Below are 72,089 nucleotides of genomic sequence, written 5' to 3' on the forward strand. Positions count from 1 at the left end.
AGCATGCACTTTTACAAATTTTCTTTGATTTTCAAATATTTTTTTCATATTTTTTTATCATATATATATATATATATATATATTTATATAAATGAATAAATTTTCATAATTCCATAATAATGGAAATTATGGGAATTAATTCATAATAAAATAAATTGGGCTTTGGTGGGGGCCTTACATATGAGTTTTCTCTTCGGATTGTCAACTGCTATACTTAACGAATATTCTCTAATCTTTGTTCTATTCTTTGATATGCATGTGCTAGTTTTATCATTACGAGCTAACCTTATTTCCATGATATCATATTCTTATTTGTTGCTAAGGTACGCTCCCACTCCATCTTTATTTATTTATTCGTTATCATGCTCGATTTGTTTTATTATTTGATCATTTCATTAGTATCCATTGATTTCCTTATTAATTGTCATATTTGTCTCACCTTATTTAGTAAAGACCCATTTTTAGGGACTTAGAGGAGTGATTCGGTCTTTTGCCGTACCTTCCTAATAAATAACTTGACTCCCGAACTCATTTATGTTTTCACAAATTGTCTTTTCCAAATAAGGGGTCACACTTAGGATTTTCTTTCTTATTTTGTTTCCCCTTTAAAAATAAAACGAAAATAAGTGGTGACTTCAAATCTTTTCTAAAAATCATATTTTTCACCAAATAAATAAAAAGGCGAGTTACGTCATCGAGTGGAAATGCATAGAGCAAAATACGGAGTCCGCAATTTGCTATTATTTTAAATTTTAAAATATATTTTTTTACTACTATACATTTTAAAATTTTTAAATACTAAGGTTTCTTTTAAATACATTTTTTTATTTTTGTTTTTTAAAAAATATAAATTAATAATAATTTTTATAGCTTAAAATTTAAAATTTCTTAATGGAAAATATAAGCTTGTTGATGTCCTTAAAAATTACTTTTAAAATTTTTAAATTTAATATAGTAAAAAAAATTTAATACCTTAATTTTTTAAATATTTTTTAAAATCATTACCTTTTTAATGTAAGTCTCTTACATTTTTTTATATTTTATATAAAGATTATTGTTATTTTCTATTTTAAAATTTTATCTTAAAATTCAATTAAAATCTTTTGATTATCTTATTTATTTTAAACATATTTACAAATCAATTGAAAAATAAAAAATTAAATTTATCATTTTTTTATTCCATTTTTAATTTTATCTTTAAAAAAATAAAAATCTATTTTTATATTTATTGGATTTTTTAAAATTTGAAAACAAAATTTGACATTTGATTTTTTTATTGTTATCTTATACTACTATAAGAAAACATAAGGTGTTTGTCGACAATTTTATTCCAAAAACACCTTTCATAGATTAAATAATCACATTGGTATCCTAACCCAATTTAATAGCCAAGCCCATAGCTTCCCATGACAACAACATCTAATAAACACATTGACTTCATTGAAGTCACCTTCTCAGCTTCTCATGGCAAAGGTGTCACTGTGGATGACTGCATCTCTCAATCCTCTATAGCCATTAGCCAAATCATGGCAACAACTTGGGAAAACAAACATGTCTTCCATCTCTTTGTCCATGTTTCTCATTGAGATGAGACGACTAGAAACCCTAGCTTCCAAAAACCACCAATTGGATTTATTGCAATTTCAGGTATGCACCACTCAATCTTCTTAATTAATTATTCAAAATCAAGTTATTGTTCTTGATTAATTAGATTATATTTGTTAGCAATCATTCGGTTTACCATGCATCGGTTACCATTGCAACCATATATATGGATTTTCTCTCTTTTTTTATTCTTCTTCTAACTTTCTACATTCTTCCCTATTTTTCCACATTCACTTCCCTTTCAATCTACTACTTTCATTGTTTTTTTTTCCCTAAAAAACTTTGTGGGATTAGGTTATTACTTTAGCTAGAAATTTGCTCAGAATCGAGGGTAGATAGATATCTTTTCCAGAACGTGGTCGAGTTGCTCATTGTTATAGTGAGATATTTTAAAAGGTCAAATTATTTGAATTAATTTTGATGAATTATAAATTGTTTAATTTGGTTTGTTTTCAATTATATTGCAATTTACCTCATGTTTTGAGGTTGTACAACATGGTTGTTGTTTTTTGCTTTTCGATGTTAAATATTCAAAAAATTTTTGTTGATTTTGCCTTCCTAATGTTAAATGATGTTAAATATTCTGAATTTTTTTTGTTGATTTTTGCTTTCTAATGTTAAATATTTTGAACGTCTAATTGATGAATTTTAGACGAAAAAATGCAATTACAGATGTTCCTTAATAGGTTTTCTTCGCTTACTTCAAGCTTTGATTTGGGTTTAGTTTTTTAGCTTTGTTTTTCAAGATTTCTGCATCCTAATGGTGTAGAGTATATGTTACAGCGATTGAGGCAATAACACTATAGGCAAACGTGGGAGTCTACCATTTTTATATCTTCAAAATATAAGGAAAAACACACATACAAGGCTTAAACACCCATCTTGTTTTTTTTTTTTTTCCAAAAACCTTGTGGGAATTTGGATTATTCCTTTAGTTTCTTAGGTATTACATCACACTATGCTATCGAATATAATTTTCCTTTTTAAGAAAAACTCCCTCATCTTTGAATTTGGTATAATAAACTGATTGATTGCATTTTTTAATGTCAGTTCTCTATTTAATTTCTTTTCATATGGTTTCTCGGTAGCCAAGCAGGCTATTAAGCATTTCCTCTTTCCCTTTCATAGAAAAAGATGGAATAGAAGCTTCTTTGGTATAGGTTTCCATGTGATCAAAACATTCTATTATAATGGCGATGTTTATTTGCATGTTGTAGTGGGTTAATGTAATCTTTAACAATGATTTGTACTATTCCATTAAGTTTTAGTATGAATTTTAAATCAACTTTGTATGCATTCATGAATATATTGCGCTCTTGGAATCATATGTTCTAGGTCATAAATAATTTCAATACCTCTTCTTTATATTTCTATTGCAATTCAAATATTGAAGACCCAGAAACGAAATCTTCTTGTTACTACCATAGCTCAAATAGAGTTTTCAAATACTGAATGGTTCAATGGAATTGATCTCTTGTTTTTTCCAATTTGTTGTTTATTTTGCTTCATAATTTTCCAATGTTATGAGAAGGGTTTACACAAGTTTAGTAGGTTAGTAGGAAATTGTTTCAAATGTCTATGTAGTTTAATGTTAGATGTTGTTAATTGAATCCTTTTTGTTTATTTGTTGGTGAAAATATCTATTTAGAAGTTATTATACCAACTAAAACTCGTCAAGCATTGGATGTAATTAACTGCGACTCAGGTATGAGAAAAAATTGTACCATAAATTGATTTGTTTATGCTCCATTTGGTCCCAAAAAATTTAGGAAAAATTACTGGAGAATGTTGAAAATTAATTACAAGAGACTATTTTGGTATTTTTCTTTCTTGCCCAATGATATTTCTAAAACTTTCTAGGTGAATCCTTAAAATAGAGTTTGTCTTTCAAATAAAGACCTTCTATATTTGTTGCCTCGCCAAGACAAAGTGGAATTCTTAGGCTTGGGGGAGTGAGATTTTTGTTTTGTTTTAAAATTATCAAATGGTTTGGCATCTTTTGTTGCATATGAAACAACTTACAAAAATATTGTTCTTATTTTGGTTATTTTGAAAGTGAGTTGTTGGAGTTAAGACATGTTAGATGATGCATTATTGTGCATATATCTAAGGTGTGCTTAGTGGGACATGATCACATTCATTGGTTATTGGAGCTAAGTTATTGAATTCTAGAGAGCAAGTAATAATAAAAGTTGGAGTCATTTTCCAAATGTAGATTAGATATATGATTCACTTGGCTTTTTTCTTTTTCTTTTTTATCATGGAGTACGGTTGACCTTGAAATATGTCTTTCCTTATCCTCTATTGAGTAACTGAGCTTTCCTAATGAGATAGTAGTTGACAAGTGAACTTAGTACATTGAGTTATAAGGTGTTGTTGCCTATCAAAACAATACTAATAATAAGAATAATGTTAAGTGGTTGAACATCACACTCAAGGTTTAAAATACCCATTAACATTGATGAATCCAATTTTAATAACATAAGCAAACAGAGTGGTACTACAGAATTACTTAGAAAAGCAAAATTGATAACATGGGATGAAGCACCAATGACAAAGCAATGGGATATTGAGGCATTTGATAGGACTTTAAAAGATATTATGGATACACACTTAGTATTTGATGGAAAGGTTATTGTATTTGGAAGAGATTTTCGACAAGTACTATCAATTGTACCTCAAGGCATAAAAGTTAAAACTATTAATACAAGTTTAGTCATGTCTTATCTTTGGCCTAAAATGAAGAACTTAAGATTAGCTACAAACATGAGGTCTCATTCCAATACCATTTTTAGTCACTTCCTTTTACATGTTGGGAATGGTGATGAACCCATAACAGATGAAGATATGATAGAAATCCCTAATGAAATGTTGATTAAATATGGAGATGAAGAGAATCCAGAAGAATTTTTTATTAACAACGACTTTCATTTACTCAAAGATCATGCATACTCAATTGAATATATCATAAAACAAGATATCCTTGCAACAAAAAATGACGATGTTGATATGCTAAATGAAAAGCTCATTGAAATTTTTGCAGAGGAATCTAAAACATATTACAATTTCGATTTCACAGTTGATAATACTCAAAATTATTACCAAGAAGAATTTTGAATACAATAACACCAAATGGGCTTCCTCCTCATAAGTTAGTCTTAAAGAAGAATTGTCTTATCATGCTCTTACAGAACTTAGATCCATCAAATGGACTTTGCAATGGAACTAGAATAATGTGCAAAGGTTTTGAATCAAATGTAATATCTGCAAAAATTATAACAAGAAAATATGCTGGAAAACAAGTGTTACTTCCAAGAATACCTTTTTCACCCGCAGAAAATGAAGGATACCCTTTTCATTTCAAGTTATCCCAATTGCCAATTCGACTTAGTTTTGCAATAACTATAAACAAAACACAAGGCCAAACAATCCCATATGTCAGGGTATATTTACCACAAAATGTCTTCTCGCATGATCAATTATATGTTACATTATCAGGTGGTACTTCAATGACAATAACAAAAGTTCTCATTAAACAAAGCACTCCTAAATGTATCATTAGCAAAAGATCTTATACCATGAATATGGTATATAAAGAAGTTTTAATTCCAAGAAGGTCATGAACCTATCTATGCTTTCTATTTTTCATTATTTTAATTAATTATTCCTCTTTTTTTTTTTTCATATTGTTAGATTAGATTTCTTGTCCTAACTAATTTCATTCTTCAATATTTTTGCAGCCACAATGTCTAATGAAGAAATTTATTCCCGAGGTTTTATACCTCTTAGCATGCTTCAACCTTTTGATAGGGATTGGACTATAAAAACATTTGTTCTTTGTCGAGGATCAATAGAATTGTATAATACTTCAAAAGTATTTGAAAAAATTTGGAAGATAATATTAGTGGATGATAAGGTTTGATATGTTTTTTTTTATAATTGCATTCATGTTTACTTTGATTTACCTTCTACTTAATTTAAGTGTACATCTAATTATCTTTTTCTATTCTTATAGGGCACAAGAATGCAAGCAATTTTATTCAATGATGCAAATGACATGTTTGAGAAGGAATTCAATAAGGAAAAGACATATTTGATTTCAAATGGATTGGTCAAACAAGTGAATTCTAATTCAAAGAGCCCAAGTTAATATGTATGCATGGCAAGAACTCGAGTGAACCATCCATTATGTTTAGCCTCAATCTACCTTTAATTAATTTTACTTATCATAACACAAATTGGTGGTTGAACTTTGGAGCTAATGTCTATGTTTGTTTTAACCGTGCATGTTATAAAGCATATCAAAACTTAAGTAGAGGAAATCACTTTGTCACACATGTACTAAGAATAAATGAAGTGGAATTGAAGGTGACATTTAGGAAGATCATAACTCTTAAAGATGTATGACATGTGTTTCTAAAGGAGAAATCTAGTTAGTGCATCATCACTAGTTCAATAAGGCTAAGTAGTTTTAGAGTTAAATGAGATTATAATAATCAAGAATTAATAATGTGTCTATTGGAGGGTTGTATATGTGCGAAGGTTTGTTTAAATAAAATATAAAAATGATAGATGATATTAATGAAAAAAATTTTGCCTTCAATATTGAAACTAGTAATATATGATATGGTAGACTAGGACATGCGAGCTTAGAAGAATTAAAAGATTGATGAATTTTTACATAATGCCCAAATCAAATATAGACCTTAAACATAATGTGAAATTTGTGTATAAGAAAAACAACAAAGAAAACCTTTTAAACCTATGGTAAGAATTACTAGATTACTATAATTAAAAGATAGTAATGTTTGTGACTCAAATCGATCTCCTAGTAGATCTGGAAACAAATACTCCATAATGTTTATAGATGAACATATTAAGTACTATTATTTACATCTCATTAAAACTAAGAGTGGGACATTTGAAAATTTTAAGATATAAGAACAAGGTCAAAGATCAACTAGAAAAGAAAAATATCTGGATGTGATAGAAGATAAGGGTATATAGTAATTAAACTTAGCTTATTTTGTAAAAAAAAAAAAAATGGAATAGTACATGATGTGATATCCCCTTATTCATTCAAATCAAATGGTGTAACTAAAAGAAAGAACCATGCCTTAGCAGACATGGTTATTGCTATATTATTAAATTCAAATGCTTCTAAGAACTTGTGGAGATAAACAATATTATCCGCATTCAATATTATCCGCATGTTATATATTAAATAGTCACTATATAAGATAATGAGAAAACCCTTTATAAAGAAATATGAGAAAATATAGTACTAGACTAGATATAAGGGGCTAGGGTATTTAGCTAAGATAACAATATTTTTACTCAAGGGAAGGTGGATAAAGACCAAATATATAGATGTCATCTTTATAGGATATGCTCATTCTAGTGATGCATATGGGTTCTTACTGATAAAATTTGAAGTTAATGATATTTCAAACAAGTTGATAATAGAAGCTAGAGATGCAATATACTTAAAAAATAATTGTCTTTTCAATACTAAGGTTACTAATCAATGTAGTAAAAAAAAACATCTACTTATTATTCTACTATAATACTAATAAGTTGTCCACAAACTTCTAGGAAGAACCTCAAGTAAAACTTAGAAAAGTAAAAGATAAAGAGTGGAAAAAAAATTTGGAGATGACTTTTTTACTTTCTTAATTAAGAGAGATCCTAGAACTTATGAAAAGACTAAATTCTTGATAGCTTTAGTATCAATATATAACCCAATGATACATGAAATAGAAGTTAAAACTATCTTTTTGAATGACGAATTAATAGGAAAAATATATAAGGAATAATCCAAAGGTTTTAAGGTCAAAAAACAAGAACATAAAATTTGTAAGTTACTGAAATCATTATATGAACTTAAGCAAGCTCCTAAATAATGACATGATGAATTTGATAAGGTCATCTTAGATTATTGTTTCAAGATTAATGAATATGATAAATGTGTATACCATAAATTGGACAAAGAGGAATACGTCATATTGTCTCTACATGAATGAAATACTAATTTTTAGGAGTAATATAGAAATACTGAAGGCAATAAAATGATACTTGGCCAAAAAAATTATGATGAAGGATTTAGGAGAGACATATAATACTAGGAACGTGACTATAGAGAATGACTATGGGTGTAACCTTGGACCAATCAAATCTCATAGAAAATATCTTAAGGAAGTTTAATTATTTTGATAACAAATTGGTATCTACACTCAATTCAAATATGCATTTGAAAAAGAATGTTGGAAAACCTATTGTTAAAGATGAAGCCCTTAAAAGTATGGCATAATGTAATAGAATTAGATTTATTATTTATTTAATAAGATTCTAGTTTCTCTTTTCTATCTATCATATTGCATGCATTATATTTTATGAGTATTATGGCCTAGCATCTTTTGCATTGTATATTATTTAAGTGTATTATAAGTTGCATAAAAGATCCAAGTCATGAGGTCCTTGTAAAAAAATGATTAGTTCACAATCAATTCATAGATTTAGGCAATCCATTTGAGACAATAGTGCACTACCTTCTAATTGAATGGATGACTGGTCTTGGTTATCAAGATGGACAGTGCACTAGTATGTATAATTATATATTAGAAAAGACTTATAATGAGTCATGATGTAAGGTTATCGGGTAGTCATAATGTAAGATTATCAGGTAGTCATGACTCCAACAACTTATTATAATGTACGATCTCTCAACCTCGAGAGAATACTGAATTTGTGCCAAAGTTTACAATAGTTTTGACCCATGGGTAAGACCCTAAGGTTGTCATATATTCTGTATGGATTGGGTCATTGTTGATAAATGTCAATGTCAATAACTATTCTTAATAGAGACACTATGATATCTCATGGAGTTTGAGACAATATATCCCCTTAGGTGGATCCTAAGAAAGTGTATTTAGAAAATCTATGGTTGTAGTAGTTCCTTAACGGAAACTTAACATACTTTTTTGTGAGTTAGGACATGTAAGTTGATCACACTATAGGATGATCTGTAACTCAAGGATGGTAGAGGTAATCTTATGAAATTGATAGCATTCACCTTATGAATTTACAAATACTAATTCATGGGGAGACTATTTACAATGGATAATAGGTCATGGACTTGAGCACTTGTGTCTTTTGTAAATTGTAATTTACATAAGGTATTGGAGTGTAGTTGACTCTCCCTAATGGGATCTTGAGTCAACTTTAGAATTGGATTATAAGGAAACCAATATTGTCCTATGGTTTCAATGCTCCCTACTCAAGCTCATATTCCTTAATAACATGATTTATGAGAGTTGAATTGGTTCTTAGTTCACTCATGTGCATAAAGGTGCTTTGACAAATATGCAAGGTTGCAAAGGAGTTAGTGAACAATTTCTCTAAACTCATCTAGTTGATTAATTAGAGTGTAATTAGGCTAATTAATCAATTAAGACCCTTTTTAGGCTAGATTTTGTGACTTAAGCCCAAAGTAGTCTCAAGTCAATATATCATATGGGAAACTTATAAATACCCTTCTTAGGGGTTAAGGCTTCACTCTTGACAATCTAAGTTTTATGACCCCTAGAGAAAAAGAACCCTAACCTCTACCTCTATGACATCTCCATCGATTGGAGTCATTAGGTGGAAGACTCTACGTCTACGAGATTTTATGTGTTTTTTGTTGTAATCTTCACCAACAATAATTAATCTAGGAATATTTAGATCTAGGTAAGCACATCTAAACATCTAACTCTAGATCTTTTTTTTTTTTTTTTTTTTATGACTTGTTTTGCTTATGTTGCTAAGATGATAGCCCTAGAAAAATTGCATGTACTTAACTAATTCAAGGTTGGGGAACAAAGCAATTTGGAATTCCCTACACCTATTTCACAATTAAAGTACTCCTAAATAATTAAGTCCCTATTACATATTATAAATGAGTGTAGATTGGATTTAACATATGTTGTTGGGAGATTGAGTAGATATAAACATAATCCTAATAAAGAACATTAGATTGATTTGGAAAAAGTCTATAAATATCTTAGAAGAACTTTGGGCTACTCCTTGTGTTTAAAGGTTTTACTAATATAGTGGAAGGTTACAGTGATGCAAATTGGATAACTGATAATCTAGATGTAAAATCCACTATAGGATATATTTTCCTTTTAAGAGGTGCTGTTATTTCTTAGGGATAAAAAAAGAAAGCAAACTATTATATCGAGAAGTGCAATGGATTTTGAGTTGGTAACATTAGATGCAACATGTATGGAGACTGAATGGATTAGAAACTTGTTACTAGATATCCTTTTAGTGAGTAAGTTTATACCTATAATACATATGCCTTGTGATTGAAAGATTGTAATACATTTAGTAAATCAATTTTATATTAACAAGAAAACGAATAGAAGCATACAAGTAAGATATAACTTATAAGTAAGAAATCGTCTTGGTAGAAATGTAAATCCTTGGATTTTTTAAAATTTGAGAAGAATGTTGTTGATCAATTAAATAAAGGTCTTTCTAGGAATTATGTCCTAAAGACATTAAGAAGGATAGGGCTTAAGCCCACAAGGGAGTCACCTTCAAATGAACCTAACTTTTATGATTGAAAGCCCATGAAAAAGGTTCAATGGATAGAAATAATCCATGTTATATGACTTATTAGCACTAATATTGAGGAGAGAGTTTCCTCTATATATGTATGGATAGTGCTTTTGATGTGAATGTAGGACAAAATTTAAAATTTTACTATTTATCTTGTATTTAAATTGAATTAATCATGGATCAATACAAAAGTTGCCATGTGGCATGAATCCCACAAAAGAAAAGGACAAACTATTTTACATTTAAACAAAGACTATGTTTGGTTAGCTAGATATAGTATAAGATATGATAAGAGAGTGAATAATATATTTTATCTCATGTTTGGTTGGTAATGGGATAAAGAAATTATTGTCACTTTTAATCTTATCATATGTTAACCAAAGATGGAATATAATAAGCGGTGGAATATATTATCTAACCTCTTTTTTATATCTCTTGTATATGAGATATATTAATCCTAAGCTAAAATAAAATATATACATATTTCATGTAGCATAAATTTATTTTTTTAATCAATTTTTATTTTTTATATCACTTATTACAAAATTAAAAATTAAATATATAGTTAAAAAAGAAGAAATAAAAACATTTATAAAATATATTGTAAAATGATACTAATATATGTATTATTTAATATACATATATAAAAAATATTTTTATATATTGAATAAGATAATATAAAAAATTTACATAAATTTTAAATATTTTAATCTTGAATATTGTTAATGTAAGAGAAATTTCATATTTTTTTAATAACAAATATTGCAATACAATACAATTTTTATTTTAAATAAATATCATACATTGAGAAATAATATATATTCAATTTTTTTATTTATTTTATAAATCAAATATTAGTGTAATAACATATTTCAGGATTGATAATATGTAAATATATCATATCTCATTGGAAATACTATCTTAGGATATTATATTTCATTGGAAATATTGATTTAGGATATCATATCTCATATCCTTTCCTATCCCGACAACCCAACATAGCCAAAAAGAATTAATATTATGAAACTTAAAATATAATCAATAGAATAAACAAAAATAGTAAATTTAATAATTGAAAAAGTATTTATCAAATCTTATTAATAAATAAATTAAGAACCATTGAATATAATCTTGCAAATTTCCTTAAATATTATTTTTAATTAAATAATAGTATTTTAAGGTCATGCTTAGTTGATTGGATATGATATAAAATAGGATAAGAAATATAATAACATATACTATTTCATGTTTGGTTGGTAATGGGATATGATAAATTATCATGTCACTTATCTTATCTTATGTTCAACCAAACATCGGATAAGATAAGTGAAGTGATATATTATCCACATTTTTTTATACCTCTTCTATATGGAATAAGATAACATATAAAATATTTATAAATTTTAACTATTTTAATCAATATTGTTAAATATAAGAGACTTTCAATTATTTTTTCAGTAGCAAACAGTGGAATGCAATATAATCTTTATTTTAAACAAATGTCTAACATTGAAAAATAATAAATATTTCATTTTATTTTTATTTATTTTATAAATTAAATATAAACATAACATAACAAATCATACCACCTTTATTTACAAAATAAATAAATAAATAATCAAATATTTGAAGATATTAACTTTAATTAAGGAATAATATTTCTAAAGAATCGTAAAAGTATCTAAATGTAATGTTTCTAATCCTTATAAAGTGGGTTAACTCCAAAGCTTTTAAGAGACGAGCAAAAATACAAATCCAGACAACAATAGTTAAAAAGGAAAACTCTTTTAATGTGATTCAAAACTTACTCAAATCTTCAAAGAAGACTCCAATTAATTTTAAAAGAATATTCAATTTCTTTAAAGTATCTCTGACTTGTCATAATCTTTAAAGTTTCAAGACTGAAATATGCAAAACACCTCTTTGTTTTAAGATTAAATCTTTTAAACTCTTAACCAATGTTGTTCAAGATGAAACCCAAATCATACCTAAGCCCAAATCAAGTCAAAATCCAACAGGTTCAAGTAAAGCTCAAGTCAACTCAAAACTCAAATCATATTGAGTCAAACCCAAGTTAAGCTTTACACCTCTTTGTTTGGAGATTAAATCTTTTAAACTCTTAACCAATGTTGTTCAAGATGAAACCCAAATCATACCTAAGCCCAAATCAAGTCAAAATCCAACAGGTTCAAGTAAAGCTTTAAGTCAACTCAAAACTCAAACCATATTGAGTCAAACCCAAGTTAAGTTTTACACCTCTTTGTTTCGAGATTAAATCTTTTAAACTCTTAACCAATGTTGTTCAAGATGAAACCCAAATCATACCTAAGCCCAAATCAAGTCAAAATCCAACAGGTTCAAGTAAAGCTTAAGTCAACTCAAAACTCAAACCATATTGAGTCAGACCCAAGTTAAGTTTTACACCTCTTTGTTTCGAGATTAAATCTTTTAAACTCTTAACCAATGTTGTTCAAGATGAAACCCAAATCATACCTAAGCCCAAATCAAGTCAAAATCCAACAAGTTCAAGTAAAGCTTAAGTCAACTCAAAACTCAAACCATATTGAGTCAGACCCAAGTTAAGCTTTTATGACATCGAACCTTCAACAAACTTCTAATTCGAGATCAAGCTTATTCAAGATCACACATAATTTTTCTTCAAAGATAATTTTGTGCGTACAATGATGTTAGAAAAGGTATATCTGTAAATGAACCCAATTAAGAATTCTTGAGAGGTACAAATCACAAGTACCCTAAAGGATCCGCCTCAATGAGAGTCATTGTGAGACCGTAACTATATGAATAAAGTTATTCCCAAATAACTCTCAAGAGAATTAAGGTACCAACACAACCATTATCATATAAAACTATATCTCATATCAATACTATGTGTTGACATGTTAAAATTTGATTCAAGAACCTAGTTAAGACAAAAAAATTTATGAATCCTCAAATGGAAACAATAAGCACCAAGTATAGATTCAAGTGTGAAAGACACTCATGCCTACTATAGAGTGTAAAGTAGCCATGTTTGTTTGTTTGTTTTTATTTGTTTTATTCCTTTATTATTTTATAAGGTTTTAAACTTTGTTATGTTGGATATTTTGGTAATTATGGGCCTACATATTAACACATTATACATTAAGCAATCTTACATTTGGGCCTAATTAAATGTGATAGTTAATGATGGGCCTTTAAAGCATCTTTATATATATGGATTGTATGAGTTTTGCAATGTATAGAAACCAATTTTATTTTATTTATTAATGATAAATTAATAAATAAAATAAAAATAATAAGGGGTATAAATAGGGTTATAGTCCTAGTCTAAATGAGATGAGATAGAAAAATTGCTAATTATTCACATCCCATCATTGAATGATTTCAAGGTTGCAATATGTGGAAGACAAGACCCTAGATACATAATCTCAATGAATTCAAGTATATCTTCCGATATTTTTATCTTATAGATTTAATATGAGATTCTAACGTATTTATTGTCTGAATGATTAGATTTTATAATCATTTTATGTGATTTGTGATTCTATCACATGTTGGGGATTGCTAGAAGAAAATAATATTGTTAAACTTAAACTTTTCAATTTTAAAATGGAAAAAGGCTAAGATTAATATTTTAAAGAAGTTTAATTGTTTTGATAAACCATGGTTTATATAGAAAGAGTTTTCCTTTCCTTTTGATCATCTAAAATATTTAGACACAATTTCTTCATTAGATTTTCCATTCCATTCTTTTTTTTTTTTTTTCCATATCTAGACTTGATGATTTGTTTAGGCCAAGGTTTCTTAAAACACTATTTTATTATTTTATGCTAGAGTTTTGCCTTTTAAAAAAATATTTGTTTATTCTTTGTTTACCATATATGGTTTTTTTTTTTTTAAAAAAAAATAATCTACACTTTTTAGGATGATCTATAAAGCTGCTTTCATATCATATTATAAATAAATTAATACACTTTTTTTTTCAAGAAAATATGATTTCTACATAGCTCTACAAAAAAATGCAAACTAAAAGCATTATGTTCTCAAGAATTATTTTCTTAGTACATTTGTTTTTTAGGTGAATAGAAAAAACTAAAATATTTTATTTTTTTTATTCAACTAAAAGTAACCTATTGATATGAACCAACATAATTAAAGTTAAATTCTTATCAATAAGTTCAGTTTAATTATATTAATTGATATCAACAAGTTACTTTTAACTTAATAGAAAAAGTAAAATATTTTGACTTTTTTCATTTAGTCAAAATGACAAACACCACTTAAGTTGAAAGAAAATATTACACATTATAATTTAATAATAATTTATATAAATTATTATTATTATTATTATTAATTATGCCTTAATTTATTATATAAATAATATTTTAAAATATTATGAAGAAGTATTTTAAAAAATGTAAATATTTTTATGGTGAATGTATAATTGTAAGTATTTGGCCAATTATTCAGTATTTAAAAATAATCGGGTCTTACCAAATATTTGAATTACTAGAATATGGTAAACAAATATGGGATGGCAAGAGAAATGGTCACAAACCCACAGGTAGCTTAAGAAGAAGAGAGATTGGACCAGGTACTTTCGAATGACTTCGTTAGTCGTCCCTATTAACGGCGTCGTTTCGATGCTGTTCCTCGTTTTCGCGAGTTGTGGGTTTCTTCCACCTCCTCCCCTCTGAAAATCAAATCCTGATCGGCCTCGGCGCTTTCCTCAGGTAACATTTCTGCTCTCTCCTCCGGATTTTGGCGATCTCGGAGTGTCTTTTTTATTTTTGTTTTCGTTTTTGGTTTTTGGAGGTATTGGTAACTGGATTTTCGTTTTTGATCTTGCTTTCATTTTCTTTGATTTGTATTTTTCATCGTTTTTTGGTTTTGAATCTCGATTTTGGATTTGGAATCACTCAGATCGGAGTTGATTTTGATTCGTGCGACCTCGTTGGTGAGGTTATGGGTCAGTTGTGGTAATTCGGGCCAGTTTTGGTGTTTAATTTGGGGAATTTTGGGAATATTCTCCTCGGGATCGTGGGAAGTGTTGGGATCGATTAGGGTTGTGGTCAGTTTGGTTGCTGAGAAACCTAAGGGGAAATGTAGGCTTCGTTTGTTTCACTGGCAAAAACTCTCTCAGGGGAATAGTGAGATTTAGTTGTCCAGAGAAAATTTCTTTCCTCTTTTTGCTTTGCCTGAAATTTTCTTCATGCTTCCGGGTAAGATATTCATGGAGATAAATAGAGCCTAAGAGAAATAATTTTGTGAGAATTTTTTTCTGGGAATTGTTCTTTTTGAAACAAATGGAACCCAAAAAGAGTTGATTTCTGGAGATTATGTTCCTGCAGCTTTGGTTTGAAAAGAAATGAAATTCCAACTCGCTTCTGCGCGATGGTTGCATTAGGCTCAATTGGGATGAGTTAGGTTTGTATTTTCTCATTTTCTGAATATAAAAAATTTGAGAATAGGATTTTTAATTTCCTTCTATTTCCCATATTTTATTAGCAACCAAACTGAGAATTAGGGCCTTTTTCTGCTAACAGAACAGGAGAGGGTGTTTCTAGTTTAATGGTTTTTGTGCTTAAATTTTTTATATTTTCCTTCAATTTCTAGCAACCAAACTGAGGATTGGGGGCTTTTTCTTCTAACAGAACAGAAGAGGGTATTTATAGTTCAATGGTTTTTATGCTGGTGGTCCAGTGTAGCTGGCAGTACTTGTGGCACAGTGAAGTAGTGAAAGTGGTGATGATCTTCTTTTTTTTTTTTATTAACTAAAATTACAGTTTCAGGACCTAGTACAGTTTGGTAGACCATGGATCATCTAGATTTAAACTTGTGTTTAGGATATAAAAGATACCCTTCAAAATTAACAATTCCTTGTCACTTCTTTGGAAGCTTATGATTTTCTAGTTTATGTTACATGTTGAGCTTCATTTGGTCTTTCATGATGTGAAATTCTTATTGAGGATGTTTGCTTTTATTTTTCCAGTGGATCATCTGAAGGATATGCTGTGACGAGGCTCCAGAGCCCTCTCGGTGTAGCAGTTGGTAAATTACAGATAGAACTTGGGTATTTGGAAAAAATTATAGAGCAATAATATGGGGCGTCTAAAGCTGCAATCTGGAATCAAGTCAATTGAGGAAGAACCTGAAGATTGTGAATCTACATCTTCTAATAAGGCTGCATTAGCATGTATGATCAATTCAGAAGTAGGTGCTGTATTGGCAGTCATGAGGAGGAATGTCAGATGGGGAGGTCGTTATATGTCAGGCGATGATCATCTTGAGCATTCTCTTATTCAGTCTTTAAAGGCATTGCGGAAGCAAATATTTTCATGGCAGCATCAGTGGCATACCATCAACCCAGCCGTGTATCTCCAGCCATTTCTGGATGTAATTCGATCTGACGAGACTGGGGCACCAATTACAGGTGTTGCCTTGTCATCTGTTTACAAGATTGTAACTCTTGATGTCCTTTGTTTGAATACTGTCAATGTGGAAGATGCTATGCACTTGGTAGTTGATGCTGTAACTAGCTGCCGATTTGAGGTAACTGATCCAGCGTCAGAAGAATTAGTACTCATGAAAATACTTCAAGTTCTTCTGGCTTGCATGAAAAGTAAAGTGTCAGTTATGTTGAGTAATCAGCATGTTTGCACCATTGTGAACACTTGTTACCGCATAGTTCATCAAGCAGCAACAAAAAGTGAGTTGTTGCAGCGGATAGCTCGCCATACGATGCACGAACTTGTCAGGTGTATTTTTTCACACCTTCCTGATGTTGGCAACACCGAACATGCATTGGTTAACAGAGGCAGTTCTGTGAAGCTTGAGGTATTGGTTATATTATTATTTTTTCCCCCCTTTTGGGTGCAATACTTCTTTCTACTTATGCTGCTATTGTTTGCTGTAAAGTGAGAAAAAAGAGAAGAAAATACCGAAGAGAAATAAGAAAAAATGATATAAGTTAAGAAAGCTGTTTTTCTCTTTGAATTTAATTGACCATAGTTACTGGTTTGATTAACAGTCTTATGCTGGCTGGCTGTCTTTATCTGGACTTTAAACTAGCAATCTAACCCAAAGATAGAGAACTTAAACTAATTCATTTTCTAATTTTCTTTCTAATAGTTAATAAAGTGCAGATAATGTTCTTTTTTTATTTTTTATTTTTAAATTTTTTTATGTTAGGGAAACAAAAGATATAAGCAAATAATATGAGTAATGATCTTTTCTTTACCTTCATTTCTTGACGCCTTACCAAAGTATAAGGTGAATAGTAGTTTCACATTCCAAGACCATGAACAATAGGGGTGGGAGGCTCCACAGGTTGAAACACAGCCATTGCTTTTTATTCTGGATTACTTTTTATGTGGGGCAACTAAGTTGGTTTCATGTTCTTAGATTCACTGTAAGGTTTAATCTCAATCAGTAATTTGGTGACTGGAAAAAAATTATAGGTGAAGAATGGAGTCATGCATGAGATACTAGAACCACTGACATGGTTTTTAGGGCTATGAATTTCAAATCATTAACTTGCTTTAACTGCTCATGCCATGGATGTGGGGGCATCAACTCTGTTTAGTCCACAGTTGAACTCTCGAATAAACTGTTTAGAATTATTAATTTTTTTGTCAGCAATGAGGAGTTTCAGTGCACAAATTATCTGGTTATTCCTTTGCAAATAATGCATTTTTCTTTCCCTCATGCAGGGCAGTGGGCAAGATAATGAGTATAACTTTGGAAATAAACAGTTAGAGAATGGCAATGGTGCTTCTGAATATGATGGTCAACCATCCTCGGTAAGCTTTGCTTCCAATTCTTCCACAGGTCTGGTAGGTAGTATGTTGGATGAAAATACAGTTGGTGCTGGTAATGGGAAGGAGGCTACTCCATATGATTTGCATCTAATGACAGAACCATATGGGGTCCCCTGCATGGTGGAGATATTTCACTTCTTGTGCTCTCTGTTAAATGTTGTTGAGCACATGGGAATGGGTTCTAGATCAAATACTATGGCATTTGATGAAGATTTGCCTCTTTTTGCCCTGGGCTTGATCAATTCTGCTATTGAATTGGGTGGGCTTTCTATTCGTAGACACCCCAGGTTACTAAGTCTGATACAGGATGAACTATTTCGTAATCTGATGCAGTTTGGCTTGTCAACGAGTCCACTAATTCTTTCTATGGTTTGTAGCATTGTTCTCAATCTATATCAGCATTTGCGGACTGAACTCAAACTACAACTTGAGGCTTTCTTTTCGTGTGTAATCCTGAGACTTGCTCAAAGCAAATATGGTGCTTCATACCAGCAGCAAGAAGTTGCTATGGAGGCTCTAGTCGACTTTTGCAGGCAGAAAACTTTCATGGTGGAGATGTATGCCAACTTAGATTGTGACATAACTTGCAGCAATGTGTTTGAAGACCTTGCTAATTTGTTGTCAAAGAGTGCATTTCCTGTGAACTGCCCTTTGTCTGCTATGCATATTCTTGCTTTGGATGGCCTGATAGCTGTAATTCAGGGAATGGCCGAGAGGATAGGCAATGGATCACTTGGTTCAGAACAGTCCCCAGTAAATCTTGAGGAATATACTCCCTTCTGGATGGTGAAGTGTGATAATTATAGTGATCCTAGTGTTTGGGTTCCCTTTGTCTGCCGGAGGAAGTATATTAAAAGAAGACTGATGATTGGAGCTGATCATTTTAACCGGGACCCAAAGAAAGGGCTAGAGTTTCTCCAAGTAACCCATCTCTTGCCTGACAAACTTGACCCACAAAGTGTTGCTTGCTTTTTCAGGTACACTGCTGGGTTGGATAAGAATCTGGTTGGGGATTTCCTGGGAAACCATGATGAGTTTTGTGTTCAGGTTCTTCATGAATTTGCTGGGACTTTTGATTTCCAAGACATGAATCTGGATACTGCATTGCGGCTGTTCTTGGAAACTTTCCGACTGCCTGGAGAATCACAGAAGATACAGAGGGTCCTTGAGGCTTTCTCGGAGAGATATTATGAGCAATCACCCCAGATTCTAGCTAACAAGGATGCTGCTCTGTTGTTATCCTATTCACTTATAATGCTGAACACAGACCAGCACAATGTACAAGTGAAGAAAAAGATGACAGAAGAGGATTTCATTCGGAATAATCGGCACATTAATGGAGGAAATGATCTCCCTAGAGATTTCCTGTCTGAGCTGTACCATTCAATCTGCAAGAATGAGATCCGCACAACTCCAGAGCAGGGTGCTGGTTTCCCTGAAATGACCCCAAGCCGTTGGATTGATCTAATGCATAAGTCCAAGAAAACTGCTCCATTCATTGTGGCAGATTCCAGAGCTTTCCTTGACCATGATATGTTTGCTATAATGTCTGGTCCAACTATTGCAGCTATCTCTGTTGTATTTGATCATGCAGAACACGAAGAAGTTTACCAAACATGTATTGACGGCTTTTTAGCTGTCGCAAAAATCTCAGCCTGCCACCATCTTGAAGATGTTCTAGATGATTTAGTTGTCTCTCTCTGTAAGTTCACAACTCTCTTGAATCCATCACCTGGTGAGGAATCTGTACAAGCCTTTGGGGATGACACAAAAGCAAGGATGGCAACTGTAACAGTTTTCACCATTGCAAATAGGTACGGTGACTATATTCGAACAGGTTGGAGAAATATCCTGGACTGCATCCTAAGGTTGCACAAGCTTGGTCTTCTTCCTGCTCGTGTTGCCAGTGATGCAGCAGATGATTCAGAGCTTTCTGCTGACCCTGGGCAGGGGAAGCCTATTACAAATTCTCTATCTTCGGCTCATATGCCATCCATTGGTACTCCTAGAAGATCCTCTGGACTGATGGGCCGGTTTAGTCAACTTTTATCCCTTGACACAGAGGAGCCAAGATCGCAACCAACTGAACAACAACTTGCTGCTCATCAACGCACCCTCCAGACAATACAGAAGTGCCACATTGATAGCATTTTTACAGAAAGTAAGTTTCTGCAATCTGATTCATTATTGCAGCTTGCACGGGCACTCATCTGGGCTGCAGGGCGACCCCAAAAAGGGAACAGTTCTCCTGAGGATGAAGACACTGCAGTTTTCTGCCTGGAGTTGCTGATTGCAATTACTCTAAACAATCGAGACAGAATTAAGCTTCTGTGGCAAGGTGTTTATGAACACATATCTAATATAGTCCAGTCTACAGTGATGCCTTGTGCCCTAGTGGAGAAGGCTGTTTTTGGACTTCTTCGTATTTGCCAGCGGCTGCTTCCTTATAAAGAAAACCTGGCTGATGAACTTTTGAGGTCACTACAGCTGGTACTGAAGCTGGATGCGCGGGTTGCTGATGCATATTGTGAGCAAATAACTCAGGAAGTCAGTCGCCTTGTGAAAGCAAATGCCACTCACATTAGATCGCAAATGGGTTGGCGCACAATTACATCCTTACTTTCCATCACAGCTCGGCACCCAGAGGCTTCCGAAGCAGGATTTGATGCCTTATTGTTCATCATGTCTGATGGAGCCCACTTGTTGCCTGCCAACTATGTTCTCTGTGTAGATGCCGCAAGGCAGTTTTCTGAGTCTCGTGTTGGTCAGGCAGAGCGGTCCGTGCGTGCTCTGGATCTTATGGCTGGTTCAGTTGTTTGTTTATCACATTGGGCCCTGGAAGCTAAGCAAGCAATGGCGGAGGAGGAGCTTTCAAAAATGTCTCAGGATATTGGGGAGATGTGGCTGAGGCTGGTGCAGGGGTTGAGAAAAGTTTGTTTGGACCAGAGAGAAGAAGTAAGGAACCATGCCCTCATATCATTGCAAAGGTGCTTGTCAGGGGTGGAAGGTTTCCAACTTCCCCACAGTTTGTGGTTGCAATGTTTTGACATGGTCATCTTCACAATGCTTGATGACTTGCTTGATATTGCACAGGGTCACTCCCAGAAAGACTATAGAAACATGGAAGGCACACTTAGCCTTGCTATGAAGCTCCTGTCAAAAGTATTTTTACAGTTGCTGAATGATCTTGCACAGTTAACAACCTTCTGCAAACTATGGCTGGGTGTTCTTAGCCGGATGGAAAAATATATGAAGGTGAAGGTCAAAGGAAAGAGAAGCGAGAAGCTCCCAGAACTAGTTCCAGAGCTCCTCAAAAACACATTGCTTGTAATGAAGACAAGGGGAGTGCTTGTGCAGAGAAGTGCTCTGGGTGGAGATAGTTTGTGGGAGCTGACATGGTTACATGTGAATAACATTGCTCCAACTTTGCAATCAGAAGTGTTTCCTGATCAAGGTTTGGATCAGCCACGTGATAAGAAGGATGAAACAGGGAGAAGTCTGGTGTCTGATGAAATGGGTTCTGTTCCTTCAAATGAAACTGTGGTTTCAGAAGGTGGTCGTACGGGATGATAACAGACTGTATGGTATTTTGTCTGCTTGAATTGGTCTTGTTAATGCGTGTTATTTGACACATGTGACCATTGGTGCTGAGTTGTAATTTTAGGTGCTATTATATGTTACGTAATAGAATTTACAGGTGAGATTGATGAAGATTCTTTAAATCTAGTATTGATTGGAGCTGCAAGCTGTGAATTTGCACCAGAGGAGGGGAGCTTGTTGCTTGTTCAGTATCTAGACAGGTTGGTCTGCCTCTTCATACTCCATATTCATCTTCATTTGGCTCGTGTTATTTTCTTTTCAACTTTGCCTCATTGACAGCTTGGTGCACCGTGTTATCGAGATTAAAGCTAGATTTCTCCTCATCATGTTTTAGTTCTCTTGGTTTTCTTCAAGGGTTATTCTGTAGGTGCAGGTTTTTACATTTTTTGTTTTGTTTTTTTTTTTCAAAGGGCTGTCTCTTTCCATGACTCTGAAAGGGAAGAAATGGGCTCATTTCTGTCCCGGGAATGCTAGTAATTCCTTTGATAATTTTTGTATTGGCATGCTCATCTATGTACAGAACTCAAAATTGCAACACTTTTACTTGTTTAGGCAGAGTTTCTTACTTGGTTTGCATTTGACTGATTCTTGGTAGCATTATGCATAATGATGCTCAGAATTCCCTTTGGAAACTCCCATGCATTGTAAACTGGTAGATAGTGTAAAAGTGGGTTTCCATGATTACCAGTAGTGGCATGTCTCAATGCCCTAAATTACATTTTTCATTGAACTTTATGGACTGGTTCATATTTGTATTTATTTGTCTATTTAGTTATTACTAGCAACCATGTTAAGTCCTTATTCTTGTTGGCCCAACAAATGAGAGCCCAACTCCTCAACAAAGCAGCTTATGCTTCCATATAATATGATTTTGTTATGAAGTGAAAAATGATTATACGGAAGCAAATTTAAAGAGGAATTCACCATATAGATAGTATCATAAACTTTCTTTTAACCAATGTGGGATATCACAATTGGTTTCTTTATAATTTGAAAATTTGCATGATTTGTAATATTAGTTTTTGGGTTAAATGCACTTTACCCCTTCAACTTTTAATTGTTTTACATGTTTTCCTCTCACATGAAAAATTTAACACTTTGCCTCCTTAATTTGTTAAAAAGTGATATTTTACTCCCTAAATATTTTACAAAGTCATTCAAAACCAACATATAAATCTATCCAAAAAAAAAATCATGATTAGTCATATAAATATTTCACTAAAATAAAAAATCAAAATTGGTAGCTATTATATCTTGAAAGCAATTTGGAAATTTTACTTCAAATTTAGCAATTCAAAACTAGTTTTACCTAGGTTCGAATCAATGTTCAAATCAAAGTGCAAAAAAGAGCAATCTCCTTTATGATTTTATCGAGAATTTGTAATTGAGGGTAAAATGTTTCTCTTTGACAAACTTAGAGGACAAAGTGTTGGGTTTTAAATGTAAGAGATAAAGTACAAAACAAGTCAAACATCGAAGGGTAAAGTGTATTTAACCCTATTAGTTTTTATCATTTCTTGTGCGATTAATAAATCGGGTCATTGTGTATTATTGTAAGATGAATTTATTTGTGTATTATTAGAACTTTTGAGCTTAGTGGATACTTGTGTAGCTATAGTAGAACAATCAACATAGGTTTAGGGATTTTTACCAACCTGCAGTAGTTATGCTTTTTGGCATGCATGCTTACTTTAGGCATTTTGGGTTGTCTCATACGCGGACCAAACATAGTTGGCCTCTCTGATTGTATCGACTTAGACTGATTTAGTTCGTTATTATTGATGAATTGAGTCAATCAACTCTCTCATTTGGTGTGCTCTCTGATTGTATCGACTTAAGACTGATTTAGTTATTGATGAATTGAGTCAATCAATTCTCTCATTTGGTGTTTTGTTCGGATGGTTCTTTGTGCATCCAAACTGAATAGCTCTGTTGGGTTGGATTTTAACGCTCAAAATCAAACCGATCTCATATCCAAATAAGCAACTTCGAACTTTACTCAGGTCATGAATAATGCTCCCAGTCAAAGGGTTTTTCTTTTCTTATCATTCTCAAAATGCAGCAGCAGCGCTTAAGAATCCAAAGCCAAATGAACAGCTTTCTTGTTGTTTTAGCACAGACATAAACATGAACAACTTGGGATTTTAATCAAATTCAAATCATTTTTTTTTCTTCATGTAAATCTACATTAAGGGCTACAAATTCAACATGATTCTGTCCATTTCACTCTGCTATGATCAATACTACAAAGTACCAGCAGGTACCTCAGCTCCAGTTGATGGGTCCCATCCAGGAGGCTTGATATCTGGCCAATCACCCCGACATCCTAGCCTGATGTAGAGGCTCTTCTTACCTTCAAAGAAAATAGAAAATAAAATTATGTTATTTTAGATTTATTTTATTTATTTTAAATCTTTTACCTAAAGATTAAATAATATGAAAAAATATATATATATATATTAATTATATTAAACAAAAAAATGACATTTATTTTTCCTTTCCTAGGATTTTCCAATAACCAAACAGACCCATAGGCTCCAAGAAAAAACCATGCCTTATTTACTTTCATGCCAAATAGAGCTCAAAAAAGCCCTTTTCCCCTGTGGAAATCATTCCAGTTTCAAAGAAATATACTTGGCTATTGCATCTATGTAGTTTCTGCGTTTTTTTATTTTTTATTATATTTTAATATATAGAATAATTATATGGTAAAAAATCTTGGCTAAAATTATTCAGCTTCAATGTGCTGTAATATCCCAACCCTCAGTTGCCATTTCTATTTTCAAAATTTTGGAAACATGGCATATGTAAAAGAAGGTCATTCATGCTGTAGAAGTGCAGAGCATGCATGGAGTTTCGATCATGTGATGATGGTTACCTGGAAGCTTCTTGTCTGACATGATTAGCTGTTTAAGGGCACTGAGGGAAGCTTGAGCCACAGTTTTAGCATGATCGGCATCCCAACCATGAAGCTTGACCACAACATCTGCATTTGAGTAGCCTAGACTGCCTTCTTGGATGTGCCTTCTGGCCTCCTCCTTTGCTGACTCTTCATCTGCATAAAATTATGAAAAACTGAATGCAGTTCATGACAATCATGACCAAATGAACTTTTGTCTTGATTTTAGTTTGGGGCATTGCAGCTAGTGCTTCTGAAATGATAGAAGCAATGCTGCAGACCGGATTTCAAAGAATAGTGGTATACCATACATGTGAATGTTAAATATGTATCTGATGAGGTCTTACCACATTACCCTTCTTCCTATATCTTACATATCTCCTATGAGATGGAGATTCATATGTTTAGATTCACCCCCTCTCCACATCATGGAAGTTTAAAGGTCAGTGGAATCATTCACTTTCTATCTTGCAAGTTGTTTACCTATATCTATTCTTTCCACACTAGTGGCATTTATATCTTGATGATTTGGGGAAAAAATGAGCCAAATTTTTGTGCTTACAAACTTTAAGCAGGGTTTCCTTACTATTGGAGAAATATTTAGAGGAAAAAGGGTAGTGAAGATGAAGATAGAGTGAGAGAGTTATGGTGGACAGAGCCTTATCATTGTTAAATTTAATCTCTCTCGTACACGTGTATGCACTCACACACGCACAAGACTGTTAAATTTAATGTTTAATGAATTTAGGAGAATGTTTTGGAAAATTCTATGGTATTGATTTGGTACCAACGAGACTTACAATCTTGACCATTGGAAATGTATGATGGAATCTCAATTGTTAGATGGGGAATAAACATATGAACAAATACAAACAAATGAAACCAAGGTACAAAGCAATGGATCTAAGTTAGATACAAAGCAATGGATCTAAGTTAGATACAAAGCAATGGGACCCAAATTAGGTACAAAGCAATGGGATCCAATTGTACATGTGGCATGTTGTGATTGATATCGGTAGGTACCGATTTGGCCTTGTAGTGGGAACTTTTTTTTTTTAGCCATCAAACCTACTCATTTGTTCATCACACAATGAAGATACCTTAAAGGCGTTTCCAAATATATACTATCATTTGAAATGGATAAGAAAATAATCTGAAAACGCCTTTGGGTAACAAACATAAATCTAAAATATAATTTCTAAAGTTCTTTAATACATCTCTTGACCCACAAGAAATTTTTGACATCCTAATAGTACCAAGCAAAATGCATATCTCTAGAGAGGTAAGAAAACTTCTCTAGATCCATCAATTGTTCAGTTTAAATTTTCTTGTCAGAAATGAAATGAGGTAAAAACTGCTCATGGTAAAATAGGACAATTTTCCCAAACTTCTAATCCATATGTAAGCGTTATGGGTCACAAAATGTCCAATGGTGTATTTAGAACAATAGTATATTGAGAAAAGCTGGTTATCCAAAATGAAGTACTGAACAGAAGATCGAAAACAAGTTACCTATGGATTCAGACTGTGACAGCCAGACAGTAAATCCAGCATAAAGATGCCTCCATTTATCAGCTCTTCGAGCAGCTCCATGCAGTCCTCCTAATGTCGCAATAACAGCACGGACATGACTGCCAGACCAACCAAGCCCAATCAAAATATTTTATCTTTCAGCAACAAAAAAATTGAAATAATAAGATTAAGTCATAAAGCATACCTACTTAGGTTTTCTAATACAGCACTTTCTGCTTCTGCTACAGACTCAGACCCATCAGCTGTCACCCCTGGAATTGATTACACTTATTAATGCACTGCAAGATGGAGGATACAAGTCATTTTGAGCATTTTGTGGGATTCCTCATAACACAATGCTGCCTTATGTATGAAGAGGTTTTAAGCCTAAAATCTTTATTCATGCAATACCAAGAAATATCATGTTCAATGGCCAAACCACTTCAATTCCCTTCAAACTTGTATCTATAGGTTTCTTTCATGTGCTGAAAGACATTCTAAAGAAATGAAATCTGATTTACAGCTTTCTGAAGAGAGATTTCAAATATTGCAAACAAGGGAAGTGATCCTAGACAACTTGATCTAAGAAGGAAGCACATAAGCTTGAAAAGTAAGCTTTTTCAAACCTAAAAGGTCATAAAGAACCTTTAAGAATTTCTTCCCTGGAGAAACAAAATAAGTAAAAGAATTAACGTGTTTAAGTTTGGTATGATGTTTATCTATAATCTGTAGAAGGTAGGCTCATATGTACATGTATATTAAAAAAAGATAATCTTGTTAAAGAAAGAGACAGTAAGACAACAACATAAACCAGGTCTGATTCCATGTAATTAAAGGAGGGGGGTGGGGTGCCAGCAGCGGTGGGGGAGGAGAAAAAGTTTCCTATAAAAGGGAGGTTACAAGGTGGTCACTAAAATGGGTGAGATGCAGTTGCAATGGGCAATCATTTGATGGAAAAAACCAAAACAAAATGATCTTGTTGGATTTGTTAAAGTACATTATCAGAGTTCATCCAGTAAGGTTTGTGCACTCCTGTTTCACTGACCTGGATCAAGTTCCCTACCTAAGGTTGAAAACCTTCATCTCAAAATACACTAATAAAATAACAACTACGAAATCCCTGACCAAAATGAGATTAAATAAATAGAAAAAACCCATATTCAAGAACTAAAAAATGATGATTGAGTAGTTGATTCAAACTAGGAAAGAAACATCTACTCAGAGGCTGAGAAAGTATAAATACTCCAATTTTTGCAACATTACTTTAGGTACAAAGAGTTAATTTTGTTTCTGATGGTCATTTGTTCTCCTCTTTGAGAGCTTTCTCTACATCTCTTTCCTCTATTACTCTTCCTAAGTCTTACCATGAAACTCCTTCTCATCTTGGCTGGAAAAGAGCAATAGAAGAGGAAATGCATGCTTTTGAGTGCAACCATACTAGGGTTCTTGTTCCTAAGCCTAATGATGCTCTAGTTGGTTGTTATTGGGTCCTTGTCATAAAGCACAACCCCAATAGTATAGTTGGTAGATTGAAGACTTGTTTGGTGGCTAAAAGACTCACTCAGACTCATGACCTTAACTATACTGAAACTTTTTATCCCACGACCAAACTGAACTCCATATGAGATATTGTATCTATGGTGGCAAATCTAGACTAGCCCCTTCACCAACTTGATGTAAAAAATGTCTTCCTCCTTAGTGAATTGAATGAAATAGTATTTATGATTCCACTTGGGTTTGAGTCTAAGGGGAAGTGTGCTTGTCAACTAAGAAGTCTAGTTGTGGACTCAAATAATTTCTTTTTGCATGGTTTGAAAAAATCAGCAAAACAATAGTATCTATGGCATGACCAGAAGTCAAGTTGTTCATTCAGTATTTTTCAAAAGGACATATCATGGCATTGTAATTTTCAGCGCATATGTAGATGATATTGTTATTATTCGGAATTTGGGAGTGGACAGAAGGGGATTAAGACTTTGATTCATCACCTTAGCACTGTTTTTCATATTATAGATCTCGGTGAGCTTCTTCATTTTCTAGGTGTTGAAGTTGCAAGATCAAAGAAATGCATTTTCTTGTCTTAGAAATATAACCTTGATATTTTAAGAGATATAAGTTATATTGGTGCAAAACCTGTTACTATACCTATGGAAACCAATCAAAAGTTGATGAGTAATGGTGAGTTAATGGATAAACCCATATTGTATAGGAGTCTAATGAGAAAGATGATTTATTTAACCATTACACGGCAAGATATCTCTTATGCAGTCAAAAGTGTCAGTCAATTCATGACCACTCAACAGGTTTCTCACTTGAACGTAATCATACAAATTTTGAAATACTCTAGTTGTGGTCTTCTCTATCAATCCTCAAGACATCTTCCCATTAAAGGATACACCAACTCTAATTGGGTAGGATAGAAAATCAACAATTGATTATTGTATTTTTCATGAAGGTGATCTCATAATTTGGAGGAGTAAGAAACAATTAGTTGCGGGTCATTCTAGTGCAAAGACTGAGTATCAAGTAATGGCAAATTTAGTATTTGAGTTGACCTAGTTGAAAACCCTTTTGCAAGAAATTGGCATGCTAATATTAAGTCTAATTCCTCTCCTTTGTGACAGAAAAATAGTCATTCATATTGCTAGCAATTGTGCTTTTGTATCATCAAAGACATCAAAGTAGAATGTTGCTTCACTTGCTCAGAAGTGGAGTCAAAGGAAATCGTTACTCCATTTGTATCATCAAAGAATCCATTGGCAGACATATTCATCAAAACTCTTTCAGAAGAAGCCCTTAACTCTATTTATGACAAGTTGAAACTTGTTAATATTTTTTCTCTAACTTGAGGGGGAGTGTTGAGATTACAGGAGCAATTGTACGAGAGATTATAAGAAAAATTATAGGAAAGATTAATGGAGAGGTTCTAGAAAATATTGTGGGAGAAATTTTGTGCATTTTTTTATTTCTTTCCTTTTCTTTCGTTGTTATAGTCTTATACAATATTTCCTTTTCTTTTGTTGATATAGGCTTATACCCTTGTAACTTCATTCATAATATACAGAAAAATATGAGATGAATTCTCTTCTTTTCAACTCTTTTCTTTTCAATGCATAGTTTTAACATATATGCTTTGGGATGTAAGGAGATAGACAACACCCTTAACAATGGAAATGTAATTTTTGGAATCCAATTAAGAATCCTAAAAAAGCAGTTTCAAAGTTTTCAATAAACATATGATATGCCTTGACATTTCACTTCGTTATTATGGAACTATTACCGAATATGATGTACTGTCAAAAAGTATTAGTTTGTGTTGTCAAACATGTAGTACTTTCGAGGTTCACTTATTTTTCAAGGGTTTATCCCCAGCAGAAGAGGGTTTTCTTAAATTTAATCAACAGTTTCCACAACTTTCTGGAACAAGAAATGTGGCAAAAAGATTTTGAAAAGGGAAACAGAATTTGTGGTCTTTATTGACTTGAGACCATACATAAAAATGATAATAATCAATAATAATGCTTCTAACTTTAGCAGAAAACAACTCCCATAGAACAAAGTTGAACTAACCCGATGGACCAACACTCATTCAACACATACCCTAGGCAATAGATGGATCTGATCAAGAATGATTTTGATTTGCTGCATGATTTGTCCCTTCAAAAACTAGAAAATATCATTCATCTCTCTACTTTCTCAATCATTCTCAACTTTTGACACTAATTTCCTTGGTACGCATGCATGCATATATGTATCAATGTATGCATACAAGTATCATTAGTATTCAAGTTTTAATCTTGTTATCCATGTCATGAGTTCCAAGACTAAGGGACGCAGACAACTAGCTTTCATGATCACATCAAGTGTCAAACATACTTACATGAATCAATGGATTGTTTGGCAAATGTTTCCAACAACTCCTTGGTATTAAGTGGGGTATACCTGAAAATGTTCCAGCCAAAAGGAGAAAAAAAAAAATCTCTTAGGACAGAGGAGATATCTAAATCTGATGAGTTTTAGAAATATCCTGGAAAAAGAAGAGCTTTCCACTATTGAGTTATTAACTAAGCCATGAAAATGAATTTATTATTATTGTTATTATTATTATTTAACTAAGGTGTATAATTGTGGCTGACAGATAAATTCAGAAAGAAACAGCAAGAATTCCTCATTGATTACTGGAGTTGAAACAAACCAAAGAAAGGAAATGATTTCTGTAATGATGATATATAAAATTGTAGAATCATGAGAAGAATTTAGTTAAATCCAGGTTATAGTCGATATACACCCAGTACATAATAACCAAATCTGCAGGCTAGAGGTCATACTGTCCTTCTATGTTCACATGAGTAAAAGGTGATTGAATTGGTGACTAGTTCTAGTGTCTAGTAGCACTCACAATGATGATAAATTTGGCTTAAGAAGGGACTGTGAGCATGTATGCACCAGCAAAATAAACTAAAGAAAAGGAGATACAGACATGATTTTGCTTTAGCTTTTGGATAGAGAGATTTTAACCAAGTAATCGAATAGGAACTACAAAGATGAGCCAACTTACGAACAGGAGAAACAAAAATTAAAAGATAAACAGCTCAAAAGGCTGAAAGTTTCATACCCCAAACCAACAGCAAGTTCCCTAGCAACTTTATCATTAATTTCAGTTGAATCCCCAACAATGTAAATTGATGTTCCTTTCAGCAATTGCATAGCTCCTGCTGTCAAAGATTCCCAGGACTCCACAATGTCAGGCCATTTCAAATCTGGGTCTTGCTTCTTCAAGTTAACAACCAGTTGATCTTCATCTATATACCTAATTAAAACAAAATCCTTTGAGCCAAACATGTCATGATCCATGACCTACAAAGTTAAGGAAATTCAGGCACGACCAATTGCACAAACCATATTGTTTCAGAAGACTTTATCTTCTCATACAATTTATTAATTTCAACAAGTGTGATGAAAGACCCAGACTGTTTTACACCAATTTTTAAGGAGCTGTCTTCAGCATCCACAAAAATGTCTCTAGAACTTAATGTACCACCGCCCCCTAATTGTAATCTCAACTCCATCTCAGAAGAAGCATCAGAGAACTGCACCAAGTTTCATACAATTAGTACTGGATGATGTAAATCAAATTCAATTGTTCATTAATTCATCACATATTCCCTTTAAAACCATCAAAAGAAAAAAGAGAGAAAAGGGGGAAATGGGGAAATTATAGCTCAAATTCTTGTATCTTTTCGATGTTTTCTGGGCAACCAAACGAAAGGATACCTCGTAGTTGCTGGGGTTGACAGAGATGGTGGAGAGAGCCTTGCAGGAGAGACGACGAGTGGCATTGTTTGAAATGAAAGGCGGAGGTGTGAAGAGTGTGAGAGTGGGTTTGGGAGAAGAGAGACTAATCTTTGGATGGGAAATTTGAGGAGATGTGAATGGATTTTGGGAGAAGAAGAAGAGGGAAGCAGCCATTTCCGAAGTTCCTAAAGCTGGATAAGGGCCACCATTCAAATTGCTTATCAAGGCAAATGCTTTCACCTACATACCAGATGCCACCTCACTCGCTAATGTGTTTATAAAATATAGGGTTATTTGAATAGAAGGGTAATTTGAAAATCTAATTTTTTTTTATATATATATTGATAAAAATATCCTCATTCTATTCTCATTAAAAGTAAATTCTTTCTTTTAAAATTTAGATATAAATACTTAAAATAATTAAAAATATTTATATTAAAAATGGATTACTTTTCAAACAAAAATATGAAAAATATTAAATTTATAAATACGAGAATAATTGCATTCCTTTTAACCAGTTAATTCTAAAATATAAAATATAAAATAAATACAAATCTCCCAATTTTATGTGGGGAAAAACAAGTGAAATATGTTTGGAAACACTTTTAAAATAAAACCAAGGTATTATTATTATATCCAAGTAAAACCAAAAGCCTAAAGCTATCTCCGATGTTTTGTGCAACAAAAATCCATTTCTATTTTAAAAATATTTTTATAAGTAATGTTTTAGTTTTTATTATTTTTCATATTTTTATAAGTATTTTTGAAAATAATCCCTAAAAATTAAGTAAAAATAATTAAAATATGTTATATGAAAACATCATATTTTTTATTTTTAAAAACAAAATAGTATTTTATGTTATTTATTATCAAATGTGATTTCCTGTAATTTTTTATTATAGCAAATAAAAATCTATTTTAAAAAATAGTTATCAAGTAGTACTTAAATTTTATCACACATTGTCGACGTTGTCAACCTAAAGTTCGGTTTTTTTTTTCTTCTTTTTCTAAGTACATTGAAATTATTAATCATTAATATACATTTCCTTTTTAAAAAAATAAAAATAAAAAACTTCTATTTAAAAACATAACATATGGTATAAGAAGTATAGATTTATCTTGTATTTTTTAAATTCATTATCAAAAAGTTTAAAATTTGATAAAATAAAATTTGTTGATATTTCTGTTTAGTAACTGTTTTCGAAAACAACTCTAAAAAATAGTTGAGAACAGTTTTTGAAAATTGTTATCTAAGTTTTATAGAATAAAAAATTGTTTGAAAACTTAAAATGTTTTTAACATGTTTTTAATAATTTTAAATATATATTTTTATAACTAATGTTTTATTTTTAATAATTATACATGTTTGTATAATTATTTTTTAAAGCAATTCTAAAAAAATATAAGTAAAAATAACAAAAAAAACTATTAAAAGATGTTTTCTTAAAACACCTTATTCTATATTCTTAAGAGTAAAAAATAAAAAATTGTTTTTGGTTGTCAAACGCGTTTTCTGTGTTTTTTGTTATGAAAAATATGAACTATACTCAAAAAACAATTCCAAATAGAGCTGATCATGTTTGGTGATTGTTTTGGAAAATAGTTTTGAAATGTTTTGGTAGAATAAAAATCTCTTTAAGAACCTAAAATATTTTTAACAATTTTTAAATATATTTTAAAAATAATTTTTATATTTAGTATTTTATTTTTAATTACTCTATAATAATTATCTTTTAAAACAATACTAAGAAAACAAATGAAAACAACATAAAACAATTAAAAATTATTTTTTGAAAACACTCCACTTTATGTTATTAAGAACATAAAACTATTTTAAAAAATAGTTGTCGGGCTTATAGTAATCCTAATGTTATTTTTATTTTTATTTTATTTTTTCTTTTAAAAAATAAAAATAAAATTTGGATTGGTAATTATACAACAACAGATAGAAAAAAAAAATCTCGCTGATTTTTTAATGAGTTCCATTGATTTTTTAGTGTGTTTGGTTGGACTAATTTTTGTAAGTTTGATGGGGAATAATTAATAGTGCTGATTTTTTCATTTTAAAATTTGTAAAAAAAAATAAAGGACTAAATAGTTTTATATATAAAAAATTTTTGCTATCAGAATTTAAAAATAAAATGTAAAAATATGTTTTGGAATATAATTTTAAAATTTTTAATTATTAATATAAAAATAAAAATTTGAGAATGAATTGCACCAATACAAATATATTGTTTGGTAGTTTTAATTTTGGTTTTTTATTAAAAAAAAGTGTTTGATAATTACATATTAAATTTTTTTAAAAATATTATATATATATATTGGCAATTTTTGACTTGAAATACCAATAGAGAAAAATGAGATGTGATTTAAAATTAGAAATGATTTTTTTTTTTATACTTCTAAACTCTATATAATAGCCATCCAATTTTGGATCAAATTTTATTTTTTTAATCAAAATTTATAATTTTTTCGGACGTGATTAAAATTAATTTTATTTATTAAATAATAAATATTAAAATTTACCATGAGTCTAAATTTCTTAATTAAAATTTGCGACTTTTTTAGGTATTTAAATTTTCACACCCAGCGGAAGTGGGCCGTGAGCATGGGTCTACATAAGAGGCCTCGTTAGGCCCAAAAATGAATAGAGCTCGTCGAGCTTGGAATACTCCAAGAGCGGGTTCCATAATTATCGAAAATTGAAGGGTCAATTGTGTAACTTCCGATCTGTCGCCATCTCAAACCCGAACCAAGCAACCGGTTCGTGCCCGTTTCCACCGCCGTCTCTCACATTTATAAACCCCCGCTCTCAGCTCTCGTGACCGTACAACTACCCTCTCTTTCTCGCTCTAAAATCTCTCTCTCTCTCTCTCTCTCTCTCTCTATAATCTAGGGTTTCTGTTCGCACCAATGGCGCGCATTTCCACTCCCCCCAAACCCTAGAATTCTCAACCTTTTTCAATCTCTCTTTCTGCAATCTAGGATTGATGTTCGCTGTAGCTATTTGAAAGTCACCAGCGAAATGGAGGGAGCAAGCGGCAGTAGCAGCGCCGTGAATAGTGGTGGTGGTGGTGGTGGTGCTCCGCCTCCTCATCCGATTCCGAATTCGAATGCGCCGCCACCGTTCCTTAGCAAGACCTACGATATGGTCGATGATCCTGCCACTAATTCGATCGTGTCCTGGAGTCCAACCAACAATAGCTTCGTGGTTTGGAACCCTCCCGAGTTCGCAAGAGACCTTTTACCGAAGTACTTCAAGCACAACAATTTTTCGAGCTTTGTGAGGCAGTTGAACACATATGTATGAATTTATCTTGCTTCTCTCCAGTTCATTAAAGTCTTTCTTTTATTGCTTTTACTTTAATCATTCAATGGCCGCTATGGATGTTAATGACGCCTTTTGATTTCAGATAGTCTTAGAATAATAAGTGCAGTTTGGGCTGGAAAGGGGCCAATTACTATTTAAATTTATTTTTAATAAGCCAATTACTATTTAAATTTACTAGAAACTCTCCAAATGGTTGCTGAGAAAACTAGGAAAAAAAAGAATTATGTTAATATTTTAAATCTTATATTTGGGCAGCATCCAAAAACAGAAGTGGGGATGGAAAAACAAAAAGAAAAGAAAGCACGATTCAGGTTGAGCATGTCTGAAATTCAAGGTTTTTTTGCTGCTTTTATAATAGATGCAAGAAATGTCAGATATTTTGTGTGATTTTCTACATATGAGATATCCCTGATTTGTTTAGCAAACTTTTCTCTGTTTTGGTTAATATTTACTAAGTTATGCTTGTCTAATGTGGACCTAATTTGAGATAATTGTACGGTTGATTTGTCCTATTCAAGAGTTAGACATTGAATGGGTTGATGTAGCTGGCTTGTTTAGGATGAATGGACCAGTCTATTTATTTGCTATAAATAATTTAGTATTCAATTTCTGTTGGGTTTAAAATATTTGTTTCATTGTTTTTGTTTGTTATTATCTTTGACTAGGATGTGTAGCTTAGCTCGAATACCGTAGATCAAGTCTTGAACAATCGTCCTTGGGAAAAAAAGGCAATGAAATGTGCTAGTAAGAGCTACAAAGCTGTAAATATCTGTTGATGAATTCAGTAATCTGAAAAACAGAGGATTATTATGGATGACCTGAAGAGCAACTAATCCCACCATCTCTTGACTTAAAATCTACCTAACCCTTGAATTAAGACAATCTCTCAATTGTTCTGAGTACAGAAAATGATCATTTTTACTAGTTATAAAGATTAGAAATTTATGGTATGTTTGGCTCTCTCTCTCTCATAAAAAACAATGAAGTTGCAATGAAATTTCACTATTGTTATACCTAACCCTTAAATTTAAGATATTGTAATCACTGTGAGGACATGGTTCTAGCTTGCCTATCAAAAAGAGTGAGGAAGCAGTTCTGGCTTAGACTTTTGAACTTTCATGTATGATAAGAATATAATTATCCTTTTTCTTAATATTGTTATTTATTTTCAGTTTTATTAGATCCACTTAATTGGTTTTTTATAATTTTTTCTCCCTACAGATGGAAATAAACTAGATGTTGAAAATTTACAATGTTGTTTTTCCTCCTTTCCCTTATATCAGGAAATTATTTCAAAATTAAAAAAAGCTTGTCTTCATTGAAGAAATAGAGTCTCCTATCAAATAAAAATAAAAATAAAAATTGAAAAAATAGAGTCATACTTTTTGCGAGTGGTGGTCTGTGTTTGGTTAGTTTTGGTGCCACTAATTTAGGAAATTTTGGTCAAAACAAGGTTATTTGTTTGTATGCTTTGTCTGAACTTTATGGTCAAAACAACTGGTAGGGACCGCTAACCAAGCTTATTGGCCTAAAATCCTTGAGATCATCAACACCTTTCTTCTTAGGAATCAACACCATAAAGGTCGTATTTAGGCTTTGGGCAAACCTACCATGCTCATGGAACTCTTTAAAAAAATTCAGTACATCAAATTTCACAAACTCCCAGCTAAAATGCCAAAAGACCATCGAAAAACCATCTGATCTTGGAGGTTTGTCACCATTTAGCTCCATCAATGACCCCAACACCTCTTCTTCCGAAGAAAACCCCCCTCTAACTTTCTGGCCTCAAAATCATCCAACACCTCAAAAGGCATCAACTTCAGGCCTCCAACCCCCTTCTTCAGACATAAGGGTTTTAATGGCACCCACCACTCCCTTTTTCAGCTCTTTATCCCCTATAAGCTACTCCCCATTACTTTAATCTTAGCAAGGAAGTTTCTTCTTCTGTGAGTATTAGTCATCTTATGAAAAAACTTTTGAGTTTCTATCCCCTTTCTCAAACCAAATTTCTCTTGATTTTTGTCTCCATGATACTTCTTCCATCAAGTATTCACTATTCCATGTATTCATTGCTCTAGCTCTCATGTATTCACTGCTCCATGCATATCTTTCACTTACCTTTCTAGACGTGAATGTTAAGTCTTTTACAACCTCAAGGTTTATCTTAGTTAGTTCCTTTTTTGGAGCATTGCAACTATTAATTTGATACCTTTCCTTCCAACCAAGTTCATTTGGAACTCAAAAGCCCCTCCTAAAGTTAAGGCCTTTGTGTGTCTTGTGGCTAATAAGAAAGTTAATGCCAATTACATCTTTTAGAAGAGGAATCCTTTTTGTCCTATCATTATGTCATGTGCTTAGCTGTAGGTGAAATAGTTGATCATCAATTTTTTTTACCTATCCACTAGCTTTGGGACTTTGGCATAAGCTATTTAGATTCATTGGAATTGTCTGGTCACCCACCAAAAGTTTGATAGCAATGATGGATATATCTTTTAGATGCTTTGGCAGTCTTTCTAGAGGTTAGGTTCTATGGCATATGACTGGTCTCCTTGTGATTTGGAATATTTGATGAGAAAGGAATGCTAAGATTTTTTTAATTATTATTATTATTTTTTTTAGGATAGATAAAGATTTGGAGACTCCTAGAGGCGTGGTTTATCTTTATTCTTCCTTGTGGACCTCCATAGCTTGTCATTTGATGTGTAGCCCCAATGTAAATGTAAAAAAGCCATTGAGAATCTAGTGTGGAAGATGAATGCATAATATCCACATGAGTTGTTTTATGCAAAGCAAAACTTGAGTTGTAATGCTGTGGACATGTGATAGCCATATGTGTTCAGAGAGAATCAAAAGTGCACATTACCAAAGCAAATAATTGAGTGGTTTTTTGAGACTCCTTGAGACTTGGTTTATCTTTATTCTTTTTCATGGACCTTCATCGTGGATGCGTTTTTTGATGCCCCTTATGGTTTCCAACTCTAGTGGGCTCTATAAAATCCAATTTTGATGGTTGTTCCTTCGGTAACTTGGACATTTTTGGATTGGTAAGGGTCTATAGATCATTGTGGTACAGTATTTAGAACATCTTGGATATCAATTGAGGTAGAGATTCAAGCTCTTTTATAGGTTTTAGTGCAAAGCTTTGGGATTTTCAAAGCTATGGTTTTAAGTCAAATTCTACATTTTTTATTTCTTGGATGTCTAAAGGGGGGAAGAGGTTCATGGAAGTGTGGCATCCATTAAAGTATTGATGTTTTAAGCGAATAGAAATGTTCTTTTTCTTGGACCTCACATGTTGCAAACCAACATGCTGGCTAGACACTTGCGTTTAAGACATGAAACATGAAAATAGGATGAATGTTGGAACCTGTTAGATGATCAACTTTGTAAGCTACCTTGCCAATGGGTTTAAAGTACCTGAATGGACCATAAAATGGGATAATGATTTTTGGTTTGAACCAAAAACTATACAAGATTCTGAATATGGTTGCAAGCAAAAAAATCCAATCACTTTTATTAAACTATTTGCATAGAATGCTATGCAATCTTGTGCTGTTTGAAGGTTAGTTATTTGAAATAATTAGAGTTTTGAGAGGATGAGGATCACGCTCTTGTTTGAAATAATCAATTCCTGAAAGGATTATTTTATCTTAGGTTCATTTCAAATTTTAATGTTCTTACCTTGATTTTAGGATTAGTAGTTGGAGCAATTTCTATTTAAAAGAAGGATTTGAAAGAGGGAGATCATTAGCCCTCAATTCCCAACATTCCTCATCTGGAAAAGAAGGATTACGAAAGATATTATGCAAGATTGCCAAGAGGGAAGAAGGTATCATCCATGAACTAAAGTTCTAGGAAGAAGATTTATAAGAGGGGCAAAATTAAAAACAAATAAAAAATAAAAAACTAATAAATAAATAAGAGAGGGAAGTGAATCATTATCTCATTCTTAAAAGATGTACAAGTGGAAGTGGCTGACTCCTCCACTAAAGTTAGTAGGTTCCATTACCAATGATGGGATGGATGTGAAGGATGAGGATATGGTAAACCATGGGTTAAACCTTATATATGTGTGTGTATACATATATTTTAAATCTTAGAATGAAGGATAAGCTCAAGATTTTGCATGTTTTTTCTTTTTTGCCTTGAAAACAAAATGCTATCATCTGGGAATTAGAAATGGGAAATCTGGTTGGTTTTCTCCTTACATCAAAACCTTTCACTAAGCACTCTCCTCAGCCTAGAAGTAAACACAGGAAACAAGGAAGGAGATCTGAGCCTTTATCCAATTTGCACCAGTACCTCTATCAAGCAATGCAGAGTTTACAGTTGAATGACAACCCGAGCTCCCATTGCTCCATAGATTCCCAAGTGACCTAAAAATCCCCAGTTCACTGTTCATAGGCTTTTCAAAAGTCCAGCTTTAAGACAATCCTTGGCTTTTCTACTGCCTTCTCTTACCTGCAATCCCATGGCTATCTGGGCTGCATCAAGGATTGTCCTGCCTTCAACTTTAACTGAGAAAAAACTTCGCTTTTATGAATGGTTAAGGTATTGTTCAACCATTAGGACATTACCTTTTATTTATAATGGCTATCTTTAATCTGGTCCAACCTATCCTTATACAATTTTGTGGTTGATCTTGGTATTGGTTAAATATGTAAACCTTGTTATTGGAAGGGAATTTATGTTAAACGGGTTTGTGCGGATGAAACAAGTTCTACTTGGGATAGGGGTTGATGTTAAGTTTGGATTAGGGCTATGAGTTAATAAGGGAATCTTGGTTATATAGAGAGAACATTTCTTGGTTGGTTCAACATAGCTTTGAAGGGGATGTGGTTTTCGTGGGTTAGAAATGGATCTTTTAAAGGAATTAGAGGTTGATGATAACATTTCATTAGTGTTGGTAACTCATTTTGCACACTTGTTTAGACATTGACTGTGTTGTATATATCGACACTTGGGGTTGTGCGCCCTACTCTTTGATTGGCTACTTTTATATATGCTTATTTGCCTATCTATATCTATATGCATGTGTGTGTGTGTGTGTATCGACACGTAGCTTGTGTTAGTGTTCTATTTTTCTATGCATATGGATCCATGAGCAATTGTCACATATTTCATTGTGACATCAAGACATTGTAACATGTGGGCTAATAATCCAACATCATGTGTTTTATAGCCCCATTTTCCTGGGAGCCATTAGAATGGTGACATATTTCTCTCTAGGTGAATTGATCAATAGTTTACATGGTGGAAAAGGGAGTTTGAGATTCACCATTGAAAATGAATCCCTATGGAAGTGGGTGATTACGTGGGAGTATGGGGAGATAGGGGGGTATGGTGTTCAAAAGAATCTAGGGAAGGTTATGAGGTGGGGTTGTGGACCACTATTAAGAGCGAGTGGGACGAGTTTAATAGTAAGATTGGTTTTAGGGTGGGAAATGGTAGGAGGGTGAAATTTTGAAAGGATAGGTGGTGCGACGACAAATCCTTGGAAGAGCCTTCCTAGTTGTTCTTTGTGGCCACTACTAAAGACACTTGAGTATAAATTGTGGGATTAGAATGGGAAGGGAGGTTGTTGGAACCCCTTGTTCATAAGACAAAAAAATGATTAAGAGTTGGGAGAGGTAAGGGGTTTTTTAGGAGATTGCAAGTGCAAACGATTATAAGGGACATAAAGGATATTAAGATTCAATAGATTTCAAAGAGTGGCAAATTTGTGGTTAAATCTCTATATTCCTCCTTGACATGGATCCTTTGTAGAGAAAAATAGGTAGAAAGCTTGGAGAGTAGCTCCTTTGTGTTTATTTTGGACCATATTGAAGGAGAGAAATAGGAAAGTTTTCGAAAACACTGTAAATGTGGATCAAGCAATTACACAAACTTTTATATACATTTTTTTGGAATGGGTTAGGGTGCACATAGGAGATTGTTCATCAACAATGATTGACTTTATCGATTGGTTGAACTCTAAGAAACACGAGGATGATGTTTGTTTTTGTGCTTCTCTTTGCCAAGTTTGGCCTTTAGTGCCTTGTATACATTGTGTATAGTTCTACACACCTTTTTGTTAAGCACTATAAATTCAATTGATTTTTACCTATTAAAAAAATGGTGACATATTTCTCTTTGTAATCTATAGGATGCAATTTCTATCTTAAAACATGGTGGCACCCTAGCATAGATGCACATCCTTAAGTGAACAATTGAACTGTCAATTGCCTATGAAACTGAAATGCTTTTTATAGATATTGAGGAAAGGATTGGTCGCTTTACTTCTTAAGGATGAAAATATTGGCCCTATAGCACAACTTTTATAAAATAGACCAAAAAGGGCTTCCTTTCCCTTTTCCATGCTTTCTCCTTGAGATCAACATAGATGGAAGCCTTCTATCTTAGCTACCCCTTCTATTAGGGCTGTAAGGGAATTTGTGGAATGATGGTAGTTGGGGTCTATTTCCATGGATTATCTTCTTGGGTGCTTCTTAAGTACAATAACCTGCCATTGTACATTTACCTGAGCTAGGAGCAAGGCTAAAGGGTCTTGTACTTGGTTCACCTTAATTATAAGCCCCACCTTCCTTATAAGTACTTTGAATTGTTTTGCTAGTGTTTGTGTGGTTACTAGAAATGGATGTTTACCAAAGTGGTAATAGATTTCAAAACCGTAATGGTTTGAGATAAGAATGGGCCCCATGGGCATCCAAGGGGCATGTACCAAGTGCATTTATTGACTTAATTTATGATAAATCTGACTCTTTTATTACCTATAAAAGTGAATCATTCTACATTCCCATAGGAGGATAAAAAATTGCCATGGAGAGAATATGAAGCTCCTTGAAGGCTTTTCTTTGTGTTACTACTAGATTCTCCAATTCCCTCCCTTCCTCTCTATCTATTTCACCATCTGTTAGTTTAAAAGCCTACTATCTTCAGCCAACTTGTGCTTCTATTGAGAATTACCTTTGACAAATTGTCTCATTTTGTGTTTTTGTTAAGAGGAAGTATAACAAAGGATGGACTATTATTGAGAATTACATTTTGCTGTTTAAGAAGGATGGACTATCCTTCTAAGTGTAATCAAATAATAATGTAGCAGTGTCCTACTAACCAAGAGACTTCTAGCAAATTACTGGGTGACATGTAGGCAAATGTTAAATTGACATGGCAAAAGTTACTGAAGTGAGGTCCATTAGGCATCACACATGAAATGAAGGGGGCCATAGTGGGCTTTTTATTGAAAATTTGGCTAATAACCTCTATATCCTCATTCTACCTGATGCTTAATGCATGACTGAATCCATGGTGGGGTATGGGGTTTCCTAAGATATCTTTTGACTAGGGTCTATCAAAAAAAAAGAAAAAAGAAGGGAAGATATCTTTTGACACCACCTGATGCTTAATGCATGACTGAATCCATGGTGGGGTATGGGGTTCCTAAGATATCTTTTGACTAGGGTCTATCAAAAAAATAAAAAAAAGGGAAGATATCTTTTGACTTGGTGTCAATCATTTTCCATCAAGGTGACGACAAATTGCCATGCTCAATCAATGGTGGGATGTTATGAGGGTCTTGACTTGGTGGTTGGAGGAGGATTAATTGAACTAGTTGTGTCCCAGGTTAGCCACATTCCTGGCTTGATCTTCTAAGAACAGTTTAGGAGTGATTGTTATACTCTTCAAGACGGATTGGGTTAGCCAAGACGGATTGGGTTCCCCTGAGGAGCATTTCCGACATGTTGTCCATCAATTATAATGGTTTTGGTTTATCTAAGAGAGGGATAATTTTGTGGCAAGCTGTGTGCATTGCTTTAATTTGGGTTGTGTGGCGGGAAAGAAATGCGAGGATTTTTGAGGATAAAGTAAGGAATTCAGAGAATCTTTGGGATTCTATTCATTTCCTTGCTTTTCTTTGGGCTTTTTGTTCCAAGGTTTTTAAGGGGGCTCCTCTTAATGTGTTACAACTTGATTGACTAGCAGTGTGTAAGTCGAATGGGTTGGTCTAATATAGAGAGTTTGTATGTTTTTACTTAGTATTTTCTAGTATTTGTATTCTTGTAGTTTAGTTTTTCTTTGGTGGGAGGATTCCTCATCCTTCTCTTGTACTTCTTTTTTCTATCAATATATCCCTTTGTCGTTTCCTATCATAAAAATTGTTATACTCTTCAATCCTATCACAAACCACCTTTGACGAATGTCAAGTGCTTATTAGTTGGCTAATTGGCATTTCAATCCTAAAGGAATTTCCTAGGGTGTATTTTCTTTCAGCTTCCTTTGTAGATATGCTTGCTTAAAGAATAGGGATTCTGTTGACATAGTGGCTTGGAGAGCTTCATGGAGAATTCCCTAAGATCCTAAGCTGGAGATATGTCTAGAGCTATTTTGAGGCAAAAAAGAGAAAAAAAAAAAAAACACTGAAAGTTCAGAACCATCTCAATATCCCTGAAGTTAGGTACCTCAAGGCTTGGAACACAATGCATAGCGCTACTTAAAATACTCTTGCTACTACCACCTTAGATATGTTCCTCTCAGTCGCCTCAAACTCTCCCCCAAAGCCAAGCATCTTAATCATCCTCACTGCACTCCTGGCTACCTATGGCATAGTGCAAGGTCATCATCTCTACAGTACACCTTGACATCGTCCAGCTTTCTTGACAAAAAACCTTGAAACACTAGAATGCACGAAAAAAAAATAAAAATGAAACACCTAAGCTATGTTTGGTTCTCGGAAAGTACTAAAGAAAGAAAAAAATGTTAAGGAAATGGTTTTTTCATGTTTGGTTTCATTATGAAAAATATGAAAGAAAATCAAATATAATTAAAATTAATTAAAAATTTATATAGTTTAAAAATCATTTAATCTTTATATAGTAGAAGAAAATATGTGAAATGCATTTGAAGAAACAATTAAAATTAATTTATTGACTTTGAATTTATTTTTTATTTTTCTTCGCTTTTTTATTTTCCTTCTACTTTTCCTTTATATTATCTTTCCCTCGCATTTTTCCCCATTTACTTGGTCAACAGCTTGTTAGTCTCTTAGACTGATAGGGTTGAACTTTTTGTGGAAAGGTCTTCATATTCATATTCGACGACTTTCCCTTTTACTGGTGTTGAGTGAGAAAAGGGTGCCATATTGAAGCTGAAGAGGCCCAAGCCCTAAGAGAGCTTCGTCTGATTTTAATGAGAACAGCGTGTGGCTTGGGTTTGCATAGGTGGTATTGTATTGCTAGCATCTAAACTAGACAAGTTCATTGATGCCAGGAATAGCTTTGGGTTCACTTGGAAGGCATAATGTTACGGTCCTTAGAAAAGACATCAATGGCATTTCAAATTGAAACACTCGATAGGGATGTGTTTTGCCATCCCTATCAAAGGCATAATGTTACGGTCCTTAAAGTTCCTCTTTAAGGTGTCTGGTTGTGTTTTGCCATGTGAGTGAGGAAAGTGAGGAAAGTAAGGAATGCAGAAGAAGAGACAGGGATTTAAATGGAAGAGGCTCTGTGGTGGACCTGATGTGGGTGCTGGTGCTCAAAGGTCCTTTTGCTGTGAATGCTCAACATCATAGGGATTAACACAGCTCAGTGAGAAGTGACAAAATCGAACAGTACATTCCTGCAAGCCACATGGTAGATTAGCAAGTAAAATGCACAGATTACATTGATGTTAAAAAATTTACATTTTTCCTTATCCAAGGGGTCAGATTTGTATGCTTGGAAGTGTTAGATTTTTCCTATTCTTATCAATTTGATGAGCGGTTTTATTTTGTATGTAATCAAAGTCTCTTTGTATTCTGCTGATTATAGTTTCCCTTTCTTCCCCATCCTATTTTCCTATCTTGTCACTGTCTGCAAACAGGGATTCAGGAAGGTTGATCCAGACCGTTGGGAATTTGCAAATGAGGGATTTTTGAGGGGTCAAAAACACCTATTGAGGAGTATAAATCGGCGAAAACCTGCCCATGGACATAATCTTCAACAGCCACAGCAATCACATTCACAGGGTTCATCAGTAGGAGCTTGTGTAGAGGTGGGCAAGTTTGGGTTGGAGGAAGAGGTAGAAAGGCTTAAAAGGGACAAAAATGTGCTTATGCAGGAACTTGTCAGGTTGAGGCAACAGCAACAGACAACTGATAACCAGTTGCAGACCATGGTGCAGCGCCTTCAGGGAATGGAGCAGCGACAGCAACAAATGATGTCTTTCCTGGCAAAGGCTGTGCAGAGCCCTGGCTTTTTGGCGCAGTTTGTACAGCAGCAAAATGAGAGCAACAGACGCATAACTGAGGCCAACAAGAAACGGAGGCTCAAGCGGGAAGATACTGCTGAGGGTGAGCATTCTGCTGCTCCTTCTGATGGCCAGATTGTTAAGTACCAGCCATTAATGAATGAGGCCACTAAAGCAATGCTCAGGCAGATGGTGAAAATGGATACTTCTGCCTTTAGCAACGATTCTGATAATTTCTTGATTGGTGATGTTTCCTCATCATCCAATGGAGTTGAGAAAGGGGGCTCTTCAACCTGTGTATCGGGTGTGACTCTTCAAGAGGTCCCACCAACTTCTTTGCCAGTTGCTTCGGGAGTTCCAAGTCATGACCCCCCCTCAGCTCCTATATCTGAAATTCAATCTCCCCCAGATATATGCGCACTGGTTGGGGCACAAGAAGCAGTGCCCATCTCTATTGCCCTGCCAGATGTAATATTGCCCGAGTTATCTCAAATACCAGAAATGTTGCCGAAAAGTATTGTGGACATTCACAAAGATGATTATGTGGGACCCCAATCAGGGAATGTTGAATTCATGGATCCTATTTCATTGGGAATTGATGGAGCAATGCCGATAGATATCGACAACATCTCTGCTGATCCTGACATAGATGCCTTGCTAGATGCAAGTTCTAACTTTTGGGAGGACCTCCTTGTGGACAATGATGAGGTTGAATCAACTCCACTTGAGGACACTACCAAGGGAAATGAAATGCAGCCATCAGAAAATGGATGGGACAAGGCGCAGCATATGGCAAAGCTTACAGAACAGATGGGCCTTCTTACATCGGATACAAAAAGGATTTGATCTTTGTTCACGTGTACATTGAGGTAAACCCTGGAATCAAAGCTAATCTAGGCTTTATAATCGTGTCATGGTCTTTTGTTGCCAATATTGAGGGGAGCCAAAAACCTTGTTTAGCCTTTCTCCATGGTTTTAAAGCTAATCTAGGCTTTATAATCGTGTCATGGTCTTCTTATATGCCAATATTGAGGGGAGCCAAAAACCTTGTTTAGCCTTTCTCCATGGTTTTGTTTTGCACATACGGGTGGGGACCTAGTTTCCATTTTTACCTAAAATTTTCCCCGCCTGTGTTGGTGCAAAGTCTCAACTGAACTCAAAGGGGCTTTTCAGCTGTGCTATGTGTAATCCTTAGGACAGGTTGATGCTGTGCTTCAGGTAGATGCAGCCTTGTTTATTATTATTTAATTAGAATTGTTGTTTGTTCTTCTTGTAGTCCTTACATTTTGGTTTAATTTCTCATCTGTAAATACTTCTTTTTTTTTCAATGATTATGTGAAAACCCTTTTGAATAATCTATGCATTTGAAATTTTAACTGGTAGGAATGTAACAGCGTTGGTTGAGGAGGTGGGGGTCTTAATTTGAAGAACAGTAGAGTTGTTGAGATCCTGGACCGCACATTTCAGGCAAAATATAAGCCCTTACACAAAGTATAAGCCCCTACACAAAATATAAGCCTTCCAATTGTAGTCATTGCATTGGTGGTGCATTTGTCTACAAGTAACCCAACTTCCTAACTTCAATTTCTTATTCTTAATTTCTCCTATCCTTAAATTCATTTAATTAAATCCCAATAATCATCTCAAATTTTGGTAAATGAAATTGAAATTAAGTTCACAATATTCATAATATCAATATCATTGTCTTCAACCCAAATATAAAACCAAGCATGACCAAAATCAAATGTCGAAAGTTATAAACATAAACCTAAACATACACACCAACAACAAAGTATACAATTAGCACCAATTGACAGAAACATAGATTGGAAGACTCAACAAATACAAACCTCCCGCCAGGCAAATTAATCTCTAACATTGAATACAAGCAAACTCTATTCAACTCTAGAACTATTATTCACATCACTGAAAATATATGGATGATGTGTGTGTATATTAAATATACAAATAAAATAAAGTAAAGAATTGAAACTCAAATAAAATTGATCAAAGCTAGAATTTGACTTATTAAGACGAATTTGTCCCGCTCAAGTGTTTATGGTTTATTAACAATCGTCTCCCAGAATACAACAATCACTTTCTTGTGATAGTAACACTCCAAATTACAAAAAACAACGAATCATTTGGTGATTTGTACTTCCTTGAATACCAAATATTTGGTAGAAAAAACAAATGGCTAGATTTAAAGCTAAAGGAGGACTTGAATATTTCAAATGACAAGAAAGGAGAAAGAGTTGAGAGAATGGATGAATGAAAAAATGAATGAATGAGAAATGCCACGGGGGGTTCTTATTTATAGATTTGTTGATGACTTATTAGAAGAGATGTGTCTTTAAAATATCATACGCATCCTTTGAAATAAGTAGTATCTATTAGAAAAAGATGTGTCATAATTTCCATTTACTTATACTAGACACATCATTTGAAATAAGTAGTATCCATTAGGAAAAGTTGCAACCTAATGTCCATTCACCTATATAAATATTCAAACAAGAAGAACCTCAATTTCCCCTTAAAAAAAAAAAAAGAAGACCCATTGAAATAGAGTGTTCTAGAGTTATATTTGCTAAGCCATTGATGTCAATCCATCTTCCAAATCCTATAATCTACCCCATTGAGCCAGCCAGCCCTAAGTGGAATTACACTTACTTGCCTTTTTGGAGAAGCATGCAACTTCTAAGACGTACTCTAGTAAGTAGTTTTCTCCCTCTCACTTAGCAATATTTAGATTAATCTTTCATTCTAGTCACCATATCAAGATCTTTAAATCATTTCATGTACTTGATGACTAGCTAGGTAAGTCAAAACTAAGCAATTGGACTCCTTGAGCTCTGTTCTAACTTGGAAAACAATAAAGTATCTTGATGATATTTCATAGAGGTCGTGGATATAGCTATTTTTGATAGCTTCTTGATGTAGGGAGAAGACCTTTGAAACCAATTAGTGAATGCTTTCATCGTGAGTTGGGATGTAGGTGATACTGTTCATTCAAATCATACAATTAAGCCCATGATTTTTAAACATATTAATACTCATGCATTCCACGTTATTTCTTTATTACAGTTAATGTTAAACATGTAACGTGAGGTACTAATCTCATCTATAACTCAAAGAAGGGCGGTATATCCTTGTTTATAGGTACATCTTATAGGCATCAATAGTACTTTCTCTATATATTAATGGTACTGTCTTAAATAAAAGTGGTACCTCATTTTTTAGTGTTAGATGTATGATGTTTAAATGAAATAATACTCGAATATTTCATGTCATTTATTTGTTAAGGTCGATGTTGAGCATGCAACGAGCGGAACTAACTCCCAACCTTTACATGTGGTACCGTAAGTTATATGACTAAAATATTTTTATTTAATCTATTTATGATAAGGTTTATAAAATAAATAAATATTTTATTTAGAATAGATATAAAAAATATCTTTAACTTCTATTTTTTTTTAATGTATTTATGTTTATATTAAATTTGTTCTCGTTAATTATTTATTATATATTATTATTTTATGTTTAAAATATCTATGAATATGAAAAGATGAAAGAATGAAAAAAATGAAATTAAAAGGATTTCATGATAAAAGATGTAGCTAATATATTAAAAAAAAAAAAGGGTCAAAGGTAGTGTGACTTGAGGTCATGTGATGGAGGAAAAAACAAAAGAAAAAGGAAAAATGAGGCATGGTTAGTTTTAAGAAAAAAATGGTTGACAGATATGATCAGCTCTGTTGAGTTGTTATGTCAAAATTTAAAAATAAAATAAAAATTGCTATAGTTAATCGACCATAGGAAGGTTGGTTGAAGTGTAAACTTAGAATTATGATAATGTTATTATTAGAATACATGTGAGTCAAATTATTTTTCAGAATTTATGTGTTTTGAAAGTCAAAGTCAAAGATTTTACCAATTTTATTTTTTAAATAGTGTATGGTTACATGATTTTCTTTTTCCTTTTTTAACAGCAATATTTGATTTAAAAACAAAATAAAAAAAACCCTTATTCATTTCCAAGTCTTATTAAGCTTCAAAAATAATTTTAATTTATTTATATGAAATTATTTTAATATAATTTTCAGAAAAAAAGAATATTTTTTTATAAATTTATTTACAACAGTATTTCACTTTAATTTTTATTTAAATGCAAGTTATTTAGAAAAATAAATATTTTTATAACTTTACCTATCAGAAATATTTCAATTAAATAAAGAAGACTGTTTCCAATTTTATTTAAAAATAAAAAAATTAATATAATTTTATTAATACAAAAGGAAAGACTATTAATAGAAAAATGAATTTTTAAAAAATTATTAAAAAAATGTTTCAATGCCTTTTTTTTATTTACCAAAAAGATCTATTATTTAATTTTGTTTTATTTTAAAATATATATATTGAAAATAAAGGTTTTATTGGAAAATTTTATAATGTTATTAAAGCTTAAGAAAACTTATCTTTGATTCTATAAAAAAGAGATTTCAAATTTATTACTTGTATAAAATAATAAATAAAATAAAATAAAGAGTTCAACTAATTTTTCATATTTTATTTACAAAATAGCATTCTAATTTGATTTTTGATTTTTTTTCTTTTTTTTTTAAATAAAAAAAATGGGAACTTTAAAATTTTGCATTTTGTTTAAGTAAAGAAATTTATATTTTCACAATTGAATGTAAAAAGAACCCCATTCAATTTTATTTATCTACAAATTTATTTAAAATTTTATAACTTTAAATAAGGAATCTTTACTTGCTTGGGAAGAAAATTGTCTTTTATTAAAAAAGATTTTTATTTTTATTTTTATGAATTTATGTAAAAAAATGCATTTTATTAAAAAAAAAAAAAGTTTTTTTGCGAGAATAGTCCTATTCAAATTTATTTACCAAAAAGGGAATTTTTTTTTTTTTTTTTTATTTTCAACTTTATTAAGAATAAAATAATAATAATAATAATAATAATAATAATAATAATTAAGAAAGAAAGAATTTTTGTCTTTTTGAAGAGAAGTTCCACAAGCTTATACAAAATCAGACTTCTATCTGTTTATTTTTTTTTTAATTTATTTTATTTAAAAAAAGACTTTCAAATTTTATTTACTAAAAGCTTTGCAACTTATTATTATTTTCTTTTGTTTAGGTCATTTTTAATTTAATATAAAAGGAATATGTCAAATTTATTATTAAAAAAAAAAAGGAAAACTCAAATTTATTAAAAACATGATTTTCGGATTTTAATAATTTTTTTTAATATCTAAAATGTTTTTTAATATTAAAACAGAGTTTTAATTAAAAAAATTAGTTTTATAGAATTGAGTTTATCTATTAAAAATAAAATAAAATAAAGTTATCTTCATGACTCCAAATTCATATTTATTTATTTTTGAGACAAAAAAACAATTTATTTAAAAAAAATTGTATAAAAAAGGGATCTTGGTTTATTAGAAATATGAATTTTGATTTACTTAAAAAAAAAAATCATTATTATTAAAATAAACAAATAAATAAATAGATAAATTTAAAATTTTAAAAAAAAGGTTCAATGAAATATTCTACAAACAAAAAAAAAACATTATTATTTGTTTATCATTGGATTTACACAATAATCCGAGAATTAAGAACAACACAAAATAAACGAATAAATAAATAAACAAATAAATAAAAAGGGATTTTGGTTTATTAGAAATATGAATTTTGGTTTACTTAAAAAAAGGCTATTATCATCATCATCATTATTGAAATATTATTATTATTAAAATAAATAAAAAAATAAATAGATAAATTTAAAATTAAAAAAAAGGTTCATTGAAATATTCTACAAACAAAAAAGCATTATTATTTGTTTATCATTAGATTTACACAATAATCCGAGAATTAGGAACAACACAAAATGAACGAATAAATAAATAAATGAATAAATAGATAAGCAAATTACTCAAATGCAAAAATGGCATGTAGAATAAATCCAATATATACAAAAATAAATATAAGATAAAATAAAAATAAAGAGGAGGACAGGGATAGTTGGTATACCCTTTACAATGCAATCCCAAATCTAGTGACCCTCCATAGCTTTCCCAACAAAGCTTAGAAATACCTACAAACATCTCAAACCTCTCACAGAAAAAAAAAAAACAAAGAAAATACAGAGAGTTTTTCCAGAAAAATCTAGAGAGAGCCATCTTCCTTTTTCAAGTTGCAAGATGGTCTTTTTATCACCAAATCAGGTTCACCAACTTTCTGCCCATGCCCCTACCCATGCCCATGCCTTGCCTCCAACTACTCTGCTCCAACTAATACACTGTGCACCATGTGCCTTTTCTCGCTCTCGTAAAAAATCAACCCATGCAAAATAAAATAAAATAAAATAACAAATGAACAGAAGAAGATGACAATAAACACAACCTAAAACTAGGCAATAATAACCTTAAAGCAATAATGTAGGCCCAAAGCAAATCTAACTAAACCTAAGTAAATTATAAATCCATGATGGGCCCAAACTTATATCAGATTAACTAAAATATTGTAATAGCAAACCCAATACAATTGCCTGAAGCCCATCAACTAATGTGAACAAAACCCACAAACACCCCAAACACAAAAACTGGTCACTGTGCAAATCAACATAAGGGTTTTACCTCATGTTCTTGAAATCACGTGAAGAAGGGTGGTGTAGTGAGAAAATATCCATGGTAATAGTAGTTGCTATTGGATAGATATGGAAAGGTGGTGGCCATGGAAAGTGAAATTGCTGTTGTTGGAGATGGAAAGGCATGTGGTATTAGTGCATGTGGAAAAGAGTGGTGGAGAGAGAAAATGATGAGAAAGAAAGGGAGAAAGGGAGAAAATAAAGATAAGAAAGAAGGATGGTTGGTTGGATGGAGGTGGTGTGTTGTTGCCAACAGTGGCACCGACATCATATTGTCGACAACAACATTGACATCACATCGCCGATAGTGGCAGTGGTGACTGTCGCTGATGGAATGTGGTGCATGCATGGGTGAGAGAGAAATGGGTATGAAAAGAAAGGGAAAGTGAGAGAGAAAGAAAAGAAGAATAGATGAGATGAGAAATGGAAAGAAGGGTGTATGGAAGGGATACTGAAATGGAGATAATAAAAAAGAAAATGAAAAAAGAAAAGAAGAATAGATGAGATGAGAACTAAAGACAAGGGTGTATGGAAGAATACTGAAATGGAGATAATAAGAAAGAAAATGAAAAAAGAAAAATGGAAATAGAAGAAACTGAGAAGAAAAGAATAAGAAAAAATAAGAAATACGATGGACGACTGAGTGAAAGAATGTGTGGTCTTTAGGGTTTTCAGTAGATGAACGGTGGAGATTGAAGCAAAAAGGAAGGCCAAGATTTAATTCTCTAATAAAAATTGGATTAAAAATCTAAAGGAATTTGCCTAATATACATTAACCAAAATTCCTAAAATAAATAAAGTAAAAAAAGTGAAAAAACTAAATAAATAAAAACAAAATAATAAATAAATAAATAAAATAAAATAAAATGAAAAGAGTTCATGACAAATTTTGGGGTCTACAAATATGCCCCTTTTCGATAGAGTCCATAAGTAAAGTAAGTGTATACATAGGCGAAACGAAGTAGACTCTACTGAAGAACAAGAAAGACCACCAAATTTGCCCCAATATGACACGAGCTCCCCGAATCAAAACAAAACAAAAAAGGCTTTAAAACTCTATAAAAAGGGTAAGAATGGAAACTCTTTAAGGTGTCTCTAAAGTTACACTATGGATTAAGACTCCCTTTGAAAAGTCTCCAAAAGTGACTCAAAAATCAATATTGAAGTCGAGTAGTAGCCGAATCACCAAAGAGCACAAGAATGAGCACAAAGAGAAAAACCATACGAGGACACAAGACATAGGGTATCTAACAATACAATCAAGAAACATGCTACGAGCTCAAAGAGCTATATCACACATAATGGATGAGGACAAACTCTGGAAAACTACGACTTTGAGAACCTGAAATGTGGCTTTGAATGCCAAAACTAAGATGAACGATTTTGAACAACTAAACTATGGCTCTAAATGCCTAATTGTGAGCAATGGCTTTGAACGCCAAACTAAGAAATGAATTTGAACACCTAAGTGAGGAGTGTGGCTATGAACACCTACGAGAGAAATGGCTCTGAACGCTTATGAAGGAAATGACTCTGAATGCCTATGAAAATTGTGGCTTTGAACGCTTAAACTAAAAGAGGTGGCTATGAATGCCTAAACTAAAAGAGGTGGCTCTGAATGCCTAAAATTACAGTTCTGAATGCCTAAACCAAAAGCAAGTGGCTTTGAACACCTGAAATGAAAGAGGTGGCTCTGAACGCCTGAAATGAAAAAGATGGCTTTGAACGCCTAAGCTGAAAGAGTGTAGCTCTGAATGCCTAAACTGAAATAGAGTGGCTCTAGACACCTAAAATTGTGGCTTTGAACGCCTAAGTTGGAGAAGTGGCTTTGAATGCCTAAACTAAAATAAGATGGCTTTGAACACCTAAAACTGTGGCTTTGAACGCCTAAAACTATGAAGAAATGATGGCTCTGAACGCCTCAACTAGAGAAGTGGCTATGAACACCTAAATTGGAAGAAGATGACTCTGAATACCTATCTAAAGAAGGTGGCTCTAAACGCCTAAATGAGGAAAATGGCTCTGAACGACTATGAAAGTGATGACTTTGAACGCCTCTGGGAGGAATGGCTCTGAACGCCTATGAAAGTGGTGGTGACTTTGAATGCCAAATTGAAAAAGGTGGCTCTGAACGCTTAATTTGAGGAAGTGGCTCTGAATGCCTAATATGATGAAGTGGCCCTAAATGCTTAAACTAAAGAAGGTGGCTCTGAACGCCTAATTGAGGAAGGTGGAATTGAGCAAAATGGCTCAAAACGCTTACTGGCTTTGAATGCTTAAATTAAGCAAGATGGCTCTGAACGCCTAAGTTGAGGAAGGTGGCTTTGAACACCTAAGCCGAGGAAGGTGGCTCTGAACGCCTAAACTGAGCAAGGTGGATTTGGATGCCTAAACTATGGAAGATGGCTCTAAATGCCTAACTGAGCAAGGTGGCATTGAACGTCTGACTAATGAAGGTGGCTTTGAATGCCTAAACTGAAGAAGGTGACTCTGAATGCCTAAATTGAAAGAAATGACTCTGAACGCCTAAACTGAAAGAAATGACTCTGAATGCCTAAATTGGAAGAGATGACTTTGAATGCCTAAAATTACAACTTAGAATGCCTATGAGAGAAAGTGGTGGCTCTAAATGGATAAAATGAAAGAAATGACTCTGAATGCCTAAAACTATGGGTTTAAACACCCAAAACTATGGCTCTAAATGGCTAAACCAAAAGAGATATGGCTCTGAAAGCCTAAAATTATGGCTATGAACGACTAAACAGAAAGAAATGACATTGAACACCTAAATTGGAAGAAATGACTCTGAACACCTAATTGAAAGAAATGACTCTAAACGGATAAATTGGAAAAAATGGCTTTGAAAGCCTAAAATTGTGGCTTTGAACGCCTAAAATTGGAAGATATGGCTTTGAATGCCTAAAATTGTGGCTCTAAATGCCTAAATTAGAAGAGATGGCTCTAAATGCCTAAAACTGTGGCTTTGAATGCCTATGAGAGAAAGTGGTGGCTCTGAACACCTAAACTGAAAGAGGTGGCTCTGAATGCCTAAAATTATGGCTCTAAACGCCTAATTGTGAGGAAATGATGAGAGAAAATATGCCTCAGTGTAGTGTGTCATCACAACTCTCAATCCAATGAAAGAGTCTAAAAGAGACTCTATGAGTCTCAAAAGATGCTCCGCTAGCAAGTTGGAATGGTCAAATCGACTATAAATATAGTCTCACAACCCATCTAACCAAATCACGAGGCTTGACTAAGTGTCATAATAATCTGGATGCCTTTAACTCAAAATACTTTACTGGAGGAATCCATCGTCATCTAAAATGAACAATCCATTGAGGAGTCTCAAGAAAAATAGTCTACTAGGGCAACTGCCACTGCCTCAACATAACGATCTACTAAGAAGTCATAAATAGTGGGATAGTCAAAACCCAAAGGTCATGCTCCTTTGAAGGCTCATCTTGGCAAGATCATCGAAACTGTGACCAGTAATGTGAATAAATATCCATCAACCAAATAAAGAAGACTGTAACAGCTTCGTGAGAAGACAATCATCTCTACAACAAAAGAGAGGAAAATATGCCTTAGTATAGCAACTGATGCATCCTATCATGCAGGTAACCCAATTGCTTAAGCCAATCAACTCTATACCCAGAAGTCAAACTACCCACAACTTAAAAAGTATAAGCATATTGGTCGGCCCTGGTGACTCCCTGGTGACTCAACAATGATCCACTAAGGTAACCAATAAGATAAAGTTCGTCATCAACATAAATGCTCCACTAGGGACGACGCAAGTAAGTGAGTCTGTTAATGGCTCGAAATGATCAGATAGGGAATGAAAGAGGAGTCTGTCATTAACTCAAGGATACTCCACTGAGGGTGATGAGAGTGAGTTTGTCATCAGTTAAAAAATATTCCGCTAGGGATGATGAACATAAGCATGTCGGTGGCTGACTCAAGAATACTCTAATAAGGATGTTTAGGAGGTTTGACATATGCTTTGCTGAAACAATGGTATGAGAATCTACGCGCCTTGAGATAACTCCATTGAATAATTGTGTCAATATCGAAAAATGGGAGCATGACTGAATGACATAAGGAGGCTCCACTAAGGAATCATGATAAAATAACAATGGACCATCAGTTTGACATGCATCTTGTAAGTGATGAGGATCATGTGAATCCATGAAGATCTATAAATCTCAACCAAAAAGGAAATATGCCCTAGTATAACATCAGATGTACGGTAGATAGGAAAATCAAACAACATTGAATCATCCACATTAAATGTGTAATCCCAATCCTCCATATCCACAATTGAATTAGATCCAAACATCAAAAGGGTGTCCCCCAGAAGGAAAAACATGATGACATCTAAATATCGACCAAATCTCAAACATCTATCCAAGTAGAGGCTATCGAAGATGACATCTGATACCATGGCCTCAGGGTGGTCTTAAGACACGGGACGAAATGTAGGTTAGGGTAATAAGGTGAAGATATGAAGGAAAACTAGACTCAAATACCCAATGATCAAAACCCATACCCTCATGTATAAAATGCAACATGTGTAGAAAATCTCATGAGCTGTGGACCTAAGGGTGCCCAATGTGAATATAATATCAATAATGAGACAATGAAGCAAATTGAATTGATAAAGAGATGTATAAGGATGATGCAAAGAAAAAATCAAACCCAGAATAAGTCATTGTAGGGAAAGAACAAGGGGTGAAACGAAGAAGATGAATCGAGAACAATAGCGAGGATGATGACGAAATGATGAACACATAAAGAGGAATGATGATAAACTCAAATCAGAATACGGAGTAAAAGTCACATCAACAATCAATATAATGATGGAAAGGACAATGACCTAGAACCCTTAAGAGAAGGTCGCTCATTTCTCACTTTGAAAACAAATATGATAAAATGAATACAAAAAAGAGAGGATCTCAGAAAACTCACATACGAGCTCTCACCAACAAACATACTTGATAAAGTGACCCTCAGATATCAATATACATGCTTAATGATGAAGAATACTATGCACATACACACATGTGCTTATTTTTATCTTTTTTTTTGTATGTTTTTTTTTTTAACATATATACAAATACGCTTACCTTGAACATAAACAAATGAGCCTTGAAGATGAGATCAAAAAATGGATAGACATACTCTCAAGTGCTAGTGTAACATAAAATTTCTCTGACGAGATGACCTTCTCAACCTAAGGCTCTCCAGATCAATGTTCGTGGGATAGATAATGGAAAAAATGTGACTATCCTCCATGTAATGAATTGAGGATGAACATTAATCAGGGTGGAGAAAAGATGAAGCAGAACAAGTAGCAAATAAGACCAAGAGTAGGATGAAGAACATGAACAATGAGATGTGAAGAAGTGTGGTAATGTGATGATAGAAAAATAATGAGAAAGATGTGCCCATAGGCCTAGGGATCATGAAACTCCTAAACAAAGCATGCATACATTGAAGGGCCCCTATCCCAGTGTAGAAATGTAAGTAGGCAATAAGAAATAAAGACTATGATGCACATGCGAGGCTCAATGGGCTAGCAACGGTTTATATGTCAAAAAAGGGATAACAAGGTATATGGCTAATCGAAATGATGACCACTTATCCAATGACCATAGTCTCAAACATAATACTTCTTTAGTTGATCTATATTGGTTGGCTCTGAAAATTGGTTTCCATCTAAATCCATTAGCCATGTGGTGCTCTCTAGGATCACATCTCTAATGAAATAAGGTCCGCTGCAACTAGGTCTAAGTTTTCCCCTTAGATCTCTGATTAATCCTTTGATGATCCTCAAGACCTCTCTGTAATGGTCTAGGCTTGACCCGCTTCTTGAAAACATAGGCCATCTTTCTCTGATAGGCATGAACATGGTTTACTATCCTCAATCTCCTCTCATCTAAGAGATTATGCTGGTTTAATCGAGCCTGAGCTCAATCTACTTTTGAAATCTGTTGCTCCAATGCTACCCTCAATGAACCCATCTCTATTTCAACTGGTAGGATTGCCTCCATACCATACACCAAGGAATAGGGTGTGGCTCCTATAGAGGTGCGAAAAGAAGTCCGATAAGCCCACAATGCAAAAAGGAGCTTCTTTGACCAATCCCGAGAAGTCTCAACTATCCTCCGTAAAATCCTCTTAATATTCTTATTCATAGCCTCTATTGTCCTGTTAATCTGCGGCTTGTACGCAAACAATCTATGATGTTAGATACCATATCTCTATAATAGGGTGTTAAACTCTCTCATTATCAATTGACAAGGTTGAAGCTATTCTATCTAATTTTTTTTATAGATAGTTTTCATGAATAAAACAAAAAATAAAAAATTAACCCTATGGTTTTTAAAATTGTTCGCTGTACAATGAAAATGAAAAAAAGACTTCTTTTTTTTTTTCTCCTCTTGAGTTAAGTAAAAAAAAAAAAATGAATTGAATACGTTTGGCGTTTGTGAGAACCATTTGAATCAAGTAGTGCAGTGATTCAAATGGTTCTGGTTTTCCCCGGCTTACACAAAGTTTATATGTATATACACTACCCTGTGTCTGTATTCATCAGTCCTTTCCTCAATTCAAAGGTTAGATGAAAATGTAAATGATCCGCCCTGAAATGTACTCTTCTATTCGAAATCAGCTCATGAGGGGCTCCATAGTGACAAATAATGTGTGATATGATGAAACTAGCGACCCCAGATGACGTCAATCTCGCATATAAGGCAACCTCTACCCACTTGGTGAAATAATCAATGGCGACAAAGATGAACTTATGACCATTGGAAGACTTCGGCAAAATCTTCCTAATAATGTTCATACCTCATACTGAAAATGGTCATGGTGAAGTCAATGCATGTAACTCTGAAGGTGGCACATGAATGAGGTCCTCATGTATCTGACACTCTGAACATCTCTTAACAAATTGACAATAGTTTGTCTTCATGGTCAACTAAAGATAGTTAGTCCTCATGATCTTATGGACTAACATATGTCTTTTCATATGTGGTCCACAGACTCCCACATGAACCTTTCTTATCACTCGATCAGCAGAGACACGGTCTAAGCACAATAGTAACATCTCATTAGCATATCGTTTGTACAGTGTTTCCCCACAAATCACAAATCGGGTGGCTAACTGTTTCAATGCTCTCTTATCCTTGGTCGTGGTGACCTCAAGATATGTGCCAAAACTCAAGAACTGGTATATGTCATGGTATCAAGTCAAGCCATCATCTAACTCTGCTTCGTCAATCAAGCAACATTAGGCAGTAACAGATCTTGACTAGATTAATAAAGGTCGAACAACGGTATCAGCAAGAATATCAATCATGGAAGCTAAAGTAGCTAAGACATCAACAAGCTGGTTTTGCGCTCTAGGCAAATGTTTATACCTCAAATCATCAAATCTCCCAACTAATAGCTACAAGCATGCATAGGCCTAAGCTTCACATCTCTAGTCTTCCAATGGCCCTGAATCTGTCTCAATACCAGATTGAAGTCACTAAACACCTCCATTTGTTTGATCCCAAGCTCAAAGGCTATCTCTAATCTCAAGATACATGCCTCATACTCAACAATATTGTTTGTGGCAGGGTGTCGATCAGAAAACCCCAAATGAATAGATCTAGGAATGTGGTCACCATGAGGGGATATCAACAAAACACCTATCCCATATCCCGAATGTTGGCTGCACCATCAAAGTACATGCACCAACCTGACAAACTAGTCACTATAGCGATATCCTCATCTTGAAAGTCATCATCAATTGTTGTAGCATCAGAAACTAGTAATGAGGCCAAGTGATCACAACAATGCTCCCTTTGATAGACTTCTGAGTAACATAATGAATATCAAACTCAGTCAAGAGTACTAACCATCTCATAAGTTGACCAACCAAAGTAGGCTTATCAAAAAAATATCTTAAAGGATCTAGACGGAATATAAAGTGCACTGAATACTCAGTCATGTAATGTCTCAGTCTCCGAGTAGTCCAAACCAATGCCAAACGAAGGCGCTCAATCATGACGTATCTCATCTCATAATCTAGCATCCTCTTACTCAAATAATAAATAGCTCGCTCATTTCCTGAATTATTGAGTTGAGCTAACATACATCCCAAGGCTATATCTGAAACTGATAAGTATAAGAGAAGAGGGCGGCCTGGTGTATGAGCTACCAATATTGGAGGTGACAACAAATACTCCTTAATCCTCTCAAATGCATGCTAGTACTGATCATCCCAAACAGTAGGTTGACTTTTCCTCAAAAGTCGAAAAATGACTCACAAATATCTGTTAGTTTAGAATTGAATCTATTGATGTACTGAAGTTTACCCAAGAAGCCCCTGATCTCTTTCTCAGTCCTCGATGCAGGCATGCCAAGAATGACTCTGATCTTATTTGGATTTGTCTCTATGCCTCTCTCACTGACCATGTATCCCAACAAGTTCCTAGAAATCACTCCAAAGGTGCACTTATTGGGATTCAATCTCAGTCTAAACTGCTTGATCATCTTAAAGAATCTCTTCAAAGTTGTTAGATGATCTGTTGTACCTTAGGATTTCACTATCATGTCGTCCACATCAACCTCGACATCCCGGTGCATCATATCATGGAAAATGATGGTCGCTGCTCTCTGGTAGGTAACTTCTGCATTCTTTAACCTAAACGGTATCACTCTATAGCAGTAAGTACCCCACTTAGTGATAATGGAAGTCTTTTCCATGTCCTCTAGAGCCATCAGAGTTTGATTATACTAAAAAACTTGTCCATAAAGGACAACATCGAATGACTTGTTGTTAGGGATGGCAATTTTCTGGGCTAATCGGGTAACCCGCCCTGCCCCTATTGGGACGAGTGTAAAATATAATAAACGAGTATAGGTCGGGTATGAGAATATTTTAAAAACCCAAATTGGGTTTGGGACGGGTATGGATTTTGTTCCAACCCGGCCCGCCCTACCCCAAATATATACTTACAAAATTACCATTGAACAACTACTAAAATGTCAAAAAACTCTCCATATATATATATATATATACTTCATTCTTCCCCATTTGCCCTAATTCTGACGGCTGCTCCTCTTTCTTATTCTTCCTCTGATACAGTGGTCTTTCATTTTTCCCAGCCCTAATTCCGACAGTTGCTTCTTTTTCTTCCTGACAACCGCTTCTTCTTCTTCTTCCTCTAATGCACTGCTTGAAACCCTATCTCCAGGATCAATACTACTTTTTCTTCCTCCCTCACACCAACTAAAATACTCTGAAATCAATTCCATCTTGTTCTTGGTTTAGCCTCAGAGCTTAAAACCCCTCTTTCACGACATGAAACTAGTCACAGACTCGATCTCCTTGCCTTAAATATGTGCAACACAATCATCTAGATCATCTTGAAATCTTTGTCCGAGAGCACACACACAAAAGGAACGAGAAAGCCTTTGAAGTAGTGGAATTGATGAAGTCTTGGTTCAAAGATTGGCTTGAAGAAGGAATCACATCCATGGCTGATATTGACCAATTTTCTCGTTTGGTTCAGTTTTCATTATGTTCTCTTATAAATGGTTTAGATGGTTTTTTTTTTTTTTTGTGTTTTTCATTAATTTTGAATCATTTAAGCTAACTATGGGCTTAAAATTATTGATTGTTGTGGTGTTAATTTCAACTTTGATATTATTTTTTCATATTTGGAATATTATCATAATTAGTGAAAGGAAAGTGTATTTGGGTATGAGATTTGCTCATTGCCAGTTAGGGTTAGGGCTAATGGACATTCGAGATGAGGTGGAGATGGGATTATTAATTCTTTTGTTAACGGGGATGAGGACCAATCAACCCGCCTCGACACTAGTTTGTGTCGGGGATGGAAAATAACTGTATAATCAAGTGCGAGAATAAGATGGGAATGACTCGTCCCAAACCTGTTCTGTTGCCATTCCTATTTGTTGTACTGTCAACTAGCATGTCAATGTGAGGAAGAGGAAAATCATCATTAGGATTGGCCTTATGGAGATCTCAAAATCAACATAGACTCTCACCTTGTCGTCCCTTTTGGGAACAAGGACGACATTGGCCAGCCACTCGAGATACTCGACCACTAATAAAAATATCACGCTGAACTGCTTCTGAATCTCTTCCTTCACCTACAAACTCCAACAAGGGTGAAATCGTCTCAACTTCTGCTTAACCGGTTTGGCATGAGGCAGAAGTGGTAAGTGATGTTGGACTATGGATGGATCAAGGCCCAACATGTTCTCATAAGACCATGCAAAACATCCAAATATGATTTGAGTAGCTGGACGAGGCTAGCCCTCTCATCTATAGACAAATCCAATCCAATCCGCAGCTCCCTAGGTTGGTTTGATGTACCAAAATCAACAATCTCAGCGTATCCTATAGTAGGTGAAACTCTCTCATAAGTAGGGCTTGAATCAGAAGCGACAGAGGAGTCCTCATTTGAATCATGTTGCATAGACTCATTATCCACGTCATACACATGTGATGTGGGTAAAGAAAGTGCAAATAAAGAAAAATTAGTATCACAAGAGATAGACGAATACTAAAAAAAGCTCATATCCATATATGAAGAAAGAGCCGGTACATTATCCATACGAGAGACAAATCCCAATAAAACATCAAAAGAAAGTGATGGGTCCACATGCTTGAACTTTACCACAACTAGGCTAATAACGCCCTCAAATACATCATCATCGTGAATAACATCAGTAAGTAACCTAGGAGCAGGGACAAACTGAACATCCTTAACCATCTCAATAGCAAGTACTCCAAACAGATTGAGTGGAGAAGCAATTTCTGGTTAAACATCATTGGTAATCTGACTCATGTCTACCATGAACATTTCATTGCTATACTCATCATGTGAAACAACCCCATCTATGTTGTCTGCAATCTCAATAGATGTCCCATACTGATCAGTCTTATCTGGGAAATAAAGTGTCACTAGGCTCGTATGACCTAAAGACGGAAGAGTGACCTAAACAAAAGTGGAAGTGCTAGGAGCTCCATCACTCAACTGCAATTGATGAACGAGACATTGAAGCTCAGCCTCCTAATCAACACTATGTCCACTAGTGATCATTTCTGAATGCATTTGTATCTCTAATGCCCTCACAAAGTAATATGCTAAGTTCATCCTGTATGAGCAAACAAGATAGTCAAATGGCATGTGAAGCAGGCAAGCTCTGAGTCTCTCATTGCATAGAAGCTCCATGTATATGTAATCAGCCTCTGTAAAAACAAAAACCAAGATCGAAAGAAGTATCATGATCAACTGTGGCAATGAACTCTCCAGGGCCATGCTGACGATGCCCTAAACCCAAACCAGGTAAGAAAAACATAGATCTCATCATGTCCAGGACCATAATACTACCATGCTCATCAAAGGGAAGTGCCACATAATCTCTATAGAAGTGCTCAACCTCCACAATCTGTATCTCATCAAAGGCGAAGCTAGTAAGAAACAGGTCACCGTTACCATGACTAATCTCCAATATTGGCTCTAAAGTAAAATAAGTGTCTCCAATAGATTGTATAGTAATGACTCCACCCTCATGTATAAACTTTACCTTATGATGAAGGAAATATGGTATAGCTCTTGCTCTATGGATCCAAGGTTAACCCAGTAACAGGTTAAAAGATGTGAGGATCCTTAAAACTTGAAACAAAGCAGAGAATGTGACCGGGCCTATCTGCAAGTCTAATGTCAACGTACCCAAAACCTCTCTACGTGTACTATCATAGACTCGAACTATTTGAGAAGATGGCTCAAAGTTTGAAGATCCAAAACCAAGAGAGACTGTTGTAGTTAGTAGGCAAACGTTCAAGGTAGAGTAGTTGTCTAGAATGATAGATGGAACTCGATGCTCGGAACAACCAACAAAAAAGTAGAAAGGTAGAGTATGGTCAAAACCCATAGGGGGTAGATCATCAGTAGAAAAGACAATGCATGTGGCCCTATCAGCTGTCAACATATGGATCAATCTCTCAAGGGAGGTAGATGTCTCAACTCGTATGTGACTCAACGCCTTGACCAGTGCCTCCGGGTGAGATGTAGATGATGCCAAAAGACTCCAAGTGGAGATGCGGGTTGAGTGCTCTGAAGTTGCCTCAAAATCTCATCATCCTCTCATCTGATTTCCTCTCAAGTGGCATCACTTTCTAAAGGTCTAACAACTATGGGAGGTTTCTGTTGTACTACCATGCCACCACGGATGACATACTAAGCATCTTGAGTAATCGTCTCATCAAAATCTCAACTTAATATAAACGAAGATTGAATGATATAGCATGGGCAAATCAACTACCCAACCGTAGTCAATTGCACTGGTGATGTGTCAGGAACTAGTCTAAATGGTGCAGATGCTTGTGGGTCTGAGATCACTCCATCAACCTCATAGCTCTCATCCACTACTATAGGCTCTGGCTTAGAATCATCCCAACTTAGCTTATAAATACGATCAGCAAGCTCAGTGAAATCCATGAAGTGTACACCACCAACTAGATGAGGAACTGCATGTGAAGTATGAGCTGGTAGAGGGTTAATAGTTACACTTGGTTGACCCAAGTGAATCAAACCCTAATCTATCAAGTCTTGGATAGCATGCCTTAAAGCAATACAACGATCAGTCTCATACCTTGGCCCCTAATGGTATGTGCAGTGTAGATTTATCCTAAACTGTGGCGGTATAGGTTAAGACAATGGCCTAGGAGCAAGAAACATCAATAATCTAGTATTTGTGAGTTTTCGAAGAGCTTAGCTCAACAACATACCCAACTGCGAAAACTGTCTTAGTGTCCTCAAAGCAAAATGAGCAAATGCTTGTGGAACTCTAGGTCTAGGGTATAAAGTTGGAGGTTTCTCGATGACTTGTGTTGCATAGCATGGTTGTATTAGAGCAAGATATGAGACTGGAGGCTTTTCTTTGCCCAGTACTGCATAATGCGGTTGTACTAGTGTGGGAGATGGGTAAGTTTGATCATACAATTGAGGAGGTGCTTGTGACCTATATTGGCGAGGTGAATAAGAAGGGTAAGTCCCAACAGGCTGTGAAACTGGCTGATGATGCCTGAGAAGTCTTTGACTAGTAGAAGTAATAGTGCCCACATATGACCTTTGTCTTCCAATTGGTTTCTTCCCTTTAGCATCAATAGAGGAAGAATAGGATCATAACCCTCTCGAAATGCAATCCTCCACGTCATACAACGCTAAAACCAGAGATCCAAAGTTTATAAAAGGTACTCCAACCACATGTCTAACAATCCTAGGCTGTAGACTCCTCAAAATCATCTATATTTGATCTTTCTCTAATAGTGTATCAACAATCTCTGCCATCTTCCCCTGTCAATGGGAGATGAAGGAAGAAATAGACTTATCTGATCTCTGTCTCAAAGTCTTTAGCCCTCTCATTGACATATCTACAACAATGCTAAATGAAAACTATCGGAAAAACTCCTAAGCTAGGTAATCTCATGTTCTGCGTTGTGAGGACTCCAAATATGAGAACCAACGATGGGTTGCACCACTCAGTGATAAAAGGAACATGGTGATTGCGACTCGTCTAACCCATGGGCCTTCATTACAGTATTGTAGAGTTGAAGATGAATATGGGGATAACCAACGCCCTTGTACCTCTCGATGTCAGGCATCCTAAACTTGGTCGGTAGAATGACCACTGGTATACTATCAAGATCATCCCAAATAACTAAATTGTCAGATACTCTCAACTATTTGATACACTGCTGGATACGATCTATGCATGCTTGAGTATCCTCAGGGAATGTGTTATGTATTGTTATAGGTGGGATGACCTCAAATTGACCGTGTAATAAATAAGGTAGGGCCTATGGCATTGTCTAGCTAGGTGGTGGTGCTAGCGGCGGCAGTGAATCATGAGGCACCTCGTCATGAGCTATAGGTTGTCTACTCTACTAACTACCCATCTCCTGTCTAAGATTGGTCAAGGCCTCTTGAATGGAAGCCATGACGGCCATGAACTGGTTAATTGTAATGGATTACTGATCCATGTCTGATCTCACGGAAGTGCGAACCCTTTACTTTGACCCAAGATGGTAAATCCAGATTGAGAATGAAGAGCCAATCCTACAAAGCATGAAACATAGGATAAGGTATGTGATTACTACCAAAAAGTGCTATTTTGTAGACCTAATTATAATGGTTTTAAGCACCTTTGAGTAGTAATCATATTCATTTAACCCAATTAATTCATTAAGGTCCTTAGTAATTGGTTTTAGCCATTTTGTGGCAAGTTTACATGTTTTTCATCAGCTTATGAACCAATTCAAGCATGCCAATTGATGGAGGAGCTACTTGGGCGAGTTAAGCAAGGATTTTGGACATTTACAGGCTTGAATTTCAAGTGGAAACACGAGCACAAGCCATGGGAACACCATTTTGCAAGGAAAGAACAATGGAGAAGAGGAAAACAGAGGACAGCAGCTGCAGTCTTCTTTCGCACTTTTAGAGCACTTCCCGAAGTCCATTTTCTACATGCTATATACCATTTCAAAGCTCAAGAAGTCAAGAATCCAACGCTTCAAACCGTGTACGATTTGGAGCCAAAATGAGGAAGATATGGCCTTCGGAAGACAACTGCATCAAGCCATGGGAACACCATTTCGCAAGGAGATTTTCTTCATGGTGCGAAATTTGGCCATTTCGCACCATGAAGAACCACCTTGCGAAATTTCGCAAGGTGGCTTTTCACCTTGAGAAATTTGGACCCTTCATCTTTCCATTCCACTGCCGGTTCTCCAAGATATTTTGCTTGATTTTTAGCTTTGTAAATACCTATTTTACCCTTGTAATCAACCAATGAATAGGTTGCTTTTGTAATAGCTCTTGTAATTTAGCTTGTTATTGTCTTTAAATAGAGGTGAAGAGCCTCAGACAAATAATCTTGTAACCTGTAACTTTATAAGTTATAAGATCACTTTTGTTCATACGCTTCTTTTCTCTTTTCTTTCTCATTTTCTTAGTAGCCAAACATCCTTGGAGGATGAAATCCCCAAGGATGAGAGGCTAAAACCTTTTAGTTTCTTGAAGTAATGGATTCCATGTGAAGCTCCCGTGTCAGGATGGAGATTTCCAAGCCATAAATGTAAGTAGCTGAGCGTCATAAATGTTTTCATTCAAAGTAAAGATTTTAATCCCTCTGACTTGCTTTGAATGGCCAATACTTGATAACCTTTTGGTCTCACTGGATTCTTATTGTTAGATCCACTGACGTTCATTAGTTATCTCCTACGAGCCATTGTATTGCAAGTCGAGGAGATGACCTATATCAATAAAAGAGCATTTATGAGGTTCAGCTACCCTTTTTGTAAGTTTTCAAGAACTAAAACTCAGTTGTTAAACTCATACCGGTTCGGGAAGTAAGCATCACCTTAGTTGCTTCCCCAACTCGAGGTGAAAAGTCCCAAAATCTCCATTTTTACACAGTGAGTTAAGCATGGCTATCCAAAGCTTTGAGAAACTTCTTTTTCCATCTTTTAACCTATTTTCATGTTAGTTTAGTTTAGTTTACAACACCTTCATCTTTTTATGTTTTCATCTTAACCTAATTTTTATTAAGAAAAGTTCACTCCATCCTCCGAACATCACCAGTTAAAGTAAAAACCCTTCCCAGTGTTCGATCCTAGAGCCACTATGCTATAGTAGCTTTGCTACTTTAGTGTAAAGACCTTAGGTATAAATTTTGTTGATACCCTTACATGCCAAGCTACCAAGAGTCGGGTTATCAAATGGCGCCGTTGCCGGGGAATTGTAATGGATTACTGATCCATGTTTGATCTCACGGAAGTGCAAACCCTTTACTTTGACCCAAGATGGTAAATCCAGATTGAGAATGAAGAGCCAATCCTACAAAGCATGAAACATAGGATAAGGTATGGCACGGGGAAAACACAGAAGAAATGCTAATATGAATTGGAAGAAACAAGTCAACACAAAGCAGAATGGTGACCCAAATATAACCCAAACTCGTACTGATCTCTAAGCACTCTCAATTAGAGACCAAAGATGGAGTATTGGATCCAAACTGTGACTAAAGCGGCCCCAAAGGCTCTCAAATACACCCACGTGTAGGAAAAAAATCCTAATCAAAAGATTTAAGGCTCAACATACGAGGTCAAGGGAACTATAAAAAGAAAAAAATGTGGATTTTAAAGGATCCTTAGCAGAAACAATTGTACCATCCCGCCATACGCAACCTCCTGCACGCCTCTGAAGAGACGAGAGTGTTTCCATGCAAGGTGGTCATCACCTCCACACATGCACTATCTCGCATCCTAAAGGGTTTCCTAATGGTGAATGCTCTCACATCTCTCAACACGCAGTGGTAATCTAAAGTGCATAGTGAACGGTGTGGGTGCATCTGAAAATCCTATCAAATTAAGCGGAAAGAAAACACACTAATCACATAAATATCTTAAAATCTAGCTTTGGGCTATACAAGTCTTCAAATATTGGACTCCGATCAGCATCAATGTTTTGGCCTCCTCCAGAATGCTCCCAAACATAAATATAGTCCATCACTAAACCCTACTCTGAATCACTAGCTCAGTCGAAGAGCAAACAAAGTAACAAGTCTTGTATCAAATACGAGATTGAAGGAAACAAGGTCGACCGAGATAAGGGAGTTGGAGGTAAGATGATAGATGTGTGTCCCACATAGACAAGTAATGCAAGCATCACATAGAAGAAGAGCAATCATGCAAATAACATGTATATCACTCATATCACAAGCTGAGCATAAATATGATAAGTAAGATAGGTATATAATAAAATAGACAATAAGTTGAGACAAACAAGATGTTATACAACAAAGAGAATCAATCATGGCAAGATGAATGAGAATATACATGTCAAGGAAAGTAAGATAATCATACAACAAGAAGAGTCACTATGTAAAAGTAGGTAAGGGAATCAATCAATATAATTAACATGTGAACATCTCCAATGAACAATATTAACCAAACATGCACCATAGATAAACATATCAAAGCTCTCAACGTGTAATCAATACCCAATCATACCAGGACACATAGAGAGAGGTATCCACTGATCAACCAATCAAACGCCACATTTTCCTCAACTCGAGTTCAAGTTTGACCTTCTAAATATCCCTAGCAAAGTTGCCATTTTGTGGTCCCACATTTTTCACTTGCGTTCTCACTCGAACGACGAGATTCAATTTTTATTGATTTGTGAAAAAAAAAATTGATTTTTAGAAAAAGACTTAGAGTCTTATTTTAGTTTTTATTTATTTATTTAAGAAAAACAAAATAAGAAAGAAAATCATGTGCGACTCCTTATTTAGAAAAGACATGTTTGCAAAAATCGAGTCTAGATTCGGGGGTTAAGTTACTTATTAGAAAGGTATGGTGGTGAGTCGTAGTATTCCTCTAAGCCCGTATACATACGGTCTCTACTAAACGAATTGGAGGAATTGTGACAATTAACTAATTAATCATGAATATCGAGAAAATGAATCATACAAATAAATAAATACAAGTCATGGTAAAAATCAGATTATAAGAATGTACAAAATAAATAGAAAGAGAAATACATGAATCAATTTATTAAGTTAATTAAAAAAATTGTTTTATTAATCCAAATGTCATGACACAATTTCAAAAAAAATTGAAAGAATTTATTTGCATTAAAAAAACAATTTTGAGTTGATGATTTCAATTTATTAAAAAAAATCAATTTATTTTCAAAAAACAATTATTTGATTCAACTTTATTTGTTTTCAATTTTGGAAAAAGTTATTTACACTTATTTTATTAAAAAAATTTATTGAAAGCAATTTTATTTATAAGAAAATGGTTTTATTTACCTTTGTTAGAAACAAAAAGAATAAATTTTTATAAGTTTATTTATGTTTCACTTTAACTTTTATTTGAATGTAAGTGTGGACCCCGCATTTCTGCACATGCGCTTTTACTCGATGGAGAACTCGTTTTTTATTTGAAAAAGATTTTTTTTGTAGAAAATGACTTGGAATCGCCACTTATTTTTGTTTTATTTTTAAAGGGAAAACAAAATAAGAAAGAAAACCCTAAGTGTGACTCCTTATTTGAAAAAGATGGTATATGAAAAATCAAATCTGGGTTCGGGGGTCAAGTTACTCATTGGGAAGGTACGACAATGACCGTAGCACCCCTCTAAGCCCCTAAAAATGGGTTTCTACTAATTAAGTTAAAGCAAGTGTGACAATTAATTGATCAAACATGGATACCAAAATAATATCAATCCAAAAATAATCGAATGAACAAGAAAGACAGATAGTGTACTTGAGTGATGAATTGATTGCTTCATGGAAAGTAAAGGCTAGTGAATGAACACAGAATAATCGCATACATATTATAGAGTGAGGCAAGTCAATCAAGCATGGTAATCAATCAATCAATGAGAAAATCACACATATTGGGCCCCACCAAAACCCGATTTATTTTTGCATGAATTAATCCCATAAATTCCATTATTTGGAATTATGAAATTTATTTGCGCTTATTTTAAAACATTTAAAAATCAAGGAAGATGTGAAAAATACTTGTCGAAGAGAAGATGGCAACAAATTTTATTAAAATGAGGTTTTTGCTAACCTAAAACTCTAATGAAGAATGAAAAGTTGAGTTAAATTATTTGGAAACTGAATTTTCAAAAATCAATTATCAAGGTAAGGAAAAGAAGCACATGAGCTTTGAAAATGGGCCTATGAAGGTGGCCATGCATGGCCCTATAGGAATGGGCCCGGAGTGTCACTAGTACTGCATTGTAAGGTTGGTGATTGCAGTTGCCATCTTCTCCAAACCTGAAAAGGGTCACTATTGAGCATCCAGAACGAGTTATCATGATCTCTTCAACTGGCTTATAATATTCCAAGAATGAATTGATTGTGGTTTCCCAATAAACAACATCTCCACCATTGGATTGGATGCGGGTAAGATGGGAACCCTCCACGTGAACAAAAATACCTGTTTTTTAGCCGAAATAGTTAAACAAAACATGTCTTATGATCTCCTCTAGGCCTTCACTCCTGGCATTCAATGTCTGAGGGTCAGCACATAGCTTGATGATAAAGCAATCCTCACCATCGATATTCTTTTCTTCAATGCATCTTGCATCAGCAAACATACTAGCAGTGGTTCTTGGATCAAGGCCCTGAAGAGCTCGATGCAATGGCCTAACAGGGCCCTTTGTAGAATGCACTCCCAGTTAGGGCGTGTGCCTTCAGACAAGCTTGCCATTGCAACCAGCATGAACCTTGCTACCCCCAATTTCAAGTTCAACATACCACATGTTCGGATTCATCTGCTAGAGCACAAACCCACTTGAATCTATATCTTTTGAGGCATTCCGATTTTTGAAAACCCTAGTTGCACTCTCAAACTCAAAAGTTATCATCATCACCTTTCCCATGGCATAAGGGGTTAGTGGTGCTAACGTGCACTAGGACGAGATCATCACTTTGCCATCATCACCTTCATGAATTCCTCATAGTTTATCTACCCATCACCATCCACATCAGTCTCCCGAATCATCTCATCAACTTCTTCATCAGTCAGTTTCTTACCCAAGTTTGTCATTACATGACACAACTCAACAGCAAACTATTTTTCTTCGCCATTGTAGGTGGCCATGCAAACTACCACAACTTGATATCACTCTAAACAGAGGAATCGGTGAATCTCCTACCAATTAGATGCTTTGCATTGAAAACAGTGTTAATAGGGTTCGTAGCAACCTGATTCTCAGCGGCATCACCGATCAAACACTTTGTATAAGTGAAAGTGATGTAAGAGGGAGTAGTCTCGTTGCCTTGATTGTTGGCGATGATCTCGACACGGTCGTGTTGCCATACTTTGGTGCAAGAGTAGGTAGTTCCAAGATTAATTTGGATGGTTGGGAGAAGGGTATCAGAAGTATATTTTTCCAAGGTGTTGAGTTTTTGGTAAGTCACGTGTGTTGATGCCTCGCGTCTTTGATGATCCACGTAGTTGCCAGATGGGTAGACGCGTGATTTCAACTTATACAGGTTCTTGATCCAGTCGTTATACCTGCAAGAAGGCATCCGGACAGGGTGTCCGGACGCACCCTCCGATGGTTTTGTTAGCCATGGTCAGAGAGAGGAATATAAATCAGTTGGCCTTTTACCAGATATTAGAAGGTTACCAAGGGATCCCTTTCTTCTTCGTGCGAAGGCATATATATACAGCTTCAGGGGTACTGTTCCTCTCATTAATGGCGAGGAGATATTTTATGTTTGTCATGATGACATTCGGAGGCAGCATGGTCATCGCCACCTTACTGGTGGCTGTCAGAAACCGTGGTAGGTGATGCTGCTGTCTAGATATCGTGGGAAGTGATCATGTAGAATGATCGTGGGAAGTGACTTGTTGTCACCTCGACCCGTCCTTTCACTCTGTAGATGATGGGACGTGGGCCATGGC

The 72,089-nt window shown here is 34.2% G+C and overlaps 3 protein-coding genes across 3 annotated transcripts; 2 read left to right on the forward strand and 1 right to left on the reverse strand.

The window, feature by feature from the left end:
* Positions 1-14,717: 14,717 nt before the first annotated feature.
* On the forward strand, positions 14,718-22,194 carry LOC100247152 (ARF guanine-nucleotide exchange factor GNOM). Its single transcript, XM_010664942.3, has 3 exons — positions 14,718-14,942; positions 16,202-17,046; positions 17,922-22,194. The coding sequence occupies exons 2-3, from the start codon at positions 16,312-16,314 to the stop codon at positions 21,597-21,599; spliced, it is 4,413 nt and encodes a 1,470-aa protein (XP_010663244.1). The 5' UTR covers positions 14,718-14,942; positions 16,202-16,311; the 3' UTR covers positions 21,600-22,194.
* A 1,442-nt stretch (positions 22,195-23,636) lies between these two features.
* LOC100266016 (probable inactive shikimate kinase like 2, chloroplastic) lies at positions 23,637-31,596 on the reverse strand. Its single transcript, XM_002277229.3, has 8 exons — positions 31,315-31,596; positions 30,940-31,130; positions 30,656-30,850; positions 29,921-29,982; positions 26,246-26,312; positions 26,041-26,159; positions 24,508-24,684; positions 23,637-23,982 (listed from the first exon to the last, which is right to left on the reverse strand). The coding sequence occupies exons 1-8, from the start codon at positions 31,507-31,509 to the stop codon at positions 23,873-23,875; spliced, it is 1,116 nt and encodes a 371-aa protein (XP_002277265.1). The 5' UTR covers positions 31,510-31,596; the 3' UTR covers positions 23,637-23,872.
* Positions 31,597-34,125: 2,529 nt separating this feature from the next.
* On the forward strand, positions 34,126-46,251 carry LOC100243710 (heat shock factor protein HSF8). The gene is made up of 2 exons (XM_003631441.4): positions 34,126-34,642; positions 44,531-46,251. Exons 1-2 carry the CDS (start codon positions 34,364-34,366, stop codon positions 45,740-45,742), a joined length of 1,491 nt encoding a protein of 496 aa, XP_003631489.1. The 5' UTR covers positions 34,126-34,363; the 3' UTR covers positions 45,743-46,251.
* The last annotated feature ends 25,838 nt before the right edge of the window (positions 46,252-72,089 follow it).

Source organism: Vitis vinifera, chromosome 2 (genome assembly GCF_030704535.1).
Source record: "Vitis vinifera cultivar Pinot Noir 40024 chromosome 2, ASM3070453v1".
In the NCBI taxonomy this organism is placed as follows: Eukaryota; Viridiplantae; Streptophyta; class Magnoliopsida; order Vitales; family Vitaceae; genus Vitis; species Vitis vinifera.

Coding starts and splice junctions, on each gene's coding strand:
- LOC100247152 (XM_010664942.3), top strand. CDS start 16,312: ATGGGGCGTCTAAAGCTGCAATCTGGAATCAAGTCAATTGAGGAAGAA. Junction 17,047..17,921: donor GCAGTTCTGTGAAGCTTGAG/GTATTGGTTATA, acceptor TCCCTCATGCAG/GGCAGTGGGCAAGATAATGA.
- LOC100266016 (XM_002277229.3), bottom strand. CDS start 31,509: ATGGCTGCTTCCCTCTTCTTCTTCTCCCAAAATCCATTCACATCTCCT. Junction 30,851..30,939: donor AAGTCTTCTGAAACAATATG/GTTTGTGCAATT, acceptor TGTTTTAATTAG/GTATATAGATGAAGATCAAC. Junction 26,313..29,920: donor CAAACAATCCATTGATTCAT/GTAAGTATGTTT, acceptor AATCAATTCCAG/GGGTGACAGCTGATGGGTCT.
- LOC100243710 (XM_003631441.4), top strand. CDS start 34,364: ATGGAGGGAGCAAGCGGCAGTAGCAGCGCCGTGAATAGTGGTGGTGGT. Junction 34,643..44,530: donor TGAGGCAGTTGAACACATAT/GTATGAATTTAT, acceptor GTCTGCAAACAG/GGATTCAGGAAGGTTGATCC.